This window comes from Thamnophis elegans, chromosome 14, assembly GCF_009769535.1.
Source record: "Thamnophis elegans isolate rThaEle1 chromosome 14, rThaEle1.pri, whole genome shotgun sequence".
NCBI classification, from domain to species: domain Eukaryota; kingdom Metazoa; phylum Chordata; class Lepidosauria; order Squamata; family Colubridae; genus Thamnophis; species Thamnophis elegans.
Window position 1 is genome coordinate 43,040,120 of NC_045554.1, and position 68,281 is coordinate 43,108,400.

Sequence of the window (68,281 nt, forward strand, 5' to 3'; positions counted from 1 at the left end):
ACAGACAAACAGACAGACAGATAGATAATCTATCTGATAGATAGATATTAAATATAAACAGATAGATGATAGAGAGGGAGAGAGATGTCACATGATAGACAGATAGACAAATATGACAGATGACAGATAGATAGATGATAGATAGATAGATAGATAGATAGATAGATAGATAGATAGATAATCTAACTGTTAGATAGATATTTCATATAGACAGATAGATTTGATAGATGATAGAGAGAAAAATGACATGATAGACAGACAGATAGACAGACAGACAGATAGATAATCTATTTGATAGATAGATATTACATATAGACAGATAGATGATAGATAGATGATAGAGAGGGAGAGAGATGTCACATGATAGACAGATAAACAGATATGATATATGACAAATAGATAGATGATAGATAGATAGATAGATAATCTATCTGATAGATAGATATTTCATATAGACAGATAGATGATAGAGAGGGAGATGTCACATGACAGACAGATAGATAGATAGGTAGGTAGGTAGGTAGGTAGGTAGGTAGATAGATAGAGATAGATAGATAGATAGATAGATAGATAGATAGATAGATAGATAGATAGACAGACAGACAGACAGACAGACAGACAGACAGATATGACATGACAGATAGACAAATAGACAGATAGACAGTTAGACAGACAGACAGACAGACAGACAGACAGACAGGATAAATGAGAGAGAAGGCCAGATCTTTAGAAGGCCAGATCCTGAAGAGGAAACTCAAAGACTTTGGCCACCTGATGAGAAGGAAGGACTCACTGGAGAAGAGCCTCATGCTGGGAAAGATGGAGGGCAAAAGAAGAAGGGGACGACAGAGAAGGAGGGGGCTGGATGGAGTCACTGAAGCAGATGGCGTGAGATTGAATGGACTCCAGAGGATGGTAGAGGACAGGAAGGCCTGGAGGAACGTTGTCCACGGGGTCACAATGGGTTGGACACAACTTCCGCAACTAACAACACCTAACAACCCAGAGATTAAACAGACCTTAGCAAGCTCCCTTGTATGCTGGACTCAAGCAAACACCTATGTCAAAATGGGCTCTGCTGCATTGGGGACATGGTGTAAATTTAATTGTGGTTTATTCTATAAACCACCTGTAAGCAGACAGACATAGCTTGACATGTGAATGAAAGTACAGCACAGAAAAAGAGCTTCAGAAGGAATGTGTATGATCTTTAGATAAAGACTGCCCTGTGTTTGAAGTTTACAAAATTAAGTGCTTTGTGCTGAAATTTGGATTTAATGCTCTGCTCTTATTTCCAAGCTGCTTGGGAAAATGAAAGCATTAAATCAGGCTCCGGTCTGAGGTTTCTTTTCCCTTACATCTGTTCCCAATCCATAGTCATTTGCTCTCTTCTGCGACTCTAATAGGTTTCCTTATAAAAAAAAATCCCCCACATTTAATACAAAAGCTTTGCTCGTTATAATGAGCTTAAAATCTCTAATGGTTCTTCTTACTCCAAATTGCTTCGAGTTCTCCACCGCACCACATTAAGTTTGGGAAGGAGGGATTTCTGCTTAATAGATCCTTTGAAAGGCTATTTTGTGAAAGGGGATGGATTTTCTCCTCTTTTTTTTCTCCTGCAATTAGAACAGAGGAAATCCACTGAAGAAGTTCTTTACGGCATATATGTTTTTTTTTGGGGGGGGGGGGGAATGAAGCTGCTGGATTTGTGCTGTGAAAACCACAGATGGCTCTAGGGAGCAGCAGAGTGTTGGCGTGTCCTGAATCTCTTTTCTGCCATCTAGTGGCCACTCAGAATATCGCAGCCCAGGACAAGTGAGTTTAAGGCCCTTTGGTGCCCTCTGAGCTTCGTTGTTTTCTTGCAGACATCTCATTACCCAAACTAGGTAGCATCATCAATGCTAGAAGGGAGTAGGGGGGATGTCTGAAGGAGTTGAACCCTTGGAGTTGGCCCCCTGATAGGACTTCTGGACTGGAGTAACATCTCCTTTCTGCTATTAAACCTGGTTGCTTTCCTAATGCAAGACTTTGCCTAAGGAACTTTGTGTAAAATAAAAACCAGATACAACAATGACATCCTCAGGAATAATTTGGCCACGGCTCTTGTTGGCTGGTGGCCCTCTAGATCAAGGTTCCCCAAGAGCTCAGTATCAACCCCAAAAGTTGAGGAGACCACCCAATATTGTTATTCGTGGTCCTTTTAAAGCCACATTTCTTTTTATTGAGCATTTTAAAAAAAACAAACTTTTACAAATGTTTAGTTCCCACCCCCCCAACCTCCTCCCCCAACCCCCCAACCTCCCCCCTCCCCTCTGACTTCCCAGAACCAATACAGGGTATAAATCTTTAACAAAGAGAATCTAAGGTACAATTAAAAAACCAAAAAAAGATAGTTAATAACGTCTTTCCATTGAGCTTTAGCTCCTCCTTGCTGGACTAACTCTAGATAATTTATAATTCCTGATCTCTAATCATAAGCTATCTGGAATTTCTTAGTCCCATATTTGTTTTGAGTATAGTCAATCCATCTTTTCCACTCCAGTTTGTATCTCTCGTTTGAATGGTCCTTAAGATATACTTGAGAGACCGCCTCCTGCCAATTACCTCCTTGCGACCCATTAGATCACACAGATTAGGCCTCCTCCGAGTTCCATCTGCCAGTCAGTGTCAACTGGCAACTACGCGGAGGAGAGCCTTCTCGGTAGTAGCTCCGACCCTTTGGAACGATCTCCCCGTGGAGATTCGTACCCTCACCACCCTCCAGACCTTCTGCACAGCCCTTAAAACCTGGCTATCCCGTCAGGCCTGGGGTTAAAGAATGTAACTCACCCCCACCCGAATGGTATGAATGTTGTGCTCTATTTTTAATTATGTATTGCTCTTACGTGTTATTGTTTGTTATTGTTTGTATCCCCCCTTCCCATGAGTTGTGAGCCGCCCTGAGTCCCCCCAGGGAAAAGGGCGGCCTATAAATAAATTTCAATCAATCAATCAATCAATCAGATATTTTAGCCATCTCTGCTAGGTTTGTTACTTTCAATGTCCATTCTTGAATAGTAGGCAAATCTTCCTTCTTCCAGTATTGCGCCACCAACAATCTAGCTGCAGTTATTAAGTGCAATATCAGATTAGTCTCTACAACTGTACAATCAGTAATTATGCTTAACAAAAATAACTGAGGGGTAAACTTTATCCTTTTTTTAATGAACATTTTGCATCATCCACCATATTTTTATCCAAAATGCCTTAACCTTTTTGCAAGTCCACCATATATGAAAATATGTAGCGTCCACACAATCACATCTCCAGCATTTAGGTTGTAGGTTCAGATACACAGAAGCCATTTTTTAAGGATCTAAATGCCATCTATAAAACATGCCACATTTCTTAAATTATTTTCACAATGTTTGAGGATCAGTGAGCAATCATGAAGGCATCTTCCAGATTAACAGAGTTGGAAGGACCCCTGTAGGTCATCTAGTCCACAATCACCCCCGCCCAAGCAGGAGACCCTACACACCATTTCTGACAGATCACAGTCCAATCTCTTCTTGAAAGCTTCCAGTGATGAAGCTCCCACAACCTCTGAAGGCAACTTCCGTTCCATGGGTTGATTGTTCTCACTGTCAGAAAGTTCCTCCTTATTTCCAGGTTGAATCTCTCCTTGATCAGTTTCCATCCATTATTCCTTGTCTGGCCATCAGGTCCCTTGGGAAATAGCTTGACCCCCTTCCTCTCTGTGGCAGCCCCTCAAATATTAGAAAACTGCTATCATGTCTCCCCTGGTCCTTCTCTTCACTAGACCAGCCATGTGCCCAATTCCAGTTCATTTTTATGTTTTAGCCTCTAGTTCCCTAATCATCCTGGTTGCTCTTCTCTGCACTCTTTCTAGCGTCTCAACATCTTTTTTTTTAAGTGATGGAGCCGAAGGAGCTGTAGAGTTTGGGGAACCTCCGATGGGACTTTTGGAGTCGCTTCTGTTATTGTCCTGCTGCTTTCATTTCTCCTGCCCACAAACCAGTGGTGGGATTCAACCGGTTCGCACCTATTTGGGAGAACCGATTGTTAACTTTCTAAGCAGTTCGGAGAACCGGTTGTTGGAAGAAATCCCCTTTTGTTTTTCCCCATTTTACAGGGATAATCCTGTAAGGAAGGCAGGAAGGAAACATTCTGGAGTTGTTTCTAGCCTCATCTTTATTGCCCTGCTTACAGAAACTGCCTCTCCGGTTAACCCTTATTACATTGGAACAGCTAAGGCGAAGCGCCCATCGACCTGAGTGACCTTGAGTTGGCCACGCCCACCCAGTCACATGACCACTGAGCCCCGCCTACCCAGCTGGTCATTAGGGCAGAGAACCGGTTGTTAAATTATTTGAATCCCACCACTGCCCCAAACCCCCGCCCTCCAATACTTGGAGGCCTTTGTACCTAACATTTTCTTTCACTCCCCCTCACTTCTTCCCTTAAAAGATTTGATGATGCATTGTGATTTCTCGCTCCCCTCTTCTTCTTCTCCTCCTCCTCCTTCTCCTTCTTTTTTCTTTTTTTTTTCTACAGGGGTTTTATTAAGAAGGCTGGAGACAGTTCTCATTAGTCTCAGTGCCACCTTTTATCACTTATCAGAGGAACAAGCAAACGGAGAGCTGATTCCTTTGATCACGGCAAAAGGAGAAAGAGTATTAAAAACCCTATGAAGATCTGCTAAGTAGGAACTGGGAGAGACAGACTGAGGCATGTTTCAAAGGAAGAAACAGGATTGAAAGTTGCCAGATTTGCTTGTACATATTAAAGAACTGTAGACGAAGCAACATATCCAACTGCTCCAGTTTGCGCTCGGTCCTCCTTTCCCTCCCTCCCATCCTCCTCCTTTGGTTTTTCATTTTTTTAAATTCTCTTTTTTGAAACGGGCAAACGGGAATTCATCCACGGGAAGGGCAAGTGATCAACCAGAGCTGGAAGAGGGGGGGGGATAAACCTTGGGAGGTGGGTTTCAAGGGAATTAGGAAGATGTAAGTGAGGAGAGGGCTGGAAAACAAAAGGAGAAGATAAGATTGGCACGTCAGATTGGGCTCCTGGGAGACTAAAGCTCTGTAGTGTTCCTTCCTTTGAGGGAAAGTGGAGTCTCTTTCTTTCTTTCTTTCTTTCTTTCTTTCTTTCTTTCTTTCTTTCTTTCTATCTTTCTATCTTTCTATCTTTCTATCTTTCTATCTTTCTATCTTTCTATCTTTCTATCTTTCTATCTTTCTTTCTTTTTGTTTTGCAAAATTAATCATGGTATGCGACCGGGTGATTTGAGGGATCTTCTCTACTTTTCTTCCAACATCTACCCATCCATACCTTCAGGTCAGTGGTGAAATTCATTTTTTTTTTTTTACTATCGGTTCTGTGGGGGTGGCTTGGTGGGCATGGGAAGGAAGGATACTGCATAACCTCCATTCTCTCCCCACTCCTAGGGCAAGGTTACTGCAAAATCTCCACTCCCTCCCCACTCCTAGGAGAAGGATACTGCAAAATCTCCATTCCCTCCCTACTCCTAGGGGAAGGATACTGCAAAATCTATATTCCCTCCCCACTCTAGGGGAAGGATACTGCAAAATCTCCATTCCCTCCATACTCCCAGGGGAAGGATACTGCAAAATCTCCATTCCCTCCCCATTCCTAGGGGAAGGATACTGTAAAATCCCCATTCCCTCCACACTTCATGGGAAGGATACTGCAAAACCCCCATTCCCTCCCCACTCCAGGAGAAGGATTCTGTAAAATCTCCATTCCCTCCCCACTCCGAGAGAAGGATTCTGTAAAATCTCCATTCCCTCCCCACTCCTAGGGGAAGGATACTGCAAAACCTCCATTCCCTCCCCACTCTGGGGCCAGCCAGCGGTGGTATTTGCTGGTTCTCTGAACTACTCAAAATTTCTCCTACTGGTTCTCCAGAACCTGTCAGAACCTGCTGAATTTCACCTTTACTTCAGGCCCATCAATCAGGATCCAATCAAGATCAAGGGAGGTACTAATAGCGCTCCATTAAGCCTTAGTAAGACCACACCTAGAGTATTGCATCCAGTTTTGGTCACCACACTATAAAAAAGATGTGGAGACTCTAGAAAGAGTGCAAAGAAGAGCAACCAGGAGGATTAGGAGCAGGGCTGAAATTCAGCAGGTTCTGGGGAACTGGTAGCAGAAATTCTGAGTACTTCGGAGAACTGGCAAATACCACCTCTGGCTGGCCCCAGAGTGGGGAGGGAATGGAGGTTTTGCAGTATCCTTCCCATGCCATGCCCACCAAGCCATGCCCACAGAACCGGGAATTTAAAAAAATTGAATTTCACCACTGATTAGGAGACTGGAGATTAAAACATATGAAGAACAGTTGCAGGAACTGGGCATGTCTAGTATGGTGATGAGAAGGACATGGGGAGACACAATGATAGCAGTCCTCCAATATTTGAGGGGCTGCCACAAAGAGGAGGGGGTCAAGCTATTTTCTAAGGCACCTGAAGGCCGGACAAGGAATAATGGATGGAAACTGATCAAGGAGAGAGTCAACGTAGAAATAAGGAGAAATTTTCTGACAGTGAGAACAGTCAACAATTATGGAACAGAAGTTGCCTTCGAAAGTTGTGGGAGCTTCCTCACTGGAAGCTGGGAAAAAAAAACTCCATTCTTAGATCCTCAAACCCTCACAGCTTCAAGCTTAAACTGTCTACTGTGGACCTCACCCCATTCCTAAGAGGTCCTTAAAGGGGGCGTGCATAAGCGCACCAGTGTGCCTAATGTCCCTGTCCTACTGTCCGCATCTATTTGTATTCATTTCTCACATTTATATCCATGTTCAAATTTACACCTGATGTCTTGTACATGTTTGACAAACTAATAAATACAAACAGAAGAGTTTGGACTGCCATCTGTCAGAAATGGTGGAGGGTCTCCTGCTTGGGTGGGTGGGTAGGTTGGACTAGATGACCTACAAGGTCCCTTCTAACTCTGTTAATCTGTATCAGGAGAGGCCAGCTCTCTGGGTGTCATCTAACTAGGGACTGCGGTCGTAATGGGTAGAAGGTATAAGAAGCTTATTTGTGGGTTGCCATTTCACATAAGCATAGCAGCTTAAACCATCTGTAGATATCCCAGGTCTTCATCTAACATCCTTGGATATCGAAGATGCTGCAGGATTGGGGTCCCTCTTTTATAGCAATGGCAATTAGACTTATATACCGCTTCATAGGGCTTTCAGCCCTCTCTAAGCGGTTTACAGAGTCAGCATATCACCCCCACAGTCTGGGTCCTCATTTCACCCACCTCGGAAGGATGGAAGGCTGAGTCAACCTTGAGCCGGTGAGATTTGAACCGCCGAACTGCAGATAGCAGTCAGCTGAAGTGGCCTGCAGTACTGCACTCTAACCACTGCGCCACCTCGGCTCTTTTCCCCTGAGACTGGATTCCAAGCAACCTTGGACAATGAAGCTGATGTTTCCCAGAAGGGAAGGGGGACCTAGTTAAAAGCTACGGGAACCAACCACAAACCCATACATTCATAGTAGGTTCTGCAATCTCTTCAGCTTGGAACCCTGAATGGTTTGGCTGTGAAAGCCTGTCAGATTCCCGTAAGAGGTTCTCCCAGGGAAATAAGAAAATGACATGCTGGGCCAAAGAGAAAGCCAAGCTAACTTTCCATATTGCACCACCCCATAATGTGGCTTGTTCAGCCACTGTGGTTTAGTGCGCCCTTAGCATTTCATGTAAAGTCAGCCCATTGCATCATACACAACAAAGCATGGAGTAAGAGTGACTTATGAATCTGGCCTCATGAATGCATAATGCATAATAATAATAAATACCCTTTCCCCTTCTAATCAATCTTGGTTTCCGGTGACTGTACAGCCACATCCCTGAAGTTGACTTCATCTCATTTTAGAAGTGGTTTGTCAATGTCCGTTGAGATTTATTTGGATTTCCCAATATGACCTTGCTACTTTCTATAGTTTTCCCTCCAAATATTAACCAGGTCTGGCCTAGTTGAGCCAAGAAAAATCAGTCAAGTGCAGATAGAACCTCCATGCTGTGACAGATGGATGCTGCTTTTATCTGAATTAAGGGTGTCCAACCTTGTTGTTGTTGTATGGACAATGTTCCTCCAGGCCTTCCTGTCCTCTACCATCCTCTGGAGTCCATTTAAGCTCACACCAACTGCTTCAATGACTCCATCCAGCCACATTCTTTGTTGTCCCCTTCTTCTCTTGCCCTCCACCGTTCCCAGCATGAGGCTCTTCTCCTGTGAGTCCTTCCTTCTCATTGGATGTCCAAAGTATTGGAGTTTCCTCTTCAGGATCTGGCCTTCTAAAGAGCAGTCAGGGTTGATCTCCTCTTCGGACTGACTGGTTTGATGGTCTTGCAATCCAAGGGACTCTCAGGAGTCTTCTCCAGCACCAGAGTTCAACGGCCTCCATTCTTTGGTGCTCAGCCTTTTGCCCTTTTGGCTTTGGCCCAGTTGCTTCACTTTTTCTGGCGCTATTAGTACTAGCCCTCTGCTCTTCCCCAGTAGCATATCGGACACTTTCCGACCTGAGGGGGTTCATCTTCCAGCATCAAATCTTTTCGCCTTTTGGTCCTATCCATGGGGATTTCATTGCAAAGATACTGGAGGGGTTGCTCTTTCCTTCTCCAGTGGATCACGTTTTGTCAGAGCCCTCTGCTTTGACCTGTCCATCTTGAGTGGCCCTGCACGGACCATCACTCATACCTTCACTGAGCTACGGAAGCCCCTTCGCGACGACAAGGCAGTAATCCAGGAAGGGGCCCAACCTTGGCAACCTTTAAGACTTGTAGACTTCAACTCCCAGAATTCCCCAGCTTTCTCATGCTGGGGAATTCTGGGAGTTGAAGTCCATATGTCTTAAAGTTGCCAAGGTTGGACATCCATTGGCTCTAGACATGTGATGGCGAATGTATTGCATGCGTGCTACTGGTGGTACGCAGAGCCATATTTGCCGGCATGGTAGCCCTCAGCTCTATACACACCAGCCAGCTTATTTTCGGCCTTCTGGAGGGTCAGAGGAGGCTGTTTTTCACCCTCCCCAAGCGCCAGAGGTTTTCCTGAAGCCTGGGGAGGGTGAAAAAACAGCCCGATGGGCAAACCGGTTGTTCGTTACCAACTGGGGTTGTGCGCGCATGCCAGAGGTGGGTTCCTACCAGTTCGCATCTATTCAGTAGAACCGGTTTTTCAAATCTACCGAACCGGTTAGAAGAGGTTCCACCAGTGGACCCGGAAAGCAGGCCACACCTACAGAAGAGGTTCCAAAAATGTTTGAAACCCACCACTGGCCCTTGGATACGATTATTCTACACTATCATGCTCATATTTATAAAACTCAGTGCCTCTGTGAAAGGTAAGGATGACTACTGCGTTTGTGGTGCAATCAGAACATTGCGTGTGTTGAAGTTGTTTTAACGCAAACCAAAGATGCCTTTTAAAAAACAAGTTTGCATCGTATTCTTATGCATGCCAGTGCTGTGTGTGAGGTAATTTAAGGTGGTTCTGACAAGTGTTGTCGGCATCTTCATATCCGGTCACATGGGCGGCAAGCCACTCCCATCCGGTCACATGGTGGCAAGCCACTCCCATCCAGTCACATGGGAAGCAAGCCACTCCCATCTGGTCACATGTGTGGCAAGCCACACCCATCCGGTCACATGGGCGGCAAGCTACTCCCATCCGGTCACATGAGTGGCAAGCCACTCCCATCCAGTCACATGGGAAGCAAGCCACTCCCATCCGGTCACATGGACGGCAAGCCACTCCCATCCGGTCACATGGGAAGCAAGCAACTCCCATCCGGTTACATGGACAGCAAGCCACTCCCATCCGGTCACATGGGAAGCAAGCCACTCCCATCCGGTCACATGGGCAGCAAGCCACTCCCATCCGGTCACATGTGCAGCAAGCCACACCCATCTGTTCACATGGGCGGCAAGCCACTCCCATCCGGTCACATGGGAAGCAAGCCACTCCCATCCGGTCACATGAGTGGCAAGCCACTCCCATCCGGTCACATGGGTGGCAAGCCACTCCCATCCGGTCACATGGGAAGCAAGCCACTCCCATCCGGTCACATGGGCGGCAAGCCATTCCCACAAAGGAGGCCATACCCACAGAGTAGGTTTGAACAATTTTTGAAACCCACCACTGGCGCATGCGCAGGTGAGGGGGTTGTGTGCACAGGTGGGGTTTCGGCACACTTTTAGTAAAAGGTTAGCCATCACTGATCTAGACTTTCTGGATTCTCAACATTCAGTGAGGTTAAACAATCTCTGGCAACTTCTGATCCCAGCAAAAAAAGAAAAAAAAGAAAAAGAAAAAGTCAGCCCAGGCACTTGAATTGCAACTGTCCTCTGAAACGTGCAACGAGAAAGAGAAAAAGGAGAAAGGCAGAGAGAGAGAGAGTTCACTTTTGTTCTTCTCCTCCCCTCATTATCTGATAGTTCTTTAAAGAGTTTCAAGTTTTACTTTGCCTCCTTTTGATCAGGAGGAAATGGCAGTCTAGGGAAGGAAGCGCAGCTGTGCCTCTGGCTTTGAACTCACCAGGTTTAAAAGTCTGCAAGAATATTTTTTCCCCTCTCCCTTTCAGCTCGCTGCAGCCTCGCTCGCGCAGCCTCGTGATAAAGGGAGATATTAAATTGTCCACCAGGATTACTAGAAAAGTAAATCCTTCAATCCAAAGCTCACGGTGGAATGGTGTTGGGTCTGTAGTTTTCTTTTTCTTTTTGCTTTCAAATTTAAATCCTTAATAAGGTAAATGGCCTGGTTTTTTTTTGTTTTTGTTTTTAATTGCAGGTCTCAATTCCAATTGTGTTTCCCTCCCCCCCCCCTTTTTTTGGGAAAAATAAAAAGTTTAGCTGCCCCCCCCCCCCTAAAAGAAGAAAGAGGCTGGTTTTATGGCAGGCGTCTAGAACTACAGATGGCATTTAATGTGGCAGCACCATCTAGTGGCGCCGTAAGTTCATAATCAACTCAAGGTTGACTCAACCCTCCTTCCATCCTTCTGAGGTCGGTAAAATGAGGATCCTGGTTTATCTACGGTCATTCTCAGTCATCCAGATCGGGGTTGTCCTGAATGTGCTTTTTTTCAAGAGGCAACTGGACTTCCTTGGTTTTTCTTTGAAGGAAGAAGTTTCGCTTCTCGTCCAAGAAGCTTCTTCAGCTCTGACTGGATGGTGGAGGGATGGAAGGATTTATACTCCTTGCAGACAGCTGGTCATTTGCAAGAAGGCTCCACATCTATTTTCAGCACTCAGGTGATTCTGAGGACACAGATAATCCTCCAAGTGGTCTCAACGGCCCTCTAAAAGGATGCAAACGGCCAGCTAGTCGGAGCTGAAGAAGCTTCTTGGAGGAGAAGCGAGACGTCTTCAAAAGAAAAAAAAACAAGAATAGCAATAGCAATAGCAGTTAGACTTATATACCGCTTCATAGGGCTTTCAGCCCTCTCTAAGCGGTTTACAGGGTCAGCATTATTGCCCCCACAGTCTGGGTCCTCATTTCACCCACCTCGGAAGGATGGAAGGCTGAGTCAACCCTGAGCCGGTGAGATTTGAACCGCTGAACTGCTGATAGCAGACAGCTGAAGTGCCCTGCAGTACTGCACTCTACCCACTGCGCCACCTCGGCTCCCAGTTGCTTCCTGAAAAGCACCTTTTGGACAGCTATGATCTGGATGACTGAGAATGACCCTAGACAAACCAGGATCCTCATTTTACCAACCTCAGAAGGATGGAAGGTTGAGTCAACCTCGAGTTGATTATGAACTTATTATGAACCTGGATGACTGAGAATCCCGACAGACTTTCAGCTCTACAATTTAGGATGAAGACCCTTTGAATGATGTGGGAGGAGGAATGGATTTCCAGAGGAAAAAAATTGCATACTACAGGAACCAGGAGCACCACTCAGGTGACCCTGAGGACAGCGATAAACCTCCAAGTGCTTCAAGGACCCTCTAAAAAAGGATGCAAATGGCCAGCTGTCTGCAAGGGGTATCAATCCTTCCATTCCCGTGCTCGCTTCGGCAGCACATATACTAAAATTGGAACAATACAGAGAAGATTAGCATGGCCCCTGCGGAAGGATGACATGCAAATTCGTGAAGCATTCCATATTTTTGGGACTTGTAAAAAGGTTAAAGCAATTTGGATAAAAATATGGTGGATTATGCAAAATGTTCTTTAAAAAAGGATAAAGTTTACCCTTCAGTTATTCCTGTTAGGCATAACTACTGATTGTACTGTTATAGAGACGAACTTGATTTTGTATTTAATAACGGCAGCAAGACTGTTGGTGGCGCAATACTGGAAGAAGGAAGATTTGCCTACTATTCAAGAATGGACATTAAAAGTCACAAACTTAGCAGAGATGGCTAAAATATCAGCATATCTCAAGGACCACTCAAATGAGAGATATAAACTGGAGTGGAGAAGATGGATTGACTATATTCAAAATAAATATGAGACTAAGAAATTCCAGATAGTTTATGACTGAAGAAGCGAGGAATGATATAATCTGTTCAGAGTTAGCCTAACAAAAGAGGAGTTAAAGCTCAAATAAAAGATGATACTAACTTTTTTTAAAGTTTATTTTAGAACATCTTTGTTAAAAGATGAGGGTGGGAGAGGGGAGGTAAATATTTGTAAAAGCTTTTTTTTTTCCCAAAAAAATTTTCAATAAAAAAAAATCCTCCCATTCCCCTCCATCCAGTCAGAGCTGAAGAAGCTTCTTGGATGAGAAGCGAAACTTCTTCAAAGAGAAACCGGAAAGTCCAGTTGCCTCTTGAAAAAAGCACTTTTGGGAGGATGTAGATTGTTTGGGGCAATAGGCTGACTCTATAAACTGCTTAGAGGGGGCTGTAAAGCACTGTGAATCAGTATATGAGTCTAAGGGCTATTGCTATCTGTCCCCCTGACTTTCAGAACAGATAATCCAGTGGTACCTTCACTTCGAGATGGATGGGCATATTTTCTAAGTCTACTTAGAAAATGTATTTACGCTGGCTGGGGAATTCTGGGAGTTAAAAGTCACCAAGGTTAAGAAATACTGTCCTGGCATCTTGGGTTACTCTAGACTTCTTGGCCTTGATTTCTGGCTTAGTGTTTCATCTTATCTAACCGTATTCACACGGCATTCTCAACATCTTTGCCATCAAAGGTGAACGTCTCAATTCCCAGTAATTTTAACGGATGGGAAGATGGGCTCAAACATGAATAACTTGTTGCACGGATCCCAGAGGACGTTCAAACTGTTCCAAGCCAGATGTTACACGCTCACGATGGTGTCATTGGGGTTTTATGTAAAACATCAGGCAGATTTTAGCCATCTCCTGTCTCTTTTGAGATGAAATAGCATAGGATTTGCATTTGGTCTGTCACCCGTGATTGGTTTCTTTACAAAAGCTCACAGAAGCTTCTGAAGCGCCAACCCCAAACTAAAAACTAAAATCCTAATCAAAGCGAACAGTTTATCTCTATATTAGTATACTTGGCCCTTCACTGCTTATCCTGATATGACCAAGCAGAATTAACTCCATTGCTAATATGGGACATTTTCTAGGTTTCGGTGAATCATAAATTAACCACGTGGACTGCTGTAGAACACATGAAGCCATAAAAATATCTCTTAAAGTAAAGGTTCCCCTCACACATGCGTGCTAGTCATTCCCAACTCTAGGGGGCGGTGCTCATCTTCATTTCAAAGCCAAAGAGCCAGCGCTATCCGAAGACGTCTCCATGGTCACGTGGCCGGCATGACTAAATGCCGAAGGCGCACGGAACGCTGTTCCCTTCCCACCAAAATGGTCCCTATTTTTCTACTTGTAATTTTTACCTACTTTCGAACTGCTAGGTTGGCAGAAGCTGGGACAAGTAATGGGAGCTCACTCCGTTATGTGGCACTAGGGATTCAAACCCTAAACTGCCGACCTTTCTGATCGACAAGCTCAGCCTCTTAGCCACTGAGCCACTGCGTCCCTATGTATTAACACAACACAATTAACTCGGTTGCTAATATGGGACATTTCCTGAATTTCAGTGAATCATAAATTAACCACATGGACTGCTGTAGAACACAGGAAGTCATAAAAAATCTCTCCTACCCACCCATAAAATGTTAAACATTATCCCAGGGTAATATTGCAGGATCATACATACATACATACATACATACATACACACACACACACACACACACACACACACACACACACACACACATTTGTTTTCTAAGGTTTTCACGGGTGTTGGTATGTAGATCTTTAGTTATTCGGGTTTTCTCTTCCTAAGGAGAGAAACAGCCGAGATCTCACATTGCTCCTGGAAGCACGAAGCCTGAAGATGACGAATGAGACTTCGTCGAAACGTCGCCAAGACACCTTCAATTTTACGCGGGAGAAAACCCAATAACCAAAAACATACATACATACATACATACATACATACATACATACATACATACATACATTCTGACCCCCCCCTCCTCCATCCAGTAACGAAAGCCAAGACAAGCTTAACTGGAATGTACTTTAATAGCAAGAAACCAAAACCTCGGTGGCTGAAAGCCAAGCATAGCAAACAGATAAGGACCTTGGCAGCAACTCAGACAAATCTTGGCAGCAACCCAGCCTGCCAACCTAGTTACAAAAGTTCTCTTTAGTGAATGCGTTGACTTCTGCAAGAGGGGCATGGGCACAAGCAGTCCTTTTTATAGTCTGGAGAGGAGCCTAATGACCACCAGCTGAGTGCAATTACCTCCTGTAACTGCTCAATTGTTCCTGACGCCTATTAGCTCTTTGATTCCGAGCATCCAGGAAGAACTCATTGCTGGCTTCTGGATCACTCTCCCTTGTCTCCTCCCCACTGATCCAAGGCTCAGGCGCCACCTGGTGGCCAGCCAGTCTCTCTGCGCCCTGCTCGGAGCCGGAACCCTGTCCAGGGTCCTCCACATCCTCCAGAGCCGACTCATAGGGCCCCTCACTGTTGGAGTCTGGTGGCAGCTCTCCAATGGCTCCTGCTGGGCCACAACATACATACATACATACATACATACATACATACATACATACATACATACATACATATTCCCCCCTCTCTAAGTTCCCAATATCTTTCAGTCTTTCTACTATTGGGAAAATATTCCTGTCTCGTCAAAACCCGCATTATATTTCTCCTCCTTTCTTCTCCTCATTGCACATATTCCTGTACTGTCAGTTCCTTCAGTGTCAACATTTTCCGTGGTAACTTTCTGGTCTTCCTCTCTTCCATCTTCTTTTGGAAGAACAAGAAGTCTCTCCCGAGCTCATAGGCTAAGGAGATCATCGTTTCTAGCAATGGCAGGTAGTAACGGTGGCCAGGGTGTTTTTCTAACCGCTGTAGGGCCTTTTCTCCAAATTCGAAGGCACTTTTGAAGTTCTCCAGATCTTTGTGACATACAAGGATGGCGCAGAGGGTGGGAGCCAGCAGAATGGGTCTGTGCTTTGTGAGCTTCTCTTGCAAAGCTATGGCCTCCAGAAGACCTTGCAAAGCTTTGGTATATTGTCCTCCCCGAAGGCAGCTGTAGGTCTCCTCCAGCTCCGGCCTCGTTAAGAAGTCAATGAACACCTGTGAGGTCCTGATGAACTCCATGGAGTATAGAATTCGCAAATAATCCTGGAAAGCTAGTTTCCTCTCCAGGATGACTTCGTCCAGGAAATTGCCAGTCAGGATCTTTTTGGGAAAGACAATGTCTTCCATTTCATCATAAAACTCCCTAAATAGGCTCGTGTGCAGCTTTTCAAAATCAGAATACCGGCGTTCGATCGTTGATACGTTACTGTCAAAGCTGCCAGTCTGGAGGATGATGATTTGGTACTTCTAGAAGAGAAACACAAGGAAAATATTTTAGGAATGTGGAAAAGGAGACTCAGTCAACTGGGTCTCCTTTTCAAGTTACCCTCAATATGGTTCGTATTACTTTGAAGATTTGCAATTTTAGTTTAGCACAATATGCTGGTTTTTCGCCATGGTGGATGGTTTAATCTTATGTGTTGATTTATATCCCGTGGTTTATTCAACAACCCATGATCCAAGTACTTAGGGCTTAGTACTTTGTGTGAATTACTGGCTCACACATAATGCTATGCTACAACCTATGGTTTACAACTGGGCTACCACCCTATTCAAAACCACGATGCTTGTGCTAAGGTGCAATGTAGCTTAATCCAGTAATTGCTATAATCATTATATTTGTGGCTTATAATGCGGCATTAAGCTAACCATTGTATTCTTAACCATGATTTAGTACAACAAATAAAACTATCTCGTCCTAATGAAGTAGTTGTGATTGACTCAACTGATGAAATAGGATTTATCCAGATAGAGATCTGAGACACGTTAGGTCAACACAGGTTGTTCAAGCCCTAGGCTGCTTCATCATCATCTTCACCACCGCCACCACCATCCTCATTTTCTTCTTCTTCATCATCATCCTTTTGTTATCTTATTAGCTTACCACGTATTTCGAGAAAGGCTTCTCTACAATTTTGGCTGATGGGATTTCAAAAAGCACCTTGACTTCTCGGCAGTTTTGCTTCTCATTCCGCCAGTACTCCTGAAGTTCTTTAGTTGTCATGGAAGAGTTGGGATTTTTTTCATCTAAAATTAGAATCACGGATTATAGACAATGTGCTGATTTAGAATAATGGTGTGGCTGATAAAATTTTTATATCACCTTTAGATCGCATGGAGGATTCATACAGTTTTAACCACAATCAAATAGAGACGGGCCTTTTCTAGATTTTGATTTGATCCCTTATCATCAGTTGCACTGTAGGAAATATTTCATAGTATCCCTTATTCACCGTGACCCGTCAAAACCGCGGTAGACTAAAGCGCGCCCGATTAAAGCGCGTACGTGACATCATCATCAGCGCGACAAATACGACTGCGGAGAAAAAAGGGCGCTTTAAAAAGCGCTTTTAAAGCAAGCCGATTCACATAAAGGTAAGGGTTAGGTTTAGGTTTAGGGTTAGGGTTAGGGTTAGGTTAAGGTTAGGGTTAGGGTTAGGGTTAGGGTTAGGGTTAGGGTTAGGGTTAGGGTTAGGGTTAGGGTTAGGGTTAGGGTTAGGGTTAGGGTTAGGGTTAGGGTTAGGTTAAGGGTCAGCGTTAGGTTTAGCGTTAGGTTAAGGGTTAGGTATAGGGTTAGGTTTAGGGTTAGGTTAAGGGTTAGGCTTAGGGTTAGGTTTAGGGTTAGGTTTGGGGGGCTTAGGTTTAGATTTATGTGTTAATTTTAAGTTTACCGCTCACAGCGTGCTGTTTTCGTCGCGCTGTGATGACGTCACGTACGTGCTTTCGTCGAGGGCGCTTTAGTCTACCACGGTTTTGTGGTGGAACCCTTATTCACAAGACTTTGCCTATGTGGTACTCAGGAAGTAGAAACTCTATCTTATATTACCATATGGTGTTCTTTCTGTGATGCTCCAAGATCTGCTCTGATCCACCCCAAATCAGAGGTGGTATTCAGCAGGTTCTGGAGAACCAGTAGCGGAAATTTTGAGCAGTTGGGAGAACCAGTAAATGCCACCTCTGGCTGGCCCCACCCCCCATCTAGTCTCTGCCTCCCGAGTCCCAGTTGATCAGGAGGAAATTTTGCAGTATCCTTCCCCTGCCACGCCCACCAAGCCACGTCCACAGAAGCGGTAGTAAAAACATTTGAATCCCACCATTGCCCCAAACATTTCCAAATAGAAGGGTCATAGAGATAAATTTTATGCTTTTATGCTCCTCTCTGGGAGGAGATTTTGAAGTATTTCCAGCAAGTCTGCCTGATTCTATACCAGCTTTGTTTCCTACGCCATCCGTCTGGTAAACTCACAAGATTTGTTTTTCTCGCCATTTACATGTATACATCCGAGATAAACCACATGTCAGGCCTGGAAGTCATCTTTTATATTGAGCCGAGGTGGCGCAGTGGTTAGGGTGCAGTACTGCAGGCCACTTCAGCTGACTGTTATCTGCAGTTCAGCGGTTCTAATCTCACCGGCTCAAGGTTGACTCAGCCTTCCATCCTTCCGAGGTGGGTGAAATGAGGACCCGGATTGTTGGGGGCGATATGCTGACTCTGTAAACCGCTTAGAGAGGGCTGAAAGCCCTATGAAGCGGTATATAAGTCTAACTGCTATTGCTATATTGGACCTTCCGGTCTGCCACATTTAATGCTGTGGGAAACTGGGAGTGGGGATTACATGGAGTGCGAGAGATATAGTCAAAATAACATTCCTTTTTCAAAGAGTCAAGGACATCTTGCCCTCCACCTGGGGGGGTGTGACTGGGAGGCATCTCCAGTTGGGATGGTGCCTGATTGGACCATGGGATGGATATGTGGGTGCTGGGCAGGGACTTCAACTTTCGTTTGGGTGGGGAAAACCCGGAGGCTTTCAGATTCGGGTTTTCCCAGATGTGCCAATATGACACTTCTAATAAAGTGGAACTTTGAGAAACCTCAAGCCTCGGAGTCTTCTTTCATTGGGGGTGTTACTTTGAACCCTGACACTTGATGTTTCTCCATGTCATACAGTATATGTGGGCATATGGATACATGCATAATTTTTTTCGTCATGTTTACGTAGTGTATATTGGAGGTGGTGACCCTTTGAGAGCTGTATGCAATGAAATTTCATTTTAATGTATGCCGTTACATTGAAAGTGAAAATAAAGTTATTCTAAGTTCTGCTTATTATTTTTGGAGGGATGCTAACCCTATACTCACATACCAGCAGGCCAAATATTTCCCTCCAGTTACACAACTATGGAAAAGTTTTCTCTAGCTAGGCTGTTCTATTCTCCTTTGACTATTTTGCCTCTTCCTTAATAACTGCTGTATTAAACCATTTCTCCTTTTTACTGCACTCTTATTGCAAAGCTGAGTCAAAGACTGTAATAAAGATATTTGATATTATCTTTAAAGCAGTGGTCTCCAAGCTTGGCAACTTTAAGACCTGTGGACTTCAACTCCCAGAGTTCCTCAGCCAGCAAAGCTGGCTGAGGAACTCTGGGAATTAAAGTCCACAAGTCTTAAAGTTGCCAAGCTTGGAGACCACTGCTTTAGAGCACTGGAATAACTTTAACTTGGAATTCTAGGGGAAGTTTTTATAGAATACATTTAGTTAAGTCACATGGTTTACAAACCATGATTGCTGGAGGCGTGCAGTAAACTGAGCAGAATTGTCATCTTTTATTTATTTTCGAACCCGCCATTTCTCCAAATATTTTAATATTCTCTAGCAGGTCTTGCAAAACCAAAACCAAGTCATCAACAAAACCACGAAGTTTATACTTGACGTGCTTTAATTTGTATTCTTTTTACTCTGCTATCTTCTCTAATGTCCCAGTTTAGCAGTTCCAACACAAAGCTAAATAATGGGGATAAAAGGCACCCCATCCTGTTCCTTTCTGGATTTATTCAGTTCTGTCAAATCCCCATTCACCATCGTCCGAGCCAGAGGTGGGTTCCTACCAGTTCGCACCTATTCGGTGCGAATCTACCGAACCGGTTAGAAGAGGTTCCACCAGTGGACCAGGAAAGCAGGCCACACCTACAGAAGAGGTTCCAAATTTTTTTGAAACCCACCACTGGTCCTTGGATAGGATTATTCTACACTATCATGCTCCTATTTATAAAACTCAGTGCCTCTGTGAAAGGTAAGGATGACTACTGCGTTTGTGGTGCAATCAGAACATTGCGTGTGTTGAAATTGTTTTACCGCAAACCAAAGATGCCTTTTAAAAAACAAGTTTACATCCTATTCTTATGCATGCCAGTGCTGTGTGGGAGGTAATTTAAGGTGGTTCTGACAAGTGTCGTCGGCATCTTCATATCCGGTCACATGGGCGGCAAGCCACTCCCATCCAGTCACATGGGCGGAAAGCCACTCCCACAAAGGAGGCCACACCCACAGAGTAGGTTCGAACAATTTTTGAAACCCACCACTGGTCCGAGCTTTCTGGAGTGTGTACATGGACTTCAATCCCTGTAAAAGGGATTCAAAATCCAATTCAGAATCAGAATGAACCAAGAAGTACCACTGAATTCAGAACCACGGGTAGGTAGTTGTGTTGGATCACAGTTCTTAGCCGTGCCTTCCCAATGGTGGGGCTGATGGGATTTGGGATGCAAAACATCTGGAGGGCAGCAAGTTGCCTATCCTAAAAAATGTCTTACCTGGTTGGTTGGTGACCTCTTTTGCTTCTTGGGTTGCTTGACATGAATCCATGTTTTCATAATCGTCATCTTCGCTGGAATGGGTGACTTTAGGAAGTTTGGATGTCTCTGCAGCATCTTCCTGTCCTTCTCCTGCTCCTGAGTAGGACTGGTTTTCATCCATCGTACAGCTTCCAGAGACAAATGTAATCGGTAGATATAATGGTAGGTGAGAATGGCCTTGAAAGGTGGAGAGAAGAGATGCTGTCTAGGGAATGATCAGATAAGAGAGGACACGGCCCAGAGATGCATAACAGGCAGAGAAAAACGCCTCTCCAATTTATCAAAGAGGTGGCGGGAGATTTCTCCTATCAGACTTGCAAGGTTTAGTTAATGCAGCCTTACAGTAATGTAGAATTAGCTCATCTGGACATGTTTCTTGTTTGCTGTAGCTGAGAAAGCTTGCAGTATATTACAGTGTGGGAAGTTATCATCCAGCCCTCTCCCAGAAAAATGAAATATCCTAGGAAATATTGAAAAGGCAGAATATTTCTCTGGATGTGAAAAGAAAGAAACATGCTTTAAAAGACAGAATAGTTGCCTGTAGCTTCCTGCCCATCCACACTTTGTCAATAGGCCATTGAAAAGGCCAGGCTAGCCCACTTTACATAATAAAGACTTCTCCACTGCAGCTGTAGGGAGAAGGGATATTACTCAACTCTCCACATGGCATCTGAGAACTCATCTATGGATTCAAAACAGCCTAGAGAGTAGCCCCCTGCATGGCACCATGGGAGTCTGACAACCAATCAGAATACATTTCTTACACAGGAAACAGAGAGGTGGGACTAAACAGGGTATAAAAAGCCTAGCAAGCCCCTTCCTCAGCCCTTCTCTTCTTCTCCATCAACATTGAAGCATGTGATCACCTTTTCTGTTCAGGGCTCAAGCCATGTGGCCCTGTCCAACAATAAACCATCTTTCCAAGCAGCCTCCATGTCTCCAGTGTCTTTTTCCCCACTTGGAGCTGAACCCGGAAGGACATTTCTTACAACAACAGGAAGCATTTTGGACATGTTTTCACCATGTTAAATAAGGTGCAGTTATCCTTTTGTTGAATAAAGGGCAGTAGATTGGGTTCACACAAAACACACAATGGATGGAACCCTCTTACAGCCATGTCTAGCCTACTGACCCTCTGTAACAGGACCAAACAATACAGTTCGGAATAGACATAGTCCTAAGGAAAAATCGCAAGCAAGCACATCCCACCAGTTGGAAACTTACTCTTAATGAAGAGAGACAAAATCCTGCCCTGATAGAACCCTGGGAATGATTTGACGTGTTGCGAAGCTCTTGCCTCTAAAACGCGGTGAAAGCAACACTTCTGCCTTCCTTTCGAGCTCTCCAGAGGCAAATAAACATCGAGTTTCACTTTAGATATCTTGGTCAACTTCTCTATTTTATTCTAGCGAAGGAAGTGTAGCTGAGCTTCCTCATTTTTCATCTCATCTGTGCTGTTTTAAGAAGGTGGTTACTACAAAAAGGCATGAGTTCTCTGAATGTTTTTGTTTAAAATATGTGGTCTCGGCACACTCCCAATAATCTGGTCAGTGTTGAGAAGAGCAATCTTCAACTGTCTTCATGTAATAGTGAAGCTGGAATATGTATGGATTGCCCCGGTTAACTAGTTTCCTACTTTTCTATGAACATCTTTTGCCAGAAATGTCTGGATTTATTGAGCCAAGAACCAGGACTCCAGAAACTAATGAAGAGCACATGGTTTTTTTAAAAAAAACTTTTAAGACTGATGGTTTGATATAGCTTTTTCTCACATGTTTTGGCTTCTTTGTTCTTAGGGGCTGTGCCTATTGATCTTTGAAAGATCAAAACTCAAATTCAAAACTCAAAACTCAACAATAACAGTAGGACAGAATGAAGATACTTACATTCATCATAGTTAATTGATGATGGTAGAATCTGGAGCGTATCTCAGGCTTTTACGTCAAATGTTTATTTGGAAGGAGATTCACTTCGTTTGGAGAACATCTCAGATAAATACGGTCTTAGAAGGCCTACCCAAGGAAGAACAACTCACAATGGGCTTTATGTAGAACAGTTTGCTTGAACTTGTGAATGCTCCAACACTGGAGGTTTTTAAGAAGAGATTGGACAAACATTTGTCTAAAATGGTATAGGGTCTCCTGCTTGAGCAGGGGGGTAGACTGGAAGACCTCCGAGGTCCCTTCCAACTTTGTTATTCTGCATTTTGATTTTCTGGATTGCCATTTGTTTTTTGATCAACTGCCTCTTGCCGAGGGCTCACCAAGTCAGATTTCTGTCACCAATGAGAGATATTTCTAGGCTACAATTACCCAGATGTACCAGGTCCCCTTGAGCTTGTTAAAGTAGATGGAAATGAAGGAAAGAATCTCCATCCATCCTTTGCATTTTTAAAGGATTAATATTTATCAGTTGCTGCCTGTTAAGCAGGCCATGGTTGAAATAAGCTCTGCTGTGAGCAGCCAGCTTTCTGACTATAAATATAACGTTCAAACTGCTTCCTGTCAAAACTAATAAAAAAAAACCCAGTAGCCAAGAACTTTCTGATTTACCAGTCTCTAATCCAATCTATCAGCAAAAGATAAAAATGGCTTAAAATAGCTGCTACCATCTAATAATAGAATTGTGCTACCAGAACTGTGTCTCACTGTTGTTTAAATTTCTGAGAACTCTGGCTGGTAATTTCCATTCCAACATGATACATTTTCGGCTGTGGTAACCTACAGAACCTTGAAATAAGTTGTTTGATGTTGGGGTGAGGTATTCATTTTCGAAATATGAGATTTGGGGCACTAAAGGATCCCCCCCCCCAAAAAAAATGATTGTGGGAGACGGTCTTCATTTTGCAGAATTCAGAATTGCTGACTCCCTTAAAAATGGAGTGAGCAGATCATTTCTTCGAATCATAGAGGGAAATTTTTCAAAGAAAAGGGATCTGAAGTTAGTTCTTCAAACTTTCAGCTAAAAGCCTAGATCACCCCCCCCCCAAAAAAAAAACACCCAGCAACTTGGGTCACAGATTATTATCCTTTGGGTTTAGTTTATTAAAGGTAAAGGTAAAGATTCCCCTTGCACATATGTGCTAGTCATTCCCAACTCTATGGGCCGGTGGTCATCTCTGTTTCAAAACCGAAGAGCCAGCATTGTCCGAAGATGTCTCTGTGGTCATGTGGCCGGCATGATTAAACTCCGAAGGTGCACGGAATGCTGTTCCCTTCCCACCAAAGGTGCTCCCTATTTTTCTACTTGCATTTTTACCTGCTTCCGAACTGCTAGGTTGGCAGAAGCTGGGACAAGTAACAAGAGCTCACTCCGTTTCGCGGCGGTAGGGATTCGAACTGCCAAACTGCCAACCTTTCTGATCAACAAGCTCAGCGTCTTAGCCACCAAGCCACCGCGTCCCATCCGTTTCTAATGTGACTTCCGACACTGTGATTTGTCGGTAGATGATGATGGTTTAGATCCTGCACGTATACACCCCTTATTCAACAAACTGGCCTTTCAAAAATGATGAACTAAAATGATAAACTATCATTGCGTATGAACTAAGACACATTCTTCTATTTTGTGTCACTGTTTACAGGCATAGAGCCATTCAACTTTTTATAAATAATATCTACTAAAACCCCCTTCTCACCTCAAGTTGGAAAACAGATTCACATTTTAAAAGATGCTTGATTTTTTTAAATATACAGTGTGAGATGAGGTGAACATCCTTGCGTATGAACTAAGATACATTCTTCTATTTTGTGTCACTGTTTACAGGCATAGAGCCATTCAACTTTTTATAAATAATATCTACTAAAACCCCCTTCTCACCTCAAGTTGCAAAACAGATCCACATTTTAAAAGATGCTTGATTTTTTTTTAATATACAGTGTGAGATGAGGTGAACACCCAGCCAGATTTAAAAAATACAGTTTCAAATCTTCTGATAGAATGGAAGCCTATTGCCCTTATCGATATTGCCCTTGTTGATGACAATGGAATGTTATATTTCCTCGCTTCCTTTTCTTGTGGAATTCTTCAGCATGTCTGCGTTTACTTACCTTCCTTGCATTTCAAAGAACTAGACAGATTCGAGGGTTTTTAAAGCGTTTATTTTAAAAAAGGAAACAAACAGGGCAGAAATGCAGTACGACACCATCATCAGTCAACGAGAAATCCAGAATCAGCAAAGACGACATATATTTTAAGGGTGCATAGCCTGCACCTTGAGTGCTACCTTTTCCCAAAGCTGCCTACAAGCCCAAGTTTAGACTCCTGAAGAGAGTGGTCCATACTAGTCTGCTCTGAAAGAACGGAGAAATTGAATGTCGGAAAGGTAAGGAAGTACAAGGAGACCATAGTTAATTTCACCCACTGATTAAGTTCCACCCACACGGGACCTTCTGCAGAAAACGTCACCCATCCCTGCTCTAGCTTCAGTGTTAAGGGGGGGAAAAGATATGAAAAATGCCTTGCTGATATAATCAAATAAATAATTTGTTAGGATTTGCTCTAGGTTGAAGATCTGAAGACTTTCCCTGATCTTAATCAACCGGGTTTTCGGACCCTGAAGTAACGCTTGTTTATAAGCCAAGATTCCTTCGTCTCAGAATCAAATAGCTTGCATAAGAATCTTCTTCAAGGCCCGATACTACATGCAGATCTGTCCTTCTCCCCCCCCCCTCATTTCTTATCCTTCTCCAGGTGGCCCAGAATGACTTCTAGTTTCTTCTCCCATTTCTTTAGATTCTTCTGGCGTAATCTGATCCATTGGGTTCACTATTGCCTCGTAGGCTTGGAGGTCCCGGCCTGGAAACGTACTATATCCTTTCCATTCATCCAGGTAGTCTTGGAGATCGACGGGCATGTTGCTCAGATCTGGCTCATCGTCTAGGTTTAGATCTGACGCGCTATTCAAAAGATCGCCGTCTTCTTTCGCCTCGTGCATCATCGCAGTGATTTCCATGCTATCGTCGTCCCTGATATCTGGAATGCTGTCTGATAAGATGTCATGGACTATCACTGGTTCCAGACCGGGCGTGTACCACTTGGCTCCAGAAAACTCCAGGATTTTTTCCACTGAACTGCAGGGAAAAACAAATCATTTCAATCAGATGGAGAACTGATTTTTCAGGCTGCCCAACACAGATTGGCCAGTGGGCCAGTGGTGGGATTCAAATAATTTAACAACCGGTTCTCTGTCCTAATGATCAGGTGGCTAGGCGGGGCTTGGTGGTCATGTGACCGTGTGGGCGTGGCCAACTCAACATTACTCAGGTCAATGGGCACTCTGCCTTAGCTGTTACAATGTACAATGTAACCGGAGAGGCAGTTTCTGTAAGCAGGGCAATAGAGATTAAGCTAGAAACAACACCAGAATGTTTCCTTCCTGCCTTCCTTGCAGGATTAGCCATGTACAGCAGGAAAAAACCAAAAGAAGATTTCTTCCAACAACCGGTTCTCTGAATCTCTTAGAAAGTTAAGAACCGGTTCTCCCGAATAGGTGCGAACTGGCTGAATCTCACCACTGCCAGTGGCCCACAGAGGATGGGATAAGCCAGTCATGGCAAACCTTTTTGGCAAATGAGTGCCCAAACTGTGACACATGCATCTGCCATGTAAACACTTAATAATACAAAATGATGTTGGTTATATAATAGCATACATGTGATTTATACGTTGTGAAAATGGAAAAAGATGCTACATATTTTCATATATGGTGGACCTGCCAAAAGGTTAAGGCATTTTGGATAAAAATATGGTGGATTATGCAAAATATCTTCAAAAGAAGGATAAAGTTTACTCCTCAGTTATTTTTGTTAGGCATAAGTACTGACTTTACAGTGGTAGAGACTAACTTGATTCTGCACTTAATAACGGCAGCAAGACTGTTGGTGGCGCAATACTGGAAGAAGGAAGACTTGCCTACAACTCAAGAATGGACATTGAAAGTTACAAACTTAGCCGAGATGGCTAAAATATCGGCGTATGTTAAAGATCATTCAAATGAAAGATATAAACGAGACTGGAAAAAATGGATTGACTATATACAAAACAAATATGGGACTAAGAAATTCCAGATAGCCTATGCTTAAGATCAGGAATGATTTGAACTGTTCAAAGTTAGTGTAGCAAGAAGAAGCTAAGATCAATGTAGAGATGTTATTAACCCTTTTTTATTTCTTTTTTCTCAATATATTTTAGACTGTGTTTGTTAAAAATCTATACCGTGTACGGGCACTGGGAAGTCGTGGGGGGGGGGAGGTGGGGGAGGGTGGGGGGGAGGAAGGGATATATACTAGGATAGATACGATGAAAAAAAAAGAAAAGAAATATCCTGAAGTAGAATAAGAAATATTCTGGATTGTTTTATAGGCTATTAGAATATAGTATCCTTGATTGCTTCTCTAAACAAAGCAAAACAAAATGAAATATTTGCATATTATCATTTCATAAAAGGTGATAATGGAGTTAGTCTTTTCAAAACTCTGAAAGCATTTTTGGAATTTTATATATTGATTATTATTATTATTTTTTTGCATAACACTTAAGAAAATCCTCACATTTACCTTGGGCATCAAACAAACATTTCATCTGACAGTGTTTTGCAATATTACTTCTTTTACTGATGTTCTTTCCAAGTATCATTGCTTTGTATCATGGATTGTTTGGAAATCAGTTAACAACCATTTGAACAATATCCTACAGGTTGGTCAAGAACCCAACCTGTATGATTCTTTCATCTAGAATCCAAAACTAATATTGAATACGGGTTTCTCCAAATTTTTCCTATTTGTCAACACTGTTTTAGCAAGCCAAAGAACAGAAATGAGAACGGGTAGTACCTTCTCCTCGTCCTAAAACAGCAAAGGCAACACAAAATAGTTCCATGGAAGCATCTCCAGCACTTCGCTGTCCTCATTTGTCTGAGCTTTGGAGGTGGCAAACCAAGACCTCTTGGAAAAGACACCTGAGAACAAGACTTCTGCACCTTGCAGTCAAGTCTACTAAGTCCTAAACCCAGACCTTACCCTACCAAAGCTCCCTCTTGGCTTGGATGGAGATACCTGAGTGAATGCCCCACCTCTATGACCCTGTATTGCCTGGTGTGGCCTTTGTGACACCTTTCAGCTCATGCTTTCTGTGTGCATTGTTCCAAATAATTTGCATACTGGCATCACATTGGTGCAGGTGCCAAGCAAAGTAGCATCTTTCTAAAGCTAGGGTTGAAGAGGAGCTGACAGCAGAATTGGGCAGTGAGGAGGTTGGGGAGGAACATGGGCCAGTCCTGGAGGTTGGGGAAGGCTTGGACGAAAGCTCTGCGTTGGAGGCAGAGATGGGGCCAAGGGTGTCTGGCAGTTCTCAGCTGCTAGACAGCAGTGAGGCAGAGGAACAGCTGGAGCCTGTTCCCAGTGTGCGCATGCACAGAGCTGCCAGAAGAAAAGAACAGATAAGAAATAAGAAATGACCCCTCCCATAGGAAATAAAAGAGGAGCGAAAAGGGAGTGGGCTTTCGCAGGAAACAAATTATTCATTTGTTTAGCAATAGCAATAGCAGTTAGACTTATATACCGCTTCATAGGGCTTTCAGCCCTCTCTAAGCGGTTTACAGAGTCAGCATATCACCCCCAACAATCTGGGTCCTCATTTTACCCACCTCGGAAGGATGGAAGGCTGAGTCAACCCTGAGCCGGTGAGATTTGAACCGCCGAACTGCAGCTAACAGTCAGCTGAAGTAGCCTGCAGTGCTGCACTCTAACCACCGCGCCACCTCGGCTCCTATTTGTTTGTTTCAGGAGTGTGAAGATCTGTCCATGAATCTCAGAGACTCTGTGCCAAGTCTTCCCTTGAACAGCACTGCATCTGGAAAATATTTATATGGCAGCTTTCCAAGCTAGATAAGGTCTGTGGCCATAACTTCACCTTTGAAGGACTGTTTAGCAAGCCTTTGCTGAATGTGAATGAGGGGAATTCACATTCGTTTAATAAAATGGGTTTTGTCGGGACCAGGAGTCTGCTTTGTGCTTTTTGGGGAAGCTTAGGTCGGAACAGTTTTTTGGGAGAAGAACCAACAGACTCAGGGACCCATCTGTAGACGCAAAAATGCAGGGTGCGTGGGAAGAAAAGAATACCTTCTCTCGCTTATGTGGAGATACTCAGCAATTAAGTCAGCAGGAAGCGAATTGTGATTGACTGACAGTTCTTGAGTCTTCTGCCATAGGTTGAAGGAAGGACAGAGAGTGACTTGTGCAAACTTGTGCAAACTCTAGGTCAAGAGTCCCCAACTTTTTTGGTTCCGCAGACCAGCAGTGGTGATTTCGGCGCCGGGAATGGTTTCTCACACAACCCAAATCCCATAAATACACAGATGAAGCTTTGTGTGCTTTGGTGGCCCAGTACCTGAGAGACTGCTTCCTGCCGATTACCTCTCTCAGACCAATTAGATCGCACAGGTTAGGTCTCCTCCGGATTCCATCTGCCAGCCAATGTCGGCTGGCGACTCCCCGGGGGAGAGCCTTCTCTGTTGCAGCTCCAGCCCTCTGGAATGACCTCCCCGTGGAGATCCGGACCCTTACTACCCTCCTGGCCTTCCGCAAAGCCACCAAGTCCTGGCTGCTCCAGCAGGCTGGGGGCGGGGGGGGGGGGGGCTGAGAAGCATCTACCTCCACAGAAATTGTGAATGTTGGTTTTGTTTTTAATATGTTGTCTTTGTCTCGTTTTCCCCCTTTCCCTTGTCTTTTGTGAGCCGCCCGGAGTCCTCCGGGAGTGGGCGGCATACAAGGCAAATAAATAAATAACTAAATAATAAAGGGTCCAGCAGCAGATTGGGAACCCCTGGTCTAGATCAGTCTTTCTCTACCTTGAAGACATGTGGGCTTCAACTCCCGTAAGTCCCTAAGTTGTCTGCATTGGTTGTGTTTATTTGTAATGTATATAATATAATACCAGAGTTGGAAGGCACCTTGGAGGTCTTCTAGTCCAACCCTCTGCTTAGGTAGGAAACTCTACACCACTTCAGACAAAGGGTTACCCAACAGCTTAAAAACTGCCAGTGTTGAAGCATGAGATTGCAGATAGCTATAAGAAAGCATTAGAATTGCTCGGCTGGATTAGTATAAAGATTTATTTAGACTGGCAAACTGTTCCAACAATGGCTGCACCACTTCAGACAAAGGGTTATCCAACATCTTCTTAAAAACCTCCAATGTTGGGGCATTCACAACTTCTGGAGGCAAGTGGTTCCACTGATTGTTTGTCAGGAAATTTATCCTTAGTTCTAAATTGCTTCTCTCCTTCACTAGTTTCCACTCATTGCTTCTTGTTCTATCCTCAGGTACTTTGGAGAATAGTTTGACTCCCTCTTCTTTGTGGCAGCCCCTGAGATATTGGAAGACTACTATCATGTCTTCCCTAGTCCTTCTTTTCATTGAACTAGATACACCCAGTTCCTGCAACCGTTCTTCATATGTTTTGGACTCCAGTCCCCTAATCCTCTTTGTTGCTCTTCTCTGTATTCTTTCCAGAGTCTCCACATCTTTTCTACATCATGGCAACCAAAACTGTATGCAGTATTCCAAGTGTGGCCTTACCAAGGCATTATAAAGTGGTATTAACACTTCATGTGATCTGTATTCTATCCCTCTGTTGATGCAGCCTAGAACGGTGTTGGCTTTTTTTGCAGCCTGCTGCACATGGCTGACTCCTATTTAAATGGTTGTCCACTCCGAGATCCCTCTCACAGTTACTACTATTGAGCAAGGCACCATATATACTATACCTGTGCATTTTGTTCTTCTTGCCTAAATGTAGAACCTTACTAATTTAAATTATTAGCTACCCAGCACCATGTGTATGAGATAGGTAGCCATCCATATCTATCAAATTGATAAATAAATCCTTGGTTTAAAAATATCCCATTTAAAACAGAAATGTAATGTATATTGGTGGTGGGGAGCCTTTGAGAGCTGCATGCAAAAAAATGGCATTTTAATGTATGTCGATTAGTGTACATTTGAAGTGACAATAATTATTTATGTCTAAGACATAAATTACATCTATTTTCATTATCTCTCTCCATCCACCCATCCACCCAATTTTATATCCATTATATTATATAATTATATGTGTGTGTGTGTGTGTGTGTGTGTGTATTTCCTGTTTTGTCTGTCAACGTTTAAATATAGTGCATCTTCTATGCAAAGACTTTAATACATTTTTTGAAGAATCTACACGAAAATCTGCAGATCTGCATAGATTTAAAAAGAAACCAACGAATTTCTCTCCCCTTATGCATTCATAAGCATTTTTATTCTTTGCTTTTCAGCTGTGCCTTGTTATTTTTATTATTGTTATTTTGGGGGAGAAACAACAGAAATCAAAGAATCCCCCCCAAATGAATTCTACTGTAAATAATTATAAGCGCCCATTACGGATTAATATGTAATACCAGCATAGACAACATGCCCCCCCTCCTCCGAATGACGTCACCAATCTGGGGGCGGGGGCAGGAAGAGGAGGAAGAATGGTAAGGTTTTACCTTTTAGAGCCCCCGCCCACTTTTCCCTCCGCTCTTTCGCTTTTCATCCAATAGAAAGAAACCTGGGAAAACCCGCCCAATCAAATCAACCGATCACGGCGCGTACGAAGGAGGTGTGTGTGGAGGGGAGGCATCGGGAGGGCCTTTCTTCCCTTTCTAGCCACTCCTCGAACAGAAACGAAGCCGGCCAGCCAATCCAACGACTCGTCGCTACTGTTCAACCTAGCATGCTGGTGAGGGAAAAAGATGGAAATTCCCTCTGCCTGACAGAAAGCGAGAGCGAAAGGGAGAGGAAACCAATCGCAAGGAGCGACGCCTGCTGCCGCGTGTTCTGATTGGCGAAGCGCGGGGACGGGGCGGGGCGGAGCGGGCGCTGCCAACCCAGACCGGGGGGGGTTAGGGTGCGCTCGGCGAAGCTCCTAAGGGGATGGAGATGGTGCCGGTCGTCGCCGTCGCTCCCCGTCTTCCCCCACGGGGCGCCGGGAGGCCAAGAAGCCCCGCTGCGGCCGCCTGCGAAGGAAGGAGAGAACGGTAAATGGCGGGAAACGGCCGGAATGGCAGCCGGGCCATGGCGCTGAGGGGGGAAAAGCGTCGTGGCGGGTTCGGTCCCTTCGCCCTCCTTCCTTCGGGGTCCTCCGTGAGTCACGGTTCCCCCTCAGGAAAGACCGCGGCGGCCGGCGAAGCGCTCCTTTGAGGTCGCTGCACAACAGCCCTGCGAGGTAGGCTGGCCTGAGAGGAAAAGCGGCCGGCCCAGACTCGCTGACGGGGGAGACCGGGGTGGTGGTGGTGTCTCAAACGGGGCTTCTGCTATTTTATTAGAATTAGAATTATTTATTTTGTCAGCGCACAACATATGTACAATTATTATCATCATCATCATCATCATCATCATCATCATCATCATCATTCTCTTATTCATTAAACATGAAACTCAGTCAACTGAACATTTAAAATATGTCTAGGAAATTATTATTTTTACTATTATTGTTGTTATTATTATTATTTCATTAAACATGGAACTCAGGCAACTGAACATTTAAAATGTGCCTAGGAAATTATTATTATTACTATTATTATTGTTATTAGTATTTATTCATTGAACATGAAACTCAGTCAACTGAAATAATAATAATAATAATAATAATAATAATAATAATAATAATATATTTTATTCATTAAACATGAAACTCAGTCAACTGAACATTTAAATCCGGCGAAACAACTGGCCGCTGTGATACAATTGTATAATAATAATAATAATAATAATAATAATAATAATAATAATAATAATAATAATAATAATAATTGAAATTTTACAAAAGGGCCAAATTGATGAATGGTTGACAACTGGAAAAACATACTTGATTCAGAAAGATCCAACTAAAGGAACAACACCTGAAAACTATAGACCAATAACATGCTTACCAACAACCTTCAAATTACTCACAGGCATTATTGCAGATAACATGATGGATTATTTGGAAACAAACAACATCTTGCCAGTAGAGCAAAAAGGCAACAAAAGAAGGAGCAGGGGCACAAAAGATCAGCTTCTAATTGATAAAATGATATTAGAAAATTGTAAGAACAGAAAAACGAACTTGAATATGGTCTGGATTGATTACAAAAAGGCATTTGACTCACTGCCACATAGTTGGATCATAAAATGCTTAGAAACAACTGGCATTAGCAAAAATATTACATCCTTTACTGAAAAGGCAATGAAACAATGGAGAACTGAGTTGGCAGTAGGGAATGAGAGCTACGGAATGGTTAATATCAAGCGAGGAATTTTCCAGGGTGATTCACTTTCACCTCTTCTCTTCATCATCGCAATGATCCCACTATCAGTAATCTTAAAAAAAATGAAATTAGGCTACCAAACAGCCAAAAAAGCTGAAAAAATTTCGCATTTACTATATATGGATGATTTGAAACTCTATGGCAAGTCAGAAATAGAAATCCAATCATTGACAAATACAGTCCGAGTATTCAGCACCGATATTTCAATGCAGTTTGGCATGGAAAAATGCGCCACTGTATCCATAAAAAGGGGCAAAATCACTGCATGTGAGGGAATTGAAATGCCCAATGGCCAACTAATTAAATGCAAAGAAAATGAAGCCTACAAATACTTAGGCATTCTGCAGTTGGATAACATCAAGCATGGAGAAGTAAAAACTATTGTCAGGCGAGAGTACACCAACAGAGTTAGGAAAATTTTGAAATCTAAATTGAATGGTGGAAATACAATCAAGGCCATAAATACCTGGGCAATACCAGTTATAAGATACACAGCTGGCATAGTTAACTGGACACAAGCTGATTTGGACCTTTTGGACCGAAAAACCAGGAAACTAATGACAATGCACTACAGTTTACATCCACGTGGTGATACTGATAGACTATATCTGCCCCGAAAATCAGGTGGCAGAGGATTATTACAAGTGAAGCAAACAGTTGAAGAAGAAAAACATGCACTGGCTGATTATTTAAAAGACACCCAAGAACATCTATTAATCGAAGTAAAGAACAAAAATCTACTGAAGGCCCAACAGACAAAACAAGAATACAGAAAAGATGTGATAAAATCAAGAATGGAGAGTTGGCAGAACAAAGCACTGCATGGTCAATTTCTGGAAAAAATAAAAGATAAAGTGGACAGTGAACAAACTTGGTTATGGTTAAAAACAGGTACATTAAAGAAAGAAACAGAGTCACTAATCCTGGCTGCGCAAGAACAAGCTATCCGCACAAATGCCATTAAGGCCAAAATCGAAAAATCCTCTGATGATGCCAATTGCAGACTTTGCAAAGAAGCTGATGAAACTGTTGATCACATACTCAGCTGCTGTAAAAAAATCGCGCAGACTGATTATAAATTGCGGCACAATTCAGTAGCACAAATGATCCATTGGAATTTGTGCAAAAATTATAATATTAAAACAGCAACAAACTGGTGGGAACATCAGCCTGAAAAAGTCACCGAAAATCAGATGGTCAAGATCTTGTGGGATTTCCGTATACAAACCGACAAAATACTGGCGCATAATACACCAGACATCACACTGGTTGAGAAAAATAAGGTCACAATCATAGACATCGCAATACCAGGTGATAGCAGGGTCGCCAAGAAGGAACATGAAAAAATCGCAAGATACCAGGACTTAAAAATCGAAATTCAACGACTATGGCACAAACCAGCAGTGGTAATTCCAGTGGTAATTGGCACACTGGGTGCTATTCCAAAAGCACTGGAATTACATTTAAAACAGTTAAAAATTGACAAAATCACCATCAGTCAAATGCAAAAAGCCGCACTGCTTGGATCTGCACGCATATTACGAAAATACGTTACGACGTCCTAGGCCCCTGGGTGGGGCCCGACTAGTAACCAATGCCAAATCCGGCGAAACAACTGGCCGCTGTGATACAATTGTACAACAACAACAACAACAATAATAATAATAATAATAATATAATATTCATTAAACATGAAACTCAGTCAACTGAACATTTAAAAATGTCGCAAATACCATTGACTATTATTATTATTATTATTTCATTAAACATGAAATTCAGTCAACTGAAATAATAATAATAATAATAATAATAATATACTTTATTCATTAAACATGAAACTCAGTCAACTGAACATTTAAAAATGTGTCACAAACACCACTGACATTATTATTATTATATTTTTATTACTATTATTATATACTTTAATCATTAAACATGAAACTCAGTCAACTGAACATTTAAAAATGTGTCACAAACACCATTGACTATTATTATTATTATTATTATTACTATTATTATATACTTTAATCATTAAACATGAAACTCAGTCAACTGAACATTGAAAAATGTGTCACAAATACCATTGACTATTATTATTATTATTACTATTATTATATACTTTATTCATTAAACATGAAACTCAGTCAACTGAACATTGAAAAATGTGTCACAAATACCATTGACTATTGTTATTGTCTGTGGTTAGAGTCAGTCTTGAGACTGGTGGGAAATTTAGTAAGTCAAGTTCTAACCAAGGAACTAAGGATGGTTAAGGTTTGAGGACAGGGATAGTTCAAAGCGGGGTTTGGGGTTTTTATGTAAATTTAGGGTGTATATGTCTGATGAATTCATGAGTGACTTTGGGCCAGTCCTCCTCACAAGGTTGTTGTGATGAGGAAAAGGAAGTATTAGCTATGTTTGCCACCTTTCAGTTATTTATAAAAAGCAATAAAGGCAGGCTACGTAATAAATTAGATCTATCTATCATTTATGTATTTCTATAGCTATTCATTTCAATCAGTTTGTATCTATCGGTCTGTCTGTCTATCTATCTGCTATCATCTGTCATTCTCTATCAATCTCTCATCTCTCTCTCTCTTCTGTCTGTCTGTCTCTAGCTATTTTTCTGTCTCTCTCTCTCTCTCTCTCTCTGTCTCTTGTCTGCCTGCCAGCCCGCCCACCAGAGGTGGGTTCCTACCAGTTCGCACCTATTCGGTAGAACTGGTTCGTCAAATCTACTGAACCGGTTAGAAGAGGTTCCACCAGTGGACCCGGAAAGCAGGCCACACCTACAGAAGAGGTTCCAAAATTTTTTGAAACCCACCACTGCCACACACACACACACACACACACACACAGAGACAGACAGACAGACAGACAGACAGACTGACTGACACAGAGAGAGAGAGAAAGAGAAAGAAAGGAAGAAAAAAAGAAAGAAGAGAGAGATAAAAGAAAAAAGGGACAGAGAGACAAAAGGAAGGAGAGAGAGAAAGAAAGAGAAAACACATGGCCGGCAAGCCACTCCCACAAAAGAGGCCACACCCATAGAGTAGGTTCCAAAATTTTTTGAAACCCACCACTGCCGCCCGCCCACCCACCCATCTTCTCTATCTTACCTCTCTGCCTGTTGATACCTATTTCACTTATCTATCATCCAACCATGCTAGGAAGTCCTTTAAGTATCACTCCGAGGGCTCTAATCATAATTGGTATAATGACAAATTTCTTTTTCCATAAGCATTCAACTTCAAACTGCATGTCCCAATATTTGTAAGTTTTTTCCCCAATGGGTTTTCCTCTGTCCTAGCATGACCCAGAATAGCAATGTCAACCAACCAGGCCTTCTTCTTGTCAGTAACTGTTCTATATCAGGCATGTAATGAACAAAGATTGCTGTCTGATCTTAAAAGTCCCATAAGATCTTAACCTGTTGTTTCTCCAAAATCTTCCCAGCTTGAGGGTCCCAGGAAGTTTATTCAAATTCAAACTTCTGGTGAAGTTTCCAATGAATAATTCTGCAACTTAGTCATGTGGTTGCTTGAGGTTAGATTGTGAAATTGTTCTGCAGCCTCTGATCAAACAGTCAATTGTTTTATCCTTTTTCACTACAAAGGCCACTGTTTGCTGTCCTTTGTTTCATGTTGAATTTTCGCCTTCTTGCAATTAGTTGGCAAAGCTACTCTTCACATTGTTATGATGGTGCTGGCAGCTGCTCCCCCTCCTCATTGACTCTTTTCCTTTAGGTTGTCTTATCCATTACCTAAGCGCACACCTTTCTGTGTTTGAGACATAGAGGGAGCTCCTTAAAATGTTTGGGATATGCTTTGTGTACAATTTCAGAGACAGGTTTCTCCCTCCTCCCCTTTCTGGTTTCACTTTCTCATTTAGGGAGCCACCTTTTGTGCTGGGCAGGTTGACAAACGTGCCTAAAGTTTGTGTGTGTATATGTGTATGTGTGTCCATGTGTCTGTATTCGTCCATATGTGTATCATATATATATATGATAAACATATATGAAATATATGAAATATATGTGCGTATGTATGTATTTATGCCAGCCAAACACACATCATTTTTCATTTGTTTTCTTAAGGGTGATGAAACAGAAAAAGGGTCTTGTTTACTTCTAGGCAGGTTTAAGATTTTTCACTTAGAAAGCTGCTGACTTTTCTCTGGATATCTTATACTTAAAAACAGACAAAGGTTCTGTGGTTTTGTCCTTTTAAAATGTCTACTCTATAGAACAGTGGAGGGTTCTGTGTGTGCATGTCTATATCTATTATAAAAATATTTCTTCTTATAGTACTTACATTACTTCAGCCAGAGTTCTTGGGTTCGTCTTTTGCAATCAGAAAACAAATACTGAGGTCACACTATTATATAACAGAAAGAGATTTATAGGGGAATCACGATCATGCCTGTTCTGGAATAAAGACTATTAAGTTCAGTCGTGCTTCATTGTGAGCTAGCCTGCACAAAAACGGCAGCTGTGTTGTGGCAGAAGCCATTGTGGACTAGAATCTGTTTCTGCACCATAAGCCAGGGTGGTGTCACTGGTTTGCTCAGACTGAAACTTCAGGCTGAAGTGGTTCATGTCTTAACTTAGTGAGCTTAAATACGTATATGCAAACCTTATGATCATACGGAGTCTCTCTGCATAAGTCATACTGAACAACAAAGTTAGCAGTGAGCTGTAGCTTTCCCCACACTAAAGGTAAAACTTTGGTTTTCTCTATAGTCAGATTGTGAGATTAACAAAACACTTGCCTTACCTTTATCCCCTCCCCAAGAAAATTCAACTAAAATGAGGGGGGGGGGACTCTTATTTGTGAGAGCAGCTGTCCACTCAGTTCAAGATATTAATAAGGATTGCAAAGATAAAATCTACATGGTCAGTTTTGTGGTGGCGGTGGTGTGATGATGAATCTGTTAGTCAGTCAATTTTATTGTGCTGAGAAATTCTTCAGCATGACCTTTGTAGCTATCTAAACATGTCCTCATTCTTGCCAGCTGGATGTTGTCATAGGTCTATAAAAAAATCAGTGATGATGCTTGCTTTCAAAAGTGTCTTGTTTTCCTGTCCTTCACTTCTTTAGCTTCTAATGATGTTCTCCCTTTATTTTTATGCTTCAGCTCATCTATTCTGGATTTAGCTCAGTAGGACATGAATGAAGAAAATTACGTCATTGGAGCTGGAACTTTAAAAAAACACACTCTCATTTACAGTTATGCTGCCAACTTAAGTTTCTTTTGAAGATTCTTCTTTTTCGCCTTTACACAAAGCTTGAACCACAATGACTTCGGGTTTGTGGAGTCAAGAAAAAGCGAGCTCTCCATATTGGGAAGAGCGTATATTTTATTTACTTCTCCAGGAATGTAGCATTATAGACAAGCAGAGTCAAAAGCTATTAAAAATACCTAAAGGTAGTATTGGTCAGTTTATTCAAGACAGGTCTTCCGGTGGCCACATCAGGAACAACCCTTCGTCCAAAAGCAAGAAGCTACAAATAGGAATCAAGATTTTGGAACAGCCCCACGTGGTCCTGTACGTTGACGATAAAGAGCTCGTTGATATAGATGAAAAGCGAGCCGAGCTGCTATTGGCAATCACCAATTGCGAGGAAAGATACAGTATATTTAAAAGCAGAAGCAGGCTGCGTAAGGGCCTCCACATCGATGTTGGTTCCCCAGTGAAAGTGCAGCTGAGATCAGGAGAAGAGAAATACCCTGGAATAGTTCGCTTTAGAGGACCCTTAATACAAGAGAGATCTCTGTCGGGTATATTTTTCGGGGTGGAGCTTCTGGTAAGGATTCTCTTCCTTTTTTAATGTGCATTGGTGAAGCATGCTTTCTGGTATGGTTGTGTGGGCCATTCTGAAAACCAGCAAAGCGTTAGGTTTAATTCATTCATTGCATTTGTATCCCTGCCTTCCTTTTAAGATTGAAGGATTGTGGGGGATGTTTTATCCACACCATTTTATCCTTGCAACGTAGCTGAAGTTGAGAGAATGTCTGCATGCCAGACATGAATGAATATCTTTGCATAAATTTCAATTTTATCATTTGCTGGATTCCTGCAGTTTGTTGAGCTAAAAATAAACTGATTTATGGCAGTTCAGCATACTGCTGTGAAACAGGCCTCCCTAATCTTAAGATAGCAATAGCAGTTAGACTTATATACTGCTTCATAGGGCTTTCAGCCCTCTCTAAGCGGTTTACAGAGAGTCAGCATATTGCCCCCAATAATCTGGGTCCTCATTTTACCCACCTCGGAAGGATGGAAGGCTGAGTCAACCCTGAGCCGGTGAGATTTGAACCGCTGAACTGCTGATCTAGCAGTAGCCTGCAGTGCTGCATTTAACCACTGCGCCACCTCGGCTCTTCCCGTGAGTTGGAATTTCTGTGAAGGTTAATGAACATTTGGCTGAACTTCACCATTCATTTTCATCTTTTCCTTTTTGTAAACACAGGAAGAAGGTCGTGGTCAGGGCTTTACTGATGGACAGTACCAAGGCAAACAGCTGTTCAGATGTGATGAGGACTGTGGAGTGTTTGTTGCACTAGACAAACTAGAACTGATGGAAGATGATGACAATGAACTGGAGAATGACTATGCAGCTCCAGTTGACTCAATGCAGGTAGACCTTCCTCCTTTGGAGCTCAACTCCAGGGTTTCTGTGAAGATAGGGAAGAATATAGAGTATGGGACAGTTATATTCTGTGATGTCATACCAGGAAACGAGAGTTTAGGATACATTGTTGGAGTGGACATGGTAAGAAATCAAGATTTTTATGATTTTTTGCATGTGTGTTTAAAGTAGTACATGCAATATTGCTGGTGGGTGGAATCCTTGAAAGCTACTTATGGCGGTTGTTGCCATGTGTAAATCACTCTAGTATATTTTTAGTATCAGATCAAATGTATGTTAATTTGCTTTTGGGGAGGATAATCATGCTTCTTGGATTACAGCATAGTAACAGAGAATCTTCTCTAGGGCGTTTGAATCTTACAGTACAGTACTACTTCGTTGGACAACAAACGATGAACAAGATTACATATGAGTTTAACGGGCTTTACTTATTGTTCAAAATGTCTTGCCAAGTTACAAAAAAAATCTTGTCCTTGATTCTAATGATAAGCATGTTTTATTGAACTCCGTTCTTTTCTGAGAAAAATGGTGACGTATGTCAGTGTTAGTCTCTTTAAGGGCTATAAAAAGACTCTTCGGTATGAATTTGAACCTCTCCATTTGTAATGCTCAAGAGCACTTCAATAATACTTCCTGTTCCTCACCTTTGTCCTGAAATTTGTTTCTATAATTGGAAGACATACAATAGTTTTGAAGTAGAAATACTGAAATCAAATGTTCTACTTGGCAAAATATGCATAGGTATTTGATGTGGCAAAATGCTGTTTGCACATTGAATATAATGGGTTGTGCTTGCATAGCCTCACTTGGTTCCACTTAGAACAGTTAACTTTCTCCTCAACCTTTCTATTTTCTCAGTAACCAATGAGAATGGCTATATTTGTGTAAGTTCTCTAATTGCTTACAAACTGGGCTTTGTACCTCAGTAATTGGCAGTTTTTTTCTTAACTCTGACATATGATTATTAGTAGACAAATTGTGTTTCTGTCTGCGAAAGGTGGGTTGCCAGTATTACAAGAATCTGCCTTTTTTGTGTGATGGTTTGTGTTTTCAACCTTAGCTTTGCATAGCCTTTGCAAATTTTAGTACCATCCTGGTTTTCTTGAATGCATTCAGCTGTTCTCTTGGGCTATAAGGATAAACATGTTATAAAATGCTTTTTAGGATAATCCAATTGGAAATTGGGATGGAAGATACAATGGACAACAGCTCTGTAGTTTTGCAAGTGTTGAAAGCACGCTTCTTTTGCATATCAATGATGTTATCCCAGGTAATATTTTATTTTGATTTTGAGAAGAGTTTCCAGATTTTAGCAGGTTGATTAATGTCTGGTTCTAGTTTTAGATTTGCTTAAAATTTGGCCTTTTGCAGTTCATTCTTAAAGTAGATGTTTCAGTATCTACTATATTACTTGGCGTTGGTGTGTGTGTGTGTGTGTGTTTTTCCCGGTTAGTTGCATTTCCTTTTGATTCTGGAAATGTTTTCAGAATCATTAAAATGTCATGTATTTTGTTTCATAAACTCATTCAGAAGTGCTACAACAATGCATTACAGGTAGTCCGTGACTTATGACCACAATTGATCCCAAAATTTATGTTCCTAAGTGAGACAGATGTTAAGTGAGTCCTGCCCCTTTTTACATCCATTCTTGCCACACAGTTATTCAGTGATCACTGCAGTTGCTAAGTTAGTATCATGGTTGTTAAGTGAATCCATTGACTTTGCTTGTCAGAAAATCACAAAAGGTGGATCACATGACCCTGAGACACTGGATTTTGATCACGTGACCATAGGGATGCTGCAACAGTTAGTGAAAAACCATCATTTTTTTTAATGCCCTGGTAACTTTGAACAGTCACTAAAGGAACTGTTTGTAAGCCAATTATATTTGTCTTAATAGGATGCTGGCCTTCACAACTATTTCTAGGTGATAAAGCTTGAGGGCTGAAAGTCCCATTATCTGGAAGTGAATTTTCTACTTCAGAAATTGGCTTTGTTTAGTAGGATAGTGTGTGGGCTAGGGAACTAGAACAGCGTTGAATGGAAATGATGCGGCTGCAGTTCACATTCGTGAGTAATTATGCATAATGATTTAAAGGCTAGTTAAGAACACTTAAAAACCTGTAAGAAACAATGCAAAAGGTCTCTCCAGGTGATTCTGTTTTTTTTTTGTACAGCGTTTGTGTATTAGATGATGGGATTGTTTCCTTACACTTTCTTTAAAAAGAATATGTTCAAATGATGCCCACATATGCTCTGATCAAAGAATTGATGTTTGTGAGAAGGGTTCGTCACCACAGGCAATCTGTTCTTTTCTCCATATTATTAGAGTGCCAGTTTTTCTATTCACAAAGCTTTAATAATACTGTAACCCCTGTGCTGCATGCATGAGTCAACTGCTTCCACTGGAGGAATATAGTGACTTGGACAGGATCTACTGAGATTAGCTGACTTGCTTAGCAAGAAACCATAGAATCTTATGTTACTAGACAGCTCTATGGTTTTTCAAACTTGACATTGGCGATGAAACTATTTAGTTGGCTGCATTGCCAAGGAAACTGAAATATGCGAGCAGCCTTTGGAACCAGCAGCTCATACATTTCTAGGGAAAGTACAGCTGGATTAGGAGACTTACCTTTTGGCTTCGTCAGGACAAAGACAGAAGCTTTGTAGGTGTAAATTGAACCTTTGGCTGAATTTGAGAGAGATGAAAACAGAACAACAGAGTTGGAAGGGACCTTGGAGGTCTTCTAGTCCAACCCCCTGCTTAGGCAGGAAACCCTACACCACTTCAGACAAATGGTTACCCAACATCTTAAAAACTGCCAGTGTTGAAGCATGAGATGCAGATAGGTGTAAGAAAGCATTAGAATTGCTCTGCTGTATTAGTATAAAGATTTATTTAGACTGACAAACTGTTCCAACAATGGACAACTGAGAAAGTTCTTATTTAATATTTAATCATTAACCGTTTTAATAAAACAAACAAACTTACACATTGTTCCTGGATAATGGTAGTTGATATTATAGTTTCATTATGACAGGTATTATAATTGAGGCATCATGTTACTGTTCGGCTTATCTCTACATGTAAAATCTTGTATGTCAGGACTTTCAGCCCTCCTGAGGAATGTCTAATGTGTCTCCTATTTTTGATTAATGTTTTGAAACTAACACATTGCATTGTCGTATAGGGTGCTCTTATCTTTTGTGAAATATCTAAACTCTGCTCTGTTTTAGAGGCCGTGTCTCAGGACAGGAGAGCTCCCAAACTCGCTTATACTTCCAGAGGTGGTGGTGAGAAAGGTTTTGGTCATAGCAAACCAAAATCTACAGGTACTTTGACTCGACATTTCAGTGAAACTTAGAGTGTTAAATGAGGATCTCCTCATGTTGCTATTCAAAAGCAAGTGTGACTACTAAAACGGTCTCTCCATCAACATCAGTGAAGATATTTAATGTGTACTTTATTGTGTTCCTTATAAAGATTTGAACATATCAGCATCTTTAATTGCTCTCCATATATATGGAAAAATAAATGTGTTACTGCACCAGTTATGATGGAGCTCTTTGAGTGATACTTAAAGGACTTTCTAGGATGGTTGGATGATAGATGAGTGAGATAGATAAAGACAGATAGAGAGGGAAGACAGAGAGGAAAGATAGAGGGAGAGAGAGAGGGGGGGGGGAATGGAAATGGATAAATTCATTTTCCATTGAACCCTCCGGATTCACTGCTTGAATTTCCTGTGCTTGAATCCTTCAAGTGGAATACAAGGAGCCAAATTGCTCCTCACTTGCAAATGTGATCTGTAAAATAGCAGCAAGAAGAGGGGTTTATGTCAAAGAGTTAGATGTATTGTAAAAGGATGTCCAAATTTCAGCAGGAATTACCTTTGCATAGGTGCATATTTCTAGGATTATCCCAATTTATGTGGAGCAATCTGTGAAGAGATTCTGGTTGCACCATTCTCAACCGGTGGATCTTTCTAGTCTACTGAACAAGACAATTTAGACAGTTTCTGCCTTGCATATTAAGATTACAACGACTACAGTTTAACAGTCCATATTTCACATGTTCAAAGGATGTATATGAGTCAAGAGTTTTTGGGATTTGGTGGCATGTAATTTTAAATAATCTACTGGTTCATTTCTTCTAAGATATTAAGTCTAAAACCAGTGATCCGTATGTGGTATTAATTTTACGGACATTATTGAGAAAACAGTTTCATTAAGCTTAAGCAAAATGTTTTACCTGATGTAGCTTTGTTTTCTAAAAGTTACTATGTGCATAGCTTGAGATGTAAACTGAGAACAGAGTTGTTCGGTTTAAAGGGTTGGGACCGCATGAGATCATGCAGCGTTCAAGTGATTGGACCAGACAACCAGCAGTTGTGTTTCTTCCATAAAAGTCATACAGTTCTGATGCAGACTTTTCTAAAAACATCAAAGCTTACTTGTATATATTCTTCCTTTTTGACATGGCCTGTTTTTCAGGTGCACTCTCTGATCCTGGAAACAGAAACAGAACAGAATTTTTCTACGCTTTAAATGGCTCCTCAGTAGATTCTCAGTCAAAATCAAAAAATACATGGTATATTGATGAAGGTAACAAACTGGATTTTGATCACAGCTGTAATAACAAAATATGACTGTAATGATGCAGAGAATTCTGACAACTGTATTGACCTATATTTTTGGATGCGCTTTGATGCATCCTTCCCCCCCCCCCCCCAAACTGCAGCTTTCCTTGTATTGCTGCTTTGAGTCAAGATGAGCATGGCCCATCATCCACTACTTGCTTCCACAACCTCTGAGGAATTATTTTACACTCTCATTTGATCCAGCAACTTATCACAAACAGCTTTTGAAAGTTGCCCTTGACTTTTTTTTTTTAGCAATTCCTTGTAGTAGCAGTCACGTGGCTTTAAGAGGATCGGGAAAGAAATCTAAATCTCGTTTGGTTAATTCCCAGTTCCTTAGTTCATGGCTGTAGTTTGTCAGATAACTGAAGACTTCTTCTTCGGTTTTTCGGGTTTTTATGGTAATTTTTCAGTCGTGGTAGAAAATGCCCAACATTGAATGACAGCTTGATCTTACTCTCTTTATTAAACCAGTTGGGTTGCAGGCAGAGCGTGCAAGAGTCTTATAAATAGTAATGTGCTATTATACCAGCTTGTGACCTCATGCACTGAGCTTTGACTCATGATTTATTTATGTGTCTTCAGGAGACAAGTTGGTGAATGTGTCCTTTAGGGCCTCTCCCTCCGCCACCGATTGTACAAATTCACGAGAGGGGTAGATTTCATTTTTCGTTTCCTGGTAAATCTTGGCTTCCAGATTACTAGCATCTCAGCACTGTTTTTCAGCAACTATGTGATGCATAGATTTCAACTCCCAGAATTCCCTAGCCTACACAGTCCAGAACAGCAGTTTTAAGCAAATAGTTTGAAGTTGACCAATAACTCTTGAATATTAAATAGTCCTTAAATTTGTTGAATAAGATGGAATTGTGGCTTCAAAGGTTTTTATGTTCAAGGGCTTTTTGACATTGTCACATCAGCTTTTCTGCTGTGCCCAGCTGCCATAGAGTGTAGGAGTCTGAGAAAACTTAAGGGACAATACCCAATTTATTTGGCGCAAGTATTAAGATCACACGATATTCTGTATGAACCTGGAATGAATCCAGGATCCCAGTTTCTTCCCCCCCAAGTTTGGAATTGGTGTCACCTGCTATAATCTATCACTGAGAAACTTTGTAATAATTATTTATGAAATTTTATTTGGTTTGCTGATTGGTGTAGCGGCAGAAGCTCAGATTCTTGGTTATAGTCCTTGATTACAGTATTAGTAAAATCTACCTGTTAGCAAGTGCCAATAAACTGTTTGAAAGCAATTTATTCTTACATGATAGGAGAGAGAGAGAGAGAGAGAGAGAGAGAGGGAGGGAGGGAGGGAGAACATTTTACTCATTTTATGTGAGAAGTGCATCACATCAGTTCAGGTACCTTAATAAAAGTTGAAGTTTGTAATCTGTGCCTATTTCTTTGCTTGCCTCCAATTCAACAGTGGCTGAAGATTCTGCAAAATCACTCAATGACTCCTCTTCTGGCTTTGGAAATTCTTCCCCACCGCTCCAGCCTGCGCCGTCAAATAGTTTATCTTCCGAAAACAGATTCCATTCCCTGCCTTTCAGCCTAACCAAGATGTCAAGCACCGCCAACAGTTCCATATCACACAGCCCGCTCTCCTTATCTGTCCAGTCGGTCATTGGAGAAGGGACTTCCGGTCCAACACAAGAGAGTCCCCCCGCTACCGTGGCCCCTATCAACATGCATGGCCTCGAAGCTGGCTCTTTAGCAGAAGTGAAAGAAAACCCTCCCTTCTATGGAGTAATCCGTTGGATCGGGCAGCCGCCAGGGGTCAACGAAGTGTTAGCCGGGCTTGAACTGGTAACTACTGTCAGATTTGAGAACCTGTGTGGGGCAGTTCCTGCCCATCCCTAACCCTGCGTTATCTTTTCATTATTGCCTTTCTCTTAAATTTCCTGGCTACTGCTTGACTGACATCAGACCAGATGAAAACTTACCGCCAGGCTGAAGCCAGCTCAGAATTCTGATATACAGATAGTCTTCGAGTTACGACCATAATTGAGTCTGCAATTGAGGTTGTAAATCATGATAGTCATAATGTACCGTATTTTTCGAAGTGTAAGACGGACCGGAATATAAGACACACCAAGATTTTGAAGAGTCAAATTAAAAAAAAAAAGTAGGTAGCTAGATAGAGGGATAGAGAGGGAGAGAAAGAGAGAGAAATACAGTAGGTAGGTAGGGAGAGAGAGAGTAGGTAGGTAAGTAGATAGGTAGGTAGGTAGATAAAGAGAGAGAGAGAGAGAGAGAGAAATATGGTAGGTAGGGAGAGAGAGAGTAGGTAGGTAGGTAGGTAGGTAGGTAGGGGGATAGTGAGAGAGAAATAGAAAGAGATAGAGAAATACAGTAGATAGGGAGAGAGAGAGTAGGTAGGTTGGTAGGTAGAGGGATAGAGAAATAGAGAGAGAGAGAGAGAGAGAATACAGTAGATAGGGAGAGAGGTAGGTAGGTAGAGAGAGAGAGATACAGTAGATAGGGAGAGAGAGAGTAGGTAGGTTGGTAGGTAGAGGGATAGAGAAATAGAGAGAGAATACAGTAGATAGGGAGAGAGGTAGGTAGTTAGATAGAGATAACAGTAGGTAGGGAGAGAGGGTAGGTAGGTAGGTAGGTAGGTAGGTAGGTAGGTAGGTAGATGTTTCCAGGTGTATTTATCCATGTGCTGGAGAAGGAAATTGCTGACACAGCACTTGATCAATGTAATTCTCTTCAGTCAGTTAAAGAGCTTTCCAAAAGGAAAAAAAAAAGTTTTTGCACTCTGCAAACTTCCCAAAAATGGCCCGTTTTTCGCAAAAACGGCTCTGTTTTTAATTTTAAAAAAGGCATGAATAGAGTGCAGAGTGTTCCTGGGGGTGGGGGGGACAAAATGAGTAAAAAACAGCCCATTTTTTGTCAAAAGAAAAAGCATGCATAGCCTTATGGAGGCTGATAGAGTGCTGCTGGGGGTGGGGGTGGGGCAAAAAACAGCCCATTTTTTGCTCATTTCTGCCCTCCCCAGCCCCCAGGATCTCTCTGAAAACCTCCATAAGGATATGCACGGCCATTTTGATGAAGTGGCGGGGCTTTGGGAGGCAAAAAACGCTGTCTTCAGTGTATAAGACGCACCCAGATTTTCAGCCTCTTTTTTGAGGAAAAATGTGCATCTTATACTCCAAAAAATACGGTAGGTCTCCACCAGATCAGAACCGATTTTTTTTTTTTGCAGCCATTGTTAAGTGAACCCATCGTTTGGTATGAGGCAATTTTGGGGGGAAGTAAATGATGGTTTCCAGCAAAAATGTCTGAAATTGTGGCAGTGGTGAAATTCAAACATTTTTATTACCAGTTCTGTGGGCGTGGCTTGGTGGGTGTGGCAGAGGAAGGATACTGCAAAATCTCCATTCTCTCCCCACTATGGGGCCAGCCAGAGGTGATATTTGCTGGTTCTCTCAACTACTCAAAATTTCTGCTACCGGTTCTCCAGAACCTGTCAGAACCTGCTGAATTTCACCCCTGAGTTGTGGTTGTGTGTGTTTGTGTGTGCGTTTGTCTGGGCTTTGGAACTTCAAAACCGAGTCATAACTCCCATTTGGCTTTGTTGTAATTTTGAACAGTCACTGAATGAGTGAGTGATTGTAAATCAAGGACTTGCAGTTCTGTGACCCATTGTGCTAAGTGGGGAGGGACGGATGTAAATTAGGGACACTACATCAAAGGAGATGGTGATCTCACCAGGAGCCACATTTAAGCTTTGTAGTTTCATCAGAAATCGTGTGGATGATGTGAGTGTGCTATTCAAGGTTTGGGTCAGGAAGCTTAAGTGCCATTTAGCCAGGTTACACGCAGGATGATGTCCCGTAGCGCTACAATTTCTATAGATGTGAGCATTGACCACAAAGTGCAAATTTGTTTTTCCAGGAAGATGAATGTGCAGGTTGCACCGATGGGACATTTAAAGGGACTCGTTACTTTACCTGCGCACCAAAGAAAGCTCTTTTTGTCAAACTGAAGAGCTGTCGACCCGATTCCAGATTTGCTTCATTGCAGCCGGTGTCCAATCAGATCGAACGTTGCAATTCCTTAGGTATGGTCTCCCTTCCTCTCTCTCTGTACAGCTTTGCTTTCGTTCTGAATTGGGGGTTGGGGGACCATTTCCAACAATCTCTGTGCATGTGGGTGTGTGCTTCTGCCTGTAAGCATGTATATGAGATTGAGATAAGAGATTGAGATTTGTTTTATTTATATGCCGCCATATTCCCAGGGGGACTCAGGGCGGCGAACAACTCAAGGGGAAAAGGGAACACAAAGTACAATACAAACATTCAAAATAGCCAACAGCCACACAGCCACACAGGTCGAGAGGGGGAGGGAGCTCATCAACCCCAGGCCTGCCGAGACAGCCAGGTTTTAACGGCTTTTCGGAAGGCCTGGAGAGAGGTGAGGGTCCGAATCTCTGTGGGGAGTTCGTTCCATATATGTGCACGTTTCTGAGAAATAAGCGTACGTGTTTCTGTCAAAACAATGTTGGTCACAAGAGTGGAGAAATGGGTGGACCTGTGACTTTGCTCGACTTCGTATCGGGCTTTTGATATTTCCATTCTGCTTGTTGCTAATGTGGGATTATGAAAGGGTACAGATGTAGCTTGAATTCCCCTATTTGTTTTTTCAGCTTTTGGAGGCTATCTCAGTGAAGTGGTTGAAGAAAACACTCCTCCAAAAATGGAAAAAGAAGGACTGGAAACAATGATCGGGAAGAAAAAGGGTATCCAGGGTCATTATAACTCCTGCTACTTAGATTCCACCTTATTCTGGTAAATAAAGGGGGAAAAAAAACTGCATTTCAAGCCTGAGATGAAGAAAACACAATGATAGGCATTTTTGCAAATTCAACGCGGTTACATGAACCTAATAGCATGCGCATGTTATTTTTGTGACATGCCCAAAACGTGATCACTTGACTGTGGGGGATACTGTGAGAGTCATATTCAGTGCCTTCATAACTTTGAATCGTCATTAAACAGGGGAATACTATGTATATTAGGGATTTCTTTTAACCGTGTAAGTTGCCCAGAGCTTAGTTTACAGTTTGGGAAAGGCTTTATGTTTAAGAGATAGAATCAAAATTAATTATTTCTTGTCCTGGGTTTCTTTTTCCATTCCAAGTATTCCTCCCTCCCTCCCTCCCTCCCTCTCTCTCTCTCTCTCTCTCCCTCCCCCTCCCTCCCTCCCCCTCCCTCTCCCCCTCTCTCCCTCTCCCTCTCTCTCTCTCTCTCTCTCTCTCTCTCTCCCTCCCTCCCTCCCTCTCACACATTCTCTTTTCTAAGGCAAAACTGTCCCAAATTCGACTTAAACATGGTGAGTTTAGCTGCTGGCAAGGTTCAGATCACACTCTTTCAAAATGTAAGCGCTGTTCCTGGAAACAGATATTTGTCAGGATCTCACAGAATCCGTTAAAAGCATCTCTTTCTATGTTAGATTTTAGGACAGTTCTCAACCTGAAGGTGGTTTCCTCCCCCCTCCCTCCCCCTTCTTTTCCCATTTGAAATTTATTTTTTTCCACTACTCTTTTCAGCCTGTTTGCATTCAGTTCTGTTTTGGACACAGTCTTGCTTCGGCCGAAAGAGAAGAATGATGTAGAATATTATAGCGAAACTCAAGAACTTCTACGGACAGAGATAGTGAATCCCCTTCGAATGTAAGTACAAATGAGCTACCTGTAAAACATGCCAGTTTTGGTGGGAAATATCGAAAGCGTCTTCTACAGACAGGAAGATGTTTGAAATGGTTTCTGGAGGGTGGAACAGAAGCTTGAAAACCCCTGCTTCGGTTCGACTATTTCTGGCCCCTCCACAATTTTTAATTGGTTTTTACCTCTTTTTGCTTGTTTTTCCTTTTGGTTTGTGGGTGGCAGATCAAGTGGTTGTAAATGATACTAGCCGATAACCCGGCATTGCCCAGGTATTTATTTATAGGGGGAAAATGTCCGCACCAAACTTAATTTCTAATGTTGGATTTTCCCCCTTACCAGAGGGAGCCCCCTTGTGGAGGACTGTGAAGCCATGGCAACTGTACTGCGCTATACAGTGGAAGCCATTTTATGGCAGTACAGTAGAAGCCATTTAAAGGCACAACAGGCTGCATATTAACAGAACACACACCCCGAGGGGTGTCTTACCCCCCACAGTATTTTTCTCCAGAGAGAGTAAGTCATCTGTGTACCAAGTTTGGTTGAAGTTGTGACTCTGTTCCAGAGTTATGCTAGAACATGCACACACACACACACACACACACACACACACACACACACACACACAGCCATATGTATATATCTTTTCAGGCTTTTCATCTTTTATCTTCTAGATATGGATACGTGTGCGCCACAAAAATAATGAAGCTGAGAAAGGTCCTGGAAAAAGTTGAAGCCGCATCAGGATTCACCTCGGAAGAAAAAGGTAGAATTCATTCTGTAATATTGTTAATGAGGAAGAACTGAAAAAATGCTTCATGTTATTAAACATAAGTCGAGATCAGATCTTGCCATCACCATAATAAACCCTTTTAAGTTCATTGGGTAGCCCGTCTTTGTTCTAAAGGCTGTGCTTAAAGTGGCAAATTAACGAAGTTCTACATATGCAGAGTCTTCAAGCGATTAAAGAGATGTCAGACCATCTCCAAATAATCTGAAAAAACATTGGTTTCCCAGTTACGTGGTTAAGAGTTTACCATTTTTAATTGCTATTAACAGTTTTGAGACTTGGTTTCTTGCAATGTTTTGTAATTTTGTATTTTTGCTCTTAGTTTTTTTGGTTGTCTGTCTGCTTTGCTACCCTGATGAAACTCTTTTTTTTTTCCAGATCCAGAAGAATTTTTGAACATTTTGTTTCATCATATTTTAAGAGTAGAACCACTCTTAAAAATAAGGTAAACACAGTCCTTGGCTCACACAAGAGGAATTTTTAAAACCACAAGAGTTATTTTATTATCTATAATTTATAATCTTGAGGATAATTTCCAGCAAAACGTTATGGCTGGGAGCACCCTGCAAGCATCTCCATTACTTTTATTTGTGTTTAGTTTTGTAACGTGTGAGCATTTAGCTGTGCCTTTATCTTGAGAGCTTGGGGATATTTCAAAAGCTTTTATTGCTGCCTCATCCCGCTTACTTAACTTCACTGATAAATGTCAGTTATGTCTCAAACTTGTATCCGCTATAATAGCATCAGGTGTAGAGAACTTGTGGTCAGCTCAGTATTGCTAAATTTCAACTTGAAGCACTTATGGGCTCAGTCTCTCTTATATAAATATAAATGTAATAGTTCACAGACTGGTAACGTATCAGCTATTTAACTTTAAACTAAATAATCTCTTTATCCATTTGGGGAATAATTTATTCCAGGATCAAATCTGGGTCAGTCATCGGGACTGGAGGTTTATTCTTCGGAGTTTTTAGACTCGTGTTGGAGCCTACCTTCAGGGAACCTTTCTCTAGCAGGAGTCTGTTATTTGTTATAAATATACGAATGAATAATAATTTATTCTTATATTTATGACAAAAGGTTTGGAAAGGATTTTAAATTCCATGTGATCCGGCTTCTTTCCGGATGCAGGAATCCATTGCTACATGATTCTGCTGTAACCCTGAAGACAAATCTGGTTGCAAGAGGAGGAGTAGGCTGTCCTTTTTAAAATCAATATGAAGCGTCCCCATTGTCAAATCCACTTGCGTCTCTCTTCTTAGATCGGCAGGGCAAAAAGTCCAAGACTGCTATTTCTATCAGATTTTTATGGACAAGAATGAGAAAGTTGGAGTGCCCACCATACAGCAGTTACTGGAATGGTCTTTCATCAACAGCAATTTGAAATTTGCAGAGGTTTGGAGAACGATTCCTCTTTTTATAGTTTTACCAATCAGTGCACATTTTGCTGGGTGGGGTTGACCCAACTTTTGAGAAGCTGAAGCATGCAAGTGTCTTCACAGTAGTTCATTACATTCTTAATTGATTAGGAGGTGACTTCATTATTTTGAATGAGGGATTTGCTTCTTCAGTAGATATCGCAAGAACTTCCTTGATGCTTTGCCTGAGCTGTTTGTGCAAATGATTTATTAATTAAAGAATAGGCAGGGAACGCAACGTGTCCAGATGTTCCTCAGCTTAAATTCACTGCTGCTTTGTGTGAACGATCAGTGGAAAAGGGATTCTGGGAATTCTAGTTCAGCATCACCCGGAGGCCCATTAGTTTCCTTCTTGCTTTAGATCAGGGCGTCAAATCTTGGCAACTTCAAGATTAAGAGGCTGCGGAATTCTGGGAGTTAAAGTCCAAAACTCTAAAAAGTGGCCTAGTTGGACACCCTTACTTTAGATGAAGTCAGAGATAGGACTAACCTGTATGACTGATTATATGTATACCAAACTTTAAGATTTTTTTTTAGTTACTTGCTTTTGAGAGAGCTGTTACATTAAGGGGCATCAGGATTTAATAAACTGAAACAGAGAGAATGAGGTTTCTTGGCTAAAACATACATCCTTTTTCTGTTGGTTTTACTAGGCCCCCTCATGTCTGATAATTCAGATGCCTCGATTTGGGAAGGACTTCAAAATGTTCAACAAAATATTCCCTTCTCTGGAATTGAATATCACAGACCTGCTTGAAGATAGTAAGTTTAAATAGTCTTCATGATAGTGCAATAAGACTGAATTTTCAGTAGAAATGAATTCCATGACATTTACAGTTTCAGTTTACAGTTTATTAGGATTTGTATGCCGCCCACTCTCGAGAGACTCAGGGCGGCTTACAGATGAAAACAGGGAGGGGGAACATATAAATTTTTTTTAAAAAAAACAGACATTAAAAATTACACAACATTCATATAACTTAGAATGGGGCTGGATAAATCAACAGCCCCAGGCCTGCCGGAACAGCCAGGTCTTAATCGCTTTGCGGAAGGCCGGAAGAGTAGTAAGGGTCCGGATCTCCACGGGGAGATCGTTCCATAGGGCCGGAGCAGCTACAGAGAAGGCCCTCCCCCGGGGAGTCGCCAGCCGACAATGACCGGCAGATGGAATCCGGAGGAGACCTAATCTGTGCGATCTTATAGGTCTCTGGGAGGTAAATGGCAGGAGGCGGTCCAAATGACATTTGATGAACGAACCTGGATGCTTCATCAATAAAATGAATCACCTTCAAAATAATGCAGAATGGAGTTGCTGTGCACAAAAAAATGTCGTTTCAATGCAGATATACAAATAGAATCAGGGTCTGAAATCTTCATTGCAGACTTTAGCAGGACCATACTAGTGGTTGATTTCCAGACTGCTCCAGGTTTGATCATAATACCTTTTCTCTGCTTCCTAAAATGAATGAGTTCCTAACCATCAGGAAATAAAGAATACAGATATCCTAAGTCTTTAGGAGATAATCTGTTACCAGCCTGTCTGCTGACTTAATTTATTCTGTTGGGATTTTGGTGGCAGGTTTTTAAGTTGAATGCCCATTGTGTCAACGCAGAATGAACAAGACTTAATTTTTCCAACAATTCCTGGAGAAATTGTGAGGAGTTCCCCCCCCCCCCCCCGGCTTCAGCTTTTGCTTCCACCCATTCCTTCCTGTCTGCCACACCTGTTTAATTCTCAATAGAAAAAAATCTAGAACTCTAAACTTCCAAATATGACAGGGCACATTCTTTAAATTAGTAATACCTGTGCGCAAATGGAGTGAGCTAGTTTTCTTTTACTCAAAAGTTTTATTGCCTATTAAAAAAAAAAATCATAGATGTGGACTTCTGTTTATTCAGAATGGTAGCCTCCAGTACAACGGGTGTTTTTCCCCTTGTAAAATGCAGCCCCAAGGCAGTGTCGTATCTGCGGAGGACTTGCAATGTACGAATGTCGGGAATGTTACGAAGATTCAGACATTTCCTCTGGTAAAATCAAGCAGTTTTGCAAAACTTGCAATACGCAGGTAAGGTTTTCTTTTTTCTTTCTTTCTTTCCCAAATGTCCTAGGACAGGGATGGCAAACCTGTGGCACACGAGCCAGAGGTGGCACACCGAGCAGTCTCTGTGGGCACCCGCGCCGTCACCAACTGATCTTTGCAGGCACTGGAGTGCCAGAAAACAGCCTGGAACATGCCCAAAAAACAGGCTGTTTTGGGGGCCGTTTTCAGACCATTCAGGTCATTTTTGGGCCGTTTTTCGTGGCATTTTCCAGGGTGTTTTCAGGCTGTTTCTTGGGCCGCTTTCAGGCCATTTGCAGGCCATTTTTCAAGGTGGTTTTGGCCCGAAAAAACAGCCTGAAAACAGCCTGGAAAAGGCCCCCCAAAACAACCTGAAAATGTCCCCCCCCAAAAAAAACGGCAAAAAAAAAAGGCATGCGCGCACCGGCCAGCTGGTCTTCAGGTTTCTGGCACTCTGGCATGGACACATGCACACACGTGTTGTGACTCAGCAGAAACCTCCTGTGAGTTGTTTCGGGATGCAGGGCTGATCGACTCAGGAGAGGATAACGAGCAGCTGTGGCTCGTTAGGATCTGCTCCTACGGATAAAAGACTGATGGTGCCACGTCCTAGTTGCAGAAGTCAACGTTCCTTTCCTGTTCTAGTCAAGTCTCTGTTTGTTTGCAATCATCGAGAAAAAGCACATGGATAAGTGATTTGATTTATATAAACTTGTTTTGCTGTAGTTTACTTTTGCCAGATAATTTATCTGTGTTTATTTTGGGCTCACAGCCAGCAAGAGCCGGGACTGATTAAAAACATTCCTTTGCAAGCTGTGTGTGGCTGTAGTTTCTTTAAAAAAAAAATAATAATTAATTTTTATTTTGTTACATAAACAACACATACCCACACCAGTGGGAAAAGAGAAAATCAAAACACAAAAAAGACAAAAAAACAAAAAACAAGGCAGGGGAAAAAAAAAGGAAAAACAAAAGAAAAAAAAGAAAAAAAACCACAGGTATATATTATAAAAAAGTATATCAGCTGGTTACAACATGTTTTGGTGCATCTCTTCCATTAATTCATATTAATTCAAATATCTTAACTCAAATGTTTACCATATTGACATCATTATACCTCCACTTTGAGTTGACTACAGTTATTTATACATCTTTCATCCTTAACTATGCCAAAGATTTAATCCATAACCACATGCTAACATTTCATTTACTTGTTTGTAAAATCCTCTATTAACATCAAATCCTCATATCCTGTTTTAGCTAAACATCCATAATATTTAATACCAAAAATTCCATCTTCCATGTATATAGTTTATTATCATTCTCCTTTCTTTATGTAATTATATCGTATATCGTAACATTTTCCCCATATTAGTTAACATTTAACTGTATATAGTTTTATTTTATTTTTTAATAGTGATAATTATTGTGATTAATAACCTTTGTATATGGTCCAAAAATATTTCCACCTGTGGCTGTAGTTTCTGAACGGACAAGTTGGAGTTCAGAACACACATGTATGCACATTCCAATTTTGGGCACTTGGTGCCGAAAAGGTTCGCCATCACTGTCCTAGGAATTCGTTTTTGATATTGCTGTCTTGTGTGAGAACTGGGTTCTTTCAGGCCTGGGCCAGAAGGTTTGCTAAAAGTTTCTTCCCTCTGTCCCCTGATAGGTTCACCTTCACCCCAAAAGGCAGAGTCACAAATTCAACCCAGTGTCACTTCCGAAAGATTTACCGGACTGGGATTGGAGGCACAGCTGCATCCCTTGTCAGAAGATGGAGCTCTTTGCTGTCCTTTGTATAGAGACGAGCCACTATGTGGCTTTTGTTAAATATGGCAAGGAGGATTCCTCTTGGCTCTTTTTTGATAGCATGGCTGATCGGGATGGTATGTATTCTCTCTTGTGAACGCTCAACTGTTAGCCTGGCCCTTAAATGAATGAACTTTTTTAGTACTTAACATCTGTCATGAGACTCATAATGTCACGGTTGAAGCAATAATTACCCAGTCTTTCAACCATGGCATATGCTTCTGTCAATGTTCCCCAGATTGTAGGGCACCTCGTTGAGAAAAACCAGGTTAATGCTGTAGGCTAAGACCTAAAAAAAATCAAATATCTGCTCAGCTTTGGGAATTCCAAAAGTTACATCCAAAAGTGAATTTGGACAGTAGCAGGATATGGAAAGTTGAAGGAGACAATATAATAGAATAAAAGAATTGGGAAGGACCTTGGAGGTCTTCGCGTCCAACCTCTTGCTCAAGCTGGAAGCCCTAAACCAATTCAGACAAATGGTTGTCTAGTCTCTTCTTAAAAACCTCCAGTGTTGGAGCATCCACAGCTTCTGGAGGCAAATTGTTCCACCAATTAATTGTTTTCATGACCAGGAAATGATAGTTATAGGTTGGTTTTCTCTTTGATTGGTTTCCACCCATTGCTTCTTGTCCTGCCCTCAGGTGCCTTGGAGAATAGTTTGACTCCCTCTTCTTTGTGGCAACCCCTGAGATATTGGGAGACTGCTATCATGTCTCCCCTAGTCCTTCTTTTCATTAAACTAGACATACTCGGTTCCTGCAACCGTTCTTCATATGTTTTAGCCTCCAGTCCCCTAATCCTCTTCATTCCTCTTCTCTGCACTCTTTCTTTTTGTGAAACTCATGTGGTTTATTCCATAATGGATAATTTTGGACACAAGTTTGAGATTTAAGTTGGCATGAAGTAGAATGCTTCTTACCTGGGATTACATCATCTCCCAAAAGTGCTTTTTTCAAGAGGCAACTTGACTTTCTTTATTTTTCCTCGAAGATGTTTTGCTTCTCATCCAAGAAGCGTCTTCAACGCTGAAGAAGCTGAAGAAGCTTCTTGGATGAGAAGAGAAACGTCTTCATAGAAAAACCAGAAAGTCCAGTTGCCTCTTGAAAAAAAGCACCTTTGGGACAGCCGTGACTTGGCTGCCCGAGAACCTCCATAGACCTGTGGTCATCTCAGAACAACATAGTTTGGGCTGTCTTATTGTCCTGCTGGGGTAATGCTTTGTCCTGCCTTCTTTTCTCTTCCTAAGGAGGTCAAAATGGTTTTAACATCCCTCAAGTGACTCCGTGCCCGGAAGTCGGCGAGTATCTGAAAATGTCTCTCGATGAATTGCACTCTCTGGACTCGAGGAGAATCCAAGGCTGTGCGCGGAGGCTCCTTTGCGATGCTTACATGTGCATGTATCAGAGCCCTACGATGAGTTTGTACAAGTAGGACGTGGAGGACTCTCGCGAGAACGGAGCCTTTTCCCAAGGACTGGACGGTGGCCCAAGAAAGCTCAACGGAGCTCTCTCAGCTTGTGCGTCTGTTGCTGGCAATGGATGCCTCAAAAGGGTATGGAAATCAAAGAACTAGAAAGAAGAAGAAGCTATTTTAACAGAAAGGGGGAATGGTGCGGTGTTGTGTTGCTAAAACATTCAAATGTTTTCGCTCTTGGACCTGTGTGTGTGTGTGTGTGTGTGTGTGTGTGTGTGTGTGTGTGTGTGTGTGTGTTTTAAAATAAAAAAAGTCTAAATGAAGCGATTGTAACGTTTAGGTTGTGTTTCAGAGAAACTGTTTACATAGATCGAAGATTACACCCTCCACCCCCACCCTCTAGAGCCTTCCGATGCTTCTGATCCTGCACAGCCTAATGGAAGAGGACTATATATTTTGGAAGTTGTACATTTCCCAGCGTTGTCTCCATCGTGTCCGTAAGACCAGCCGTACCACCCTTGGCTACATCAAGGTCTTTCGATTCCTTATTTTGACCCGGAATAAGTCAAATCACAAAACCCAAATCATCTCGAGTGCACCGCGTTGAGTGTATCAGTGCAGATATACGTGATCAGTCCACCTTGTTTGCTCTGGACCAAGAATTCTCATTGTTTTCTTCGTAGCAAATGAGTACTTGTCAGGAAAAGGAAGAGTAACGAGGGTGCAACCTTGCAGCCGTACTCGGAGCTCCAGAAGTGGCCTCCCTTGGCCAGATTTGCCGCCTGAGTCCTGTTCCATGAACTGGATGCCATTTGTAAGGTCGTTTCTGGGAATGTGTGGATGAAACCAGTATGATGTCTTTCCATGGACACATCCATCTTCAAAGCTAATCCTGAAAGGCATGTCTTCAAGCTTGATTTCCATAATGGAAGAATCCCGAAAACCTGTTTCTTTTGGGGGTTTTTTGTTTTGTTTTGTTTTCTAAATGAGTTTTGGAAACTTTTTCAGCATGTGTTCTGCATGCCCCTTGGCCAATTTTTCAGAAAGTACCCAATTACTTGGAAGGTCTGAGGCTATTCTCCTTTCCTTCAGTGACAGGGAAAAAGACCCCCCCCCCCGACACGGCTTGCAATTCAGCGTGGTAAAGGGGATGAGATCAATTCATATCATTTCAAGAGCTGTCGTAGAGATCATTCAAAAGCACTCCATTAAATTATCTTCCTGTCTTCTGTTAGGTAATAGCTTATGTGTTCGCATGCGTCTGCACCTGGAGGGCAGATTTGGCATTACGCAAGCAATCCAGTCGTCTTAATACATTTGTTCCACCGTCCTGACCGAGGGAATATGAGTCAAGTTTAATCTCATCCAGATATTCTTTTGCTGCTTCGCTATCCGCATAGGCTGCCCTTTATGGTTGCATCTGAATCGCCCAATGGGACTTTTAGGTACTGCATGTTGATTGGGTGGATTTGACAGTGTCTTCAGGTCTAGGACAACTTCCCACTTGCGGCGAGACAAGAGTTACACTAATATCGAAGAAAGAGTGGAATAGAATCATTAAAGAAAGAATGCCAAAGGAGGGACAAAATGAAATGTGAACGACAGCAAAATAATTTTTAAAATTATTTTAATCAATTGAATTGTTGGAACTGTGAGTTGGCCATCGCGAGTTGACCATGGGAAATTGGCCTCATCAAGTTCTCCCATTCCAGTGTCTGCAAAGTAGGATCATGAGGGCAATGTTCAGCAAATTGTACGTTTGGGATAAATGTACCCCATAGACACCATATGTAATAGCAGCATGTTTAAGACCTCGGTTGCTAGTTATTGTGCACTTATTATTTTTGTCTCAGGGAATGCCATGGAAATGAAGTGTGTTGTCTATTAAATGGAAGGCGAACATTGTATTTTCCCCCCCCTCCTTCTGCGCTTTAGAACCGATTCATCATCTCAAAGGATATATTGAGCCAGTGTGTAGTTAAATCATTTGACTTGCTGTTCAGTACATGGCAAAACATTACTAGCTTGTTTGAAGTATTCAATGTCGTATTGAGTATTTTTTATGAACTGTAGATGCAAATAGCTTTTCTGCAGTACGGAGGAAAACCTGCTATTGTTGCCTTAGGTACATTTTGAAAACAGTAGCTGAAAACAGTAGCACGTGTGAGGTGAGGAACTCTCCCCCCCCAAAGAATAATATAGAGATGGATTGTATGTTATGAAGTAGATCTTTATATATATATATAACCCTTCAGGATGGATGGTGGATGCCGAATGTCTCTTAAGATCAGCTTGCTATTGAGAAACTGATGGAGGGAGTAATTAGGCATCTAAAGCTTTTTTCAATGGTTTCTAATTGCACAGCAGGACTGCCAGCTCCTTGCATTAATTCTCATTTGTGTAACTCGTGATTGGATGCCCTTCTTGTTCCTACTTACCCTGCTTTCCCTTTGAACATTCGTGGGAACTCCGCGCCTCAGAAGATGGCTGAGAAATCGTGGCTTGAGAACGTGTCATGCTCCAGTTGGCTTGGACTGAGAGGGAAATGGCAATCTTGAGGGAGCAGTTGGATGAAAGAATGTGGGCAGGTAGTGAGCAGTTAATCAAAAGAATTCGTGGAAAGAGATACTGATCAGAAAACAGGCTCCGTCTTTTTGTCGGGGGTGTGGAGAATAAGGGCAGGAACACATCCTTGCATCATCCAGAGTTATTCTTGGGTCATCTGAGGATGCGGCTCCAATCCTTGGACAAAGGTTTATGTGGCAGTGAGAATAAAACAACAGGGCCTAGAAAGCTGAATCTTGGGAACTATCTCCCTTTTAAAATAATCACATCGAAGGTGGCGTATGAGACATAGTTTCAGTGGTTCTGATATATAATGATCCTTTCCAGCTTGTTTCCCAATATTGCAGTCGGGGGGGGAAAGTCTTGGCTGGTGAAAGAGTCTCCCTTTTTGAATGTGCAGTGCAATAAAACATACGTGGCAAATCGCTCTCCCTCCGTCCCTTTCCTTGCCCTTTCTATTTCCTCTTCTGTTTCATCCGTCGTGATTTTGGCATTTTGATAACCCCGCTCTAAAAGGTCTCCAGCGGCACTGTGAAAAGTGAACTTTTAAGCCATTGTCCTGCAGAAGGAACTCAAGAGAAGTGAGATCGTTTTGTTTTGAGATCGTGTTTTCCACGTCTGCACGGACTTTCGATGTGTAAGCAAGGCATTATATAAAGTGTCGTCTTTTGGTTTTCCCCGGGATTGCGGAGATTGTCACGAAAGATAATAGCGCTTGAATCAATATGAAAGCTGAATTGGATTTTTATCTTGACCTGAACTGCCTCTTTCGAGGTTTGGGGTTTTAATTTATTCTGCCATTGTAACAAACTTAACGTTCTGCATTGGCTCGCACAATTTTTAGAAGAACGAAAATAAAGATTTTTGTGGTTTGAGTGCCGTTGTCTCCTCTATCGAGTGTCTCAACCGAGAGCTTAGGAAGTTTTTCAGATTGCATGTGTGAAGCCTTAATTTCTTCAGACGAGGAAAGAAATGATACCCTATATTATTTCTGTACTTAATATTTAATAAACTCATCATTTTTGTGGCTGTGTCGTTTATTTAGAATGCTAGAAAGGTTTCCAAGGTTTGACCACATTAAAAATGTTGCGCTTTTCTTTGCTCACTAGTTTTGGGGGTGGAAGAGTGATAATAGAAATTGAAGAAGCTTTAGACTTAAGCATGCAGACCTGACCATTACAGCCTAAAAGCTTATTTATGCCAAATCCTGCGTACATGCGCATTGGGCTTGGCATTTTGAAAGACTCCAAGGTGGAAAGAAAATGACTGGAACCCCTTGATATGTTCCCAGAAGGAATCCTCCAAAATAAGGAATTGTAATGATTTTTTTTTTTTTTGGTTCCAAATGTTGAAAAGCTCTTCCTTAGAACAGAATAGCCTAGTGCAGTGATGGGGAACCTTTTCGGCACCGTGTGCCAAAAAGGGAGCGCAAGCAATAGCAATAACAGTTAGTCTTATATACCGCTTCATAGGGCTTTCAGCCCTCTCTAAGCAGTTTACAGAGTCAGCATATCGCCCCCAACAACAATCCGGGTCCTCATTTTACCCACCTCGGAAGGATGGAAGGCTGAGTCAACCCTGAGATTTGAACAGTCAAACTGCAGAACTGCAGTCAGCTGAAGTAGCCTGCAGTGCTGCATTTAACCACTGCGCCACCTCGGCTCGACCCAAGGACATGTTGGGTCTGCAACCCGGAAGAGGAGCTGCCAAGGGGGCATGCGCACACTGAAAAAAATGAACTTCCAGTTTCCGGTGTGCACATATGCGCTGGCATGCTAGCCTTCTGGATACTGGTGTGCATGTGTGCGCAACGGATCAGCTGGCCAGCACGCATACTCACGCTGGAAAACAGAAGACCAGTTCTTCCAGTTTCTGGCACTGCCAAAGGCCAGCTGATCATCACGTGCCCGAAACCCGGAAGAGGAACAGGCGATGCTGCAAGTGCCAGGCAACATGGCTAGGTGTGCCACTTCAGGCATGCGTGCCGTAGGTTCGCCATCACGGGTCTAGTGCAATATTACATTTATAGTTGCAATTTTCAGCTTTGGCGCCTTTCATAAACGAGCGTCATCAGCCCGTCCCATCCGGTGGGGAATGGAAGATGGGCAAACTTTGCTTCTAGTGATCTTGGGTAAGGTGGACCGATCGATTAGCTGGATAGTCCAAAATCTGACAGTCCAAGACATTTTTCTATGATCTCATGCCTGTTATGGGCTTCCGGCTATTAAAAGCTAGCATAGACGCACAAAACTGCATGTCTTTTCATTGCCTGACAAGCTTTAATGCCCTCCTTACACATTCTCAACACTAATTTCAGCCGTGGGTTTCTAAGCATAGGTGCATTTGTAGCAAACCTGCTTTTAACTCCTTTAATATATCTTGATGTTTGAAAGACAACCTTGTATACAGTTTCGTTTGCAGCTGCATTAGATTAAATATATATATATATATATATGCTCTAGATGCCACCTTGTGGAATTAATACACAACTGCTGGTTGATTATTAACACAGAGAGACACCTTAAAAGGGGAGGACAGCACTGGAATACTTTGTAGTAGCATTTGGAATACAACTGCCCCACATTAATTTTTCTAAGTGCCAATTAATTTGTTCGCATATACCCAGATTTTGTAGAAACCGAGACAGCAGAATAATTCCTGGGATTTTAAAAATAATGTATCCAAAGGTTTTAGTGCGTGAGACAATTGCACTTGTATTTCATGCTTTTTCAGTAAGGTTCGCCAAAGGAACACCATTAGCTGGTTAAAATATTTTACATCAGCGGGCTAAGATGTGAATCATGGTTGATAAACCCCAATGGGTGAGTTCCACCTGATATAAAGGTGGATTCCCCCTTCATCATCACCATGCGGCCCTATGTTCCATCATGATTTCAAGTGATGGGTGAACTTAACTGGCCAAAGTAATGTGTCTTATGTTGCAGTTCTGTTTAAACTATTTCAGTTTAAAGTAGGCCTTTTTCCGCCCTGCAAAGAATTCCATCAAAACTGAAAGCTGAGCTACAGTCTTTTATTCCTGTTGCACATTCTATCTATCTATCTATCTATCTATCTATCTATCTATCTATCTATCTATCTATCTATCTATCTATCTATCTATCTATCTATCTATCTACCTACCTACCTACCTACCTACCTACCTACCTACCTACCTACCTACCTATCATCTACCTACCTACCTACCAACATTTTTGATCTCAGGACCATGGAAGTGATTTGCAAAAAAAAAAAAAGGTACTTTCAGGGCTCAATTATAGTTAACCAATTTCGTATTTATTTTGTACAATGACAATAAAGACTACTATATGTGGGAAGTTATCATCCAGCTCTCTCCCAGAAAAATGAAATATCTTAGGAAATATTGAAAAGGCAGAATATTTCTCTGGATGTGAAAAGAAAGAAACATGTTTTAAAAGACAGAATAGTTGCCTGTAGCTTCCTGCCCATCCCCACTGTTAATGGGCCATTAAGACGGCCAAGCTAGTCCACTTTACATAATAAAGACTTCACCAGCAGCTACAGGAAAGCATAATAATATTGGCCCATTACTCAACTGACCACATGGCATCTGAGAACTCATCCATACCTGGATTCAAAACACAGCCTAGAGAGTAGCCCCTGCATGGCCCCGTGGGAGTCTGACAACCAATCAATACATTTCTTACACAGGAACAGGAAACAGAGAGGTGGGACTGAACAGGTTATAAAAAGCCTAGCAAGCCCCTCCCTCAGCCCTTCACTTCTTCTCCACCAACATTGAAGCATGTGATCACCTTTTCTGTTCAGGGCTCAAGCCATGTGGTCCTGTCCAACAATAAACCATCTTTCCAAGCAGCCTCCATGTCTCCAGTGTCTTTTTCCCCACTTGGAGCCGAACCCAGAGGGACATTTCTTTCATCGTGTATAATAAATCACTGAATAGGTAATGCATTATGTGGCATTTAAATGTAATAATGAGTTGGGCAATCATAATTATTAATAAACGCCAAAAGATGAACCACTTCTTCCTTCCCCCACCCCTCTGTTACCTTTTCCAAAACCAGATAATGATCTAAGATCATGAAAATGGAAGAACAGCTGTTAAAAAATATAAGCAAAGCCCAATATCATATGGAATCCTGTCTCTAGGCCCCATTATTGCAATCACGTGAGTTCTTCCCTAATGGTTTTTCTCCCTGAATGGCTAAAGAGGTGGCAGCGTGTAGCTGATTATCTCCTGAAAGAGAAATCCGGGAGCAAGTTAGCTCTCCTGAGATTTCTGCAGCAAGGACCTCAGCCTTGAGGAGATTTACAAGGAATGCAAATTTGGCGGAAAGAGGTGGGTGAAGGATGTTTTGGAGAAAGGGGCAGCTGGGAAGTGCCACCACATCTCAGTAGCTTTGGAAGTTACAGATTGCAAAGCAGAGGCCTCCAACCTTTTGAGCACCAGGGAACGATTCCATGGAGAAAGGTTTTTCCGTGGACCGGAGCAGGTGGGGGGTTGCATGCTGCCTGCATCCCACAGAGGGGGGTTTCTCTTGTTTGCATAGCCCAGTTGGTGGCATGCCATGGACCAATCTTGACCCATGGACCAGAGGTTGGGGACCCCTATAGTAGAGGATATTCATAGCTTGAGTTGTAGATTTAGGCAGAGGTTTATCCAAGGAGCTTGCTGCTTGGCTCCCGGGCGTTTCGTTACCAAACTAGGTAACAACATCAGCTGCATTTTTGGATGAAGCGCCTTGTTTGTTTATATAGATGGTCAGCTGGTCTTGTGACTTGTGATTCAAAGTCCCAGATTCAGTCAATAACCTCTTGTCTCAAACATTGCTTAGGATGAAAAAAAAAGTGTGAAAGATGTTTGTTGTTACTTGCAAAATCGTGCCCGACCCATCGTGACTCCTTAGACAATGTTCCTCCAGGCCTTCCTGTCCTCTACCATCCTCTGAAGTCCATTTAAGCTCACGCGGACTGCTTTGGTGACTCCATCCAGCCCCCTCATTCTCTGACATCCCCTTCTTCTTTTGCCCTCCATCGTTCCCAGCATGAGGCTCTTCTCCAGGGAGTCCTTCCTTCTCATTAGGTGGCCAAAGTCTTTGAGTTTCCTCTTCAGGATCTGGCCTTCTAAAGAGCAGTCAGGGTTGATCTCCTCTAGGACTGACCGATTGGATGGCCTTGCAGTCCAAGGGACTCGCAGGAGTCTTCTCCATCACAAGAGTTCAAAGGCCTCCATTTTTTGGCGCTCAGCCTTCCTTATGGTCCAACTTTCACAGCCAGGATTGTACAACCACAAACCCCTGTGTACTGCTACACACACACACACACACACACAAACACACAAACACCCATAATATTGGTGCTTCAGATGGCTATTCAGACCGTCCTTGATTTACAACCATTTATTTACCAATTGTTTGAAGTTACAATGTAGTGATTTTCACGCCTACGACCACTGCAGTATCCTTATGGGTTACATGATCAAAATTCAGACCCTTGGCAACTGGCATGTACTTGGGACGGTTGCAGTGTCTCGGGGGTCAGCCAATCCTTTCCCGACATTTCTTGCCATAGGTGTTAAGTGTATCACTGCAGTTGTTAAATTGGTAACACGGTAGTTAAGTGTTCTGACCAAGACTTCCCAAGAACATGAAGCAAACGTCTTGTCCCCACAAAAACCCCTTTTATTAATTGACTGTGAATTCTGCTCATTCACATCCAGCAAAGTCTTTCAAGGGAGGATTTACAGTCACAGACCTTATCTGGCTTGGAGAGCTGCCAGGCCGATATCTGCAAAACTTGGCAAAGAGTCTCGGAGAGTCACAAACCAATTAAGTAAACCAAGTGTCTCCTGCAAACTCCACTCCCCTTTTGCTCCTCTTTTATTTCCTCTGGGAGGGGCCATTCATCGTCCACCTGTGGCCTTACTCCCAAGTCGACCCCTGTTCTTTAGCTGTTCCTTCGTCTGGCCACTCTGCACAAGCGCACACTGGGAACAGGCTCCAGATGTTCTTCTGCCTCACTGATGTCTGACTCTGAAGGCAGCTGATAACTGGCTTATGGCTCTGGCCCCCTCTCTGCGTCCGACACAGAGCCCTCATCAGAGCCTCCCCCAGACTCCAGGACTGGCCCAGGTTCCTCCCCAACTTCCTCACTGTCTGAATCTGTTGCCAGCTCCTCTGGCCATCGGTAGGCCACAATATTAAGCAAATCTGGCTTTCATGGGGGGGGGGTGAGGGTGTCACAAAAAGTGACCACATGACCCAGGACACTGCAACCATCATTCCATTCATGCCAGTTGCCCAGCGACTGAATTTTGATATCACGTGATCGTGGGAATCCTACAACCGTCATCAGTGTTAAAACCTCTCATAAGCCACTTTTTTCAATCCCAATGACACTTTGAACAGTCACCAAATGAACTGTTGTAAGTCAAGGACTACCTCTACTATGACAAAAAGGGGGTCATGTGACCACATGACACCGCAACCGTCATAAATAAAAGCTGGTTGCCAAGCCTTTGGATTTTGTTCACATAATCAGGGCAGTGGTGGGTTTCAAAAATTGTTCGAACCTACTCTGTGGGTGTGGCCTCCTTTGTGGGAGTGGCTTGCCGCCCATGTGACCGGATGGGAGTGGCTTGCCGCCCATGTGACCGGATAGGAAGATGCCGACGACACTTGTCAGAACCACCTTAAATTACCTCCCACACAGCACCGGCATGCATAAGAATAGGATGTAAACTTGTTTTTTAAAAGGCATCTTTGGTTTGCGTTAAAACAACTTCAACACACGCAATGTGGGAGTGGCTTGCCGCCCATGTGACCGGATGGGAGTGGCTTGCCGCCCATGTGACCGGATAGGAAGATGCCGATGACACTTGTCAGAACCACCTTAAATTACCTCACACACAGCACTGCCATGCATAAGAATATGATGTAAACTTGTTTTTTAAAAGGCATCATTGGTTTGCATTGAAACAACTTCGACACACGCAATGTGGGAGTGGCTTGCCGCCCATGTGACCGGATGGGAGTGGCTTGCCGCCCATGTGACCGGATATGAAGATGCTGATGACACTTCTCAGAACCACCTTAAATTACCCCACACACAGCACCGGCATGCATAAGAATATGATGTAAACTTGTTTTTTAAAAGGCATCTTTGGTTTGCGTTAAGACAACTTCAACACACGCAATGTTCTGATTGCACCACAAACGCAGTAGTCATCCTTACCTTTCACAGAGGCACTGAGGTTTATAAATAGGAGCATGATAGTGTAGAATAATCATATCCAAGGACCAGTGGTGGGTTTCAAAAAGTTTTGGAACCTCTTCTGTAGGTGTGGCCTGCTTTCCGGGTCCACTGGTGGAACCTCTTCTAACCGGTTCGGTAGATTTGACGAACCGGTTCTACCGAATAGGTGCGAACTGGTAGGAACCCACCTCTGGATCAGGGAGTCATTAGTGTGAAAACAGTCGTAAGTCACGTTTTTTCAGTGCTGTTGTAACCTGGAACAATCACTAGGCAAACTGCTCCGAGTTAAAGACTCCCAGGACACGTTACAATCCTCCCGCCCACCCCCTCAAAAAGAAAATCCCATCCCCTCACTTCCAGTCATACCATCTTCTCTGCGATCGTGGCTCTTCTCATTCCATTGCACGACTGCTTCTGCTTGTGACGGAATTTGCACCAAGCGTGCATCAGGTGACGTGGAGATGACAGAACCAGAAGGCCCAGACCAGCAGCTGAGATCTTTCCTAGCTGTGCGGCAAAAGTTGCTTTGTGATAAATAGACCTCGGTGAATATATATATATTTCCTCCAGCCTCCTTCCTTCAACTCTCGAAGCGGGACGCTGTTTTCATGAGGTCGTCTTCTCGCCACGGTGTCCTTTTCTACCAAGGTGCCGTATATCAAATCTCTGGAGGTGATGGTGGTCGCTTGTTGTTGAACACAGATGAGCCTGTAATGGTCCATCTGCTTTGATTTTATTTAGGGTTCCCTCAAGGGCCGGGGCGAGGCGGAGAGAGAATAATAATGTTTCATCCCATCTGCTTTTCCTACAGCCAGCCCCCATTTGAATTATCACATGTTCTGAGTGGCTGGCATATGCTGTGACATAAAGCGACATGGAAGTGTTGTTCTCCAGCTGTTGTGTTTGACATACTTTCCAGCCAGTCATTAACTTCCAAGAACCAGGAAGGGAAAGGTGTAGCTGACACCAAAGAAATTGGGAGTTGTTTCTGAGAATTGTCAAAAAGGACAATTCTCGTCCTGCCTGTTGTTTATGCTAGATCCCAAATCTGGAATTGACAGTGTCACCCAACCAGGTATGTCGGTGCGTAATAGAAATTATACGGGCCGTCTTCAGCTTACAACTCAGAAAGTTCAAATTGTCCAAAGAGTTGCTGATTCTGTTCTACAGAGAAATTATTGAGTCTGTCATCTGCACATCCATAACCGTCTGTTTCGGCTCTGCAGACCAACAAGACAGACAGAGACTTCAGAGGAGAATCAGAACTGCAGAAAAAACAATTATTACCAACCTGCCTTCCATTGAGAACCTGTACACTGCAAGAGTCAAAAAGAGGGCTGTGAAAATATTTCGCATCCTGGATGTAAATTTGTTTCAACTTCTACCCTCA

At 42.4% G+C, this 68,281-nt stretch overlaps 2 protein-coding genes, 1 long non-coding RNA gene and 1 other non-coding gene across 6 annotated transcripts; 2 read left to right on the forward strand and 2 right to left on the reverse strand.

The window, feature by feature from the left end:
• Positions 1-3,882: 3,882 nt before the first annotated feature.
• LOC116518096 lies at positions 3,883-10,640 on the reverse strand. The gene is made up of 2 exons (XR_004256504.1): positions 10,580-10,640; positions 3,883-4,045 (listed from the first exon to the last, which is right to left on the reverse strand). It is a non-coding gene; the product is annotated as an uncharacterized LOC116518096 (long non-coding RNA).
• A 1,410-nt stretch (positions 10,641-12,050) lies between these two features.
• On the forward strand, positions 12,051-12,157 carry LOC116518187. Its single transcript, XR_004256512.1, has one exon. It is a non-coding gene; the product is annotated as a U6 spliceosomal RNA (small nuclear RNA).
• Positions 12,158-15,064: 2,907 nt separating this feature from the next.
• Positions 15,065-20,502, reverse strand: SNX20 (sorting nexin 20). The gene is made up of 3 exons (XM_032231237.1): positions 20,237-20,502; positions 16,529-16,671; positions 15,065-15,891 (listed from the first exon to the last, which is right to left on the reverse strand). Exons 1-3 carry the CDS (start codon positions 20,397-20,399, stop codon positions 15,223-15,225), a joined length of 975 nt encoding a protein of 324 aa, XP_032087128.1. The 5' UTR covers positions 20,400-20,502; the 3' UTR covers positions 15,065-15,222.
• Positions 20,503-31,213: 10,711 nt separating this feature from the next.
• Positions 31,214-60,661, forward strand: CYLD (CYLD lysine 63 deubiquitinase). Of its 3 annotated transcripts, none has more exons than XM_032230732.1 (17): positions 31,214-31,334; positions 37,743-38,413; positions 39,080-39,382; positions 40,424-40,529; positions 42,500-42,595; positions 43,757-43,867; positions 45,329-45,711; positions 47,806-47,971; positions 48,557-48,698; positions 49,460-49,582; positions 50,248-50,339; positions 50,742-50,808; positions 51,626-51,758; positions 52,435-52,543; positions 53,729-53,847; positions 55,517-55,733; positions 56,906-60,661. In XM_032230732.1, exons 2-17 carry the CDS (start codon positions 37,904-37,906, stop codon positions 57,088-57,090), a joined length of 2,862 nt encoding a protein of 953 aa, XP_032086623.1. In that variant the 5' UTR covers positions 31,214-31,334; positions 37,743-37,903; the 3' UTR covers positions 57,091-60,661. The 3 variants fall into 3 exon arrangements, with proteins under 3 accessions (XP_032086623.1, XP_032086625.1, XP_032086624.1); XM_032230734.1 differs by having other exon boundaries at positions 39,080-39,247; XM_032230733.1 differs by lacking the exon at positions 31,214-31,334 and adding an exon at positions 31,444-31,522.
• The last annotated feature ends 7,620 nt before the right edge of the window (positions 60,662-68,281 follow it).

Bases quoted from the DNA above. Each gene is read 5' to 3' on its own strand.
- SNX20 (XM_032231237.1), bottom strand. From the start codon at position 20,399: ATGGATGAAAACCAGTCCTACTCAGGAGCAGGAGAAGGACAGGAAGAT. The intron at 16,672-20,236 runs GTAAGACATTTT...TTCTAATTTTAG, and splicing joins AGAGGTCACCAACCAACCAG to ATGAAAAAAATCCCAACTCT. The intron at 15,892-16,528 runs GTAAGCTAATAA...TTTCTCTTCTAG, and splicing joins AGCCTTTCTCGAAATACGTG to AAGTACCAAATCATCATCCT.
- CYLD (XM_032230732.1), top strand. From the start codon at position 37,904: ATGACTTCGGGTTTGTGGAGTCAAGAAAAAGCGAGCTCTCCATATTGG. The intron at 50,340-50,741 runs GTAGAATTCATT...TTTTTTTTCCAG, and splicing joins ATTCACCTCGGAAGAAAAAG to ATCCAGAAGAATTTTTGAAC. The intron at 55,734-56,905 runs GTATGTATTCTC...TCTCTTCCTAAG, and splicing joins TAGCATGGCTGATCGGGATG to GAGGTCAAAATGGTTTTAAC.